General features: G+C 35.5%; 1 long non-coding RNA gene and 1 other non-coding gene across 2 annotated transcripts; one reads left to right on the forward strand and one right to left on the reverse strand.

Moving 5' to 3' along the window:
* The first annotated feature begins 23,823 nt into the window (after positions 1 to 23,823).
* LOC120245821 lies at positions 23,824 to 52,094 on the forward strand. Its single transcript, XR_005531904.1, has 4 exons — positions 23,824 to 24,040; positions 31,562 to 31,622; positions 35,420 to 35,506; positions 51,865 to 52,094. It is a non-coding gene; the product is annotated as an uncharacterized LOC120245821 (long non-coding RNA).
* A 19,055-nt stretch (positions 52,095 to 71,149) lies between these two features.
* LOC120245825 lies at positions 71,150 to 71,313 on the reverse strand. Its single transcript, XR_005531906.1, has one exon. It is a non-coding gene; the product is annotated as a U1 spliceosomal RNA (small nuclear RNA).
* Positions 71,314 to 72,089: the final 776 nt, after the last annotated feature.

Raw genomic sequence — 72,089 nt, forward strand, 5'->3', positions numbered from 1 at the left:
TATTCTGAGCCCGACTGTACTCAGGTATGTGATGCCCTGCTACACTAATGAGCCAAACTAAAATGTTAGACACAGAAAGGACTTCTTTTGGTATGATCTACCTATACTGTTATTGGATGTAAAAACATGAGTATTGAGTAAAGATTACCTAATGGTTACATTTACTCCAGAATATAGATATTGAGCTAGTGACTAGAAGGATATGTGTCTAAAATAATTCTTTATAAATGATTTAATAGAGGAATGTAAGCATAAACGAAGGCCTCTAAATAAACTAGGAAAAGTTAACTATAGGTATGGAAAACTTGCAGGTCTATGCAAGGTATTGTTAGACAATTTGTTACTTAGCACAAGGCCAATGTCCTTATTTTTAACATCTTAAGGTACCATATTATAAAGGTCCATGTGGTACTTCTCTGTAATCAAACTGGTTGAACTGGAATCATGGTCTTCACCACTTACTGGCTTAGACATTTACTTTACTTTTCCATATTTTTTCCATTTGTAAAATTGTTGTGGGAATGAAATTAAACTAACTCCCCTAAAGCACCTGCTGGGTGCCTGGCATGCAGTGAAGTCCCTGTACACGTTAGCAATTATTATCTGAGTTAGAATTCAAAGTTTCAGGTTTTGATTCAGGTTACTCAATATGCTTATTGATGGACTACGTGAACACAGGACCTAGCAATATCTCAGGAAGCTAATGGAAAAACCTAAATCATAGAAGATGGTCAAAATGGTAAAAATCTTGGCAAACAACATTTTCCTTTTACTTTATGCTGCTAGAGCTCCATGTTCTTTTTATGTTTTGTTTTAAATTTACAATACATGAGGTTTAAAAGTTTCTGCACTGGGTGGGATCTAGATATGGTGCCTCTTTAGCTTAGAAAATAACAAGATGAATACTGAAGTATCAGGAGAAATGCAATAGAGAACTATCTGTGAGGAATATATCAAACTGCCATCCTCAAGGGACCATTGTTCATTTATTCATTCAGACAAGCATTTTGCAACAAGCAGACTATTAGTGAGGCAGGATAAAGGAGCGATTGTACATGAGAACAATTCCAAAGTTTCTAAAAGGAAGTAAACACTAACTCCCTCCATGAAGGACTTACAACATTCTGGGCTTTACTATATGCCGGGCATCCATCTGTCTGCTTACACTGAGAAATCTTGATTCCAAATTGCAAAGTAAAGTTAATGAGGAAGTATTCTGAGACAGAAGCTCTACATCCAGGCTTTCTACTGGACTAGTTCTTTGTCAGTCAATAGATGGTCCAGTAATAAAACCCCTATACATCACAGTCAGAAGAGCTAGAAACATCGATAATGGGACTTATAAGTAGACATGTCAAGAAAAAAATATATAAAAATAAGCAAAGGAAAACAACGATGAGAGACACGGGAAACAGGAGAAAACGAGAGGAAATTCTTCATGAAATAGATTAAATACATTCCCTGTGAAATGAGAAGAACTATTTCCTCTTTGAAATAAAAGCTCAAAGAGAAGATGTAAAGATTCAAAGACAAGCTGATATACAGTAAAAGAAAATAAATATTGGATGGCAGATCTTGTTCAAAAAAATAATGATGCCCAGCAGAGATGGTGAAAGTAGTAACGTTCAGGTGGTGACAACGACTTCTCCCTGGGAAAAGTGATCTGGACAAAAGAAAAAGGAAAAAAATGGTAGAAGCCATATGACAGCTGACCAGATGAATGGGCGAGGATATAGGAGACATCCCTGCCACCTCTCAGAATTAACTGTTAAGATTGTGAATTGGGTTGGTGTCCTGTGTTAGTGCCCGGTGGTAAGAAGTAGTTAAATTATGCTTCCACAAAATAATTCCTGGCTAATCTGTTTTGTTTGAAAGAGACATGCTAGAACAAAAAACACAAAACTGAAATGAGAGTACATCCACATTATTAATATTTTATCAGTTTGGCTTTTGTCTTCCAAACACAGTACAATGGTGCCTGGACCTAAATGTCCAAACCCAAAATACCATCTCTGATTAGGTAGGAAGGAGAAATCTGTATTAGACTCTTGATGAGATTTTGGTTACAGCCTTGCATGGATAAAAATGACTCTGGATACACAGTCAGGAAAAGGCTACTTCCTATATGTCAAAGTAAATCTTTAATTAGAAGTATTTACTGCTGGCTCCTTGTTTCCTATTCTCCATACAGAGGAAACACAACCATTGTGCAATATTCATATTTCTTAGAGAAAAGCAAAGATTACAAGTTTCTCCCAGTTCAATAGACAAGATAAAAAAGGAGCCAAAGACAGTGACTGGCAGAAATTCAAATGAGTGGGAACATTATGCTAGGAGATACAGTAAGATGATGTTAAATTATGGAGAAGTGTTTGTTGTGTTTATTTTCTTAACAACTGAGATAGTGTTTTAAGAGAATGAAACGTTTCCAGTTATTTAAATGTCTTTGCTCCTCAGCCTCCTTCACCATAGGGGCTATAAACTCTGGCTCCTTTCAAGTTCAAATACTTTTGATCTCTTGACTTCACTTTTTTTTTTAGTTGTGTCTTTGAGAAAAGAACAGAAAGTTTTGAAATTTCACAGTGATATCAGGGTGACAAGACTAGATGGATATCTACTCAGGTAGCAAGTTGGTTGCTGGAATTCAGGAAACCAAGTACTGAATATTTGGTATTTGCTACTGAATAGTTTCATACTAAAAGACTTAATGCTTGTAACCTTAAACAGTGAAATTAAAACAAATGCATCCGAAAATCTGAATTTCAAAGTTCTGACCTTGGGTTAATAAGATTGAATGTAGGCGAGGATGGTATTTTAAAAATGCATGCAGTTTTACAGTCCCAAGCAGTCTTCAACTTTTTGAAGGGTTTTGAAGGGTCGAGGGTTGCAGAATATATCCCATATGAGAAGGGAGCCGTAACTCGGAACTCCATGTCTCTACGACAAATTTTACAAAGGTCCTTCATTAGCTCGTTGCTCTCTATCATACCAATAATTTCTCCCTGGAAATTTGTTATATTTCAGAAGAAAAACAAGGTCCACAGAGTCTGCTCAGTACATTTAAAAGAAAAAAAAAAACATAATTGAAACAGGATTGCTATGTCACTTCCGTAAGATTTTGTTTTAAGCTTGCAAAGTCTCTTTCCTCCCAAGCAGTTTATTTAGTTTCTATTTGTCTAATTATATCTTCTTCTTTATTTAAGAAAAATACCTTGAAATGAAATTATCAGGTCAGAGAATATGCATTTTGCATTATGATGCACATGGTCAACCTTTATTCCAAAAAGAGGAAAAAGTTATACCCCAACCAATTTTGCAGTGCTTATTTCCTCACATTCTACCTTTAAATATTTCCAATAGTATTTCTTTTTTATGTCTTTGTCCTTGCCTGTTTTTCTGCTAGGGGAGCCCATATTTTTCTTACTTAGGTTTTAGAAATAGTTAATATTTATATATTATAAAATTATTTTTCTGTCATATAAGTTGCAAGTATTTTCCTAGTTTACTGCTTGTGTTTTTACCTTTTTATAATTATTCTATATAAAAAGTATTAATGTTTATACAATCACATCTCTTATTTTTTTCTTAATCACTTTTCTTTCCAACTTTGTTATTAGTTTCGAAAGGTTTTTATACTCAAGAAGTTAAAAAAACTTTCACAGTATTTCCTCTTATTTTATTATTTTCTAATGAGTAGTAGCATGGAATTGTTGTTAAGAACATTGCTTTGCACACATTTGCATTTTAATTCTGCTCTTTAATTTTGAACTGTGTGAATTTAAGCACATGCCTTTATGTCTAAAATTGGGAAGAGAATTTCTACCTCTTGTCATGAGAGTATTAAAGGAAAGAAATCTATGAAGTACTTGGCATGAATAATGTGATGTGCCCAGCATATTATGAGTGCTCTATAGGTAGGTATTTTACTATTATTATCTCTTATATTTAAATATTGGATTCACCTAGAATATTTCTTTGAGAGGTCAGGAATATCTTTTTATTTCTATTTTTTTATTTTTTATTTGAGAGAGAGGGCAGGAGTGGGGGAGAGGGGCAGAGAGAGAGAAAGAGAGAGAGAGAGGGAGAATCTTAAGCAGGCTCCACACCCAGGGCAGAGCCTGATGCAGGGCTCAATCTCATGACACTGGAATCATGACTTGAGCCGAAATCAAGTCAGATGCTCAACTGACTGAATTATCTTTTTTTTTTAAATTTTTAAAACCGTCTTATTTATTTTTGAGAGAGAGATAGAGACAGCGTGAGCAGGGGAGGGTCAGAGAGAGAGGGAGAAACAGAATCCAAAGATAGACTCCAGGCTCTGAGCTGTCAGCACAGAGCCCGGCGTGAGGCTAAAACCATGAACCATGAGATCATGACCTGAACTGAAGTCGGATGCTTAACCAACTGAGCCACCCAGGTACCCCTGAATTATTTTTTTAAAGTAAAGATTTCTCTTGTTACAAATCTTTCTGATACCATCATATGTTCTTCAAAATAAATCTTAATTCCTTAACGTGTCACTATCAATCCTCACAATTTTGCTTTGACACGGATGCCCAGCCAAAGCCTCCTACTGCTTACTCCCATTCTATTGTCTCCTTATACTGATTTATTGATTATTTCTGAATGGGCCTTGCACTCTGATGCTCCTGTACTTTCTCCAAATTATTATTTTTTTCTCCCTGGAATCTACCCCTTTTTCTGTCCTGAACATGTTAAAGTAACTCTTTGATGCCCAGGTCAGAATTGCCTTCTTGATGAAACTTCTCATTGTTGCTTCTCCCCAACAGAATTCATTGTTTTCTCCTTTGACTTCTGTGGGGTGTTTGCCCCTCTCTCGTAGCACTACAGCATTCTTGCCTCCACCAGTTCACGAATAGCTTGTGGGAAGTATTCAGTTATGGTTTTCAAACTTACTTGCCCAGTGTTTGACATACTGAGTGGAAATGGGCGATATTTGCTGACTATAAAGTAAAATATATAACTCCTATTTAGGAGCGCCCAGGTGGCTCAATCAGTTAAGTGTCCAACTTCCACTCAGGTCATGATCTTGCAGTGAGTTCGAGCCCAACGGCAGGCTCCATGCTGAGAGCTCAGAGCCTGGAGCCTGCTTTGGATTCTGTGTCTCCCTCTCTCTCTGCCCCTCCCCCACTTACACTCTCTCTCTCTCAAAAATGAATAAACATTAAAAAAATTAAAAAATAACTTCTGTCCTATTTATGTACACCAGTCACAACACTTACTTGGATACAGTTCCCCACATAAAACATATCACGTGTATAATTTTTCTATGTAAATACTTATGACATAGAAAACTTTTAAGTAACATTTATAAATTGTATCAGCCATGAAAAGTACTTTTTGGCAATGTCATTACATCTTTCAGGCTTCAAAATATTAAAAGGCTGAACACTTTCAGAGACAGATACCCTCTGGTAAAACTTAAGTTGACAAAAGTTTTAAGATATAAAAAAGTCAATGCTGACATATAGTCATGGGACTTTAGAATGGCTGGTCATGTGTTCATATTCCTGTGTCATTTCCATTAATGTATGATGAGATCAAAGATGAACTATAACTGGTCTACATAAAATCTAGTTAACCTAACATTCAGTGATCACTACTTTGTGCCCAGATAGTATCATAAAAGCCACCATTTTTCAGACTATACTCTCTGAAATATTTGATCTAGAAGATGCTAAAAGGTTCTCCTTAAATAAAGGAATTCTACAGAACAATGAGTTTGGGGTGTAGCACATACCGATTTCTCTTCTGAGAGAGTCATTATCTCTTTCTTTTGATGTTTTATTTATTTCTGAGAGATAGAGAGACAGCACAAGTGAGGGAGGGTCAGAGAGAGAGAGAGAAGGAGACACAGAATCTGAAGCAGTCTCCAGGCTCTGAGCTGGCTGTTAGCACAGAGCCCGAGACGGGGCTCGAACCCATGATCGATGAGATCATGACCTGAGCCGAAGTCGGACGCTCAACCCACTGAGCCACCCAGGTGCCCCAAGAGTCATTATCTCTTGAGCTCATAATTTAACTCATTGTTCTCCAAACTTACTTGAAAATTGAAGGTTTTTTCCTAGTACATACATAAAAGCCACCCTGGGAAACCCTGATGAGTATTATCTCCTTTACGCTTTACAGAAGTTTTGTCAACAAGTGCTGTGCAGAAGCTCCTGTTCTACACTTAAGGAAATGGAAGGTTTGCCAAATGTCATCGGCTGTGAGAGGATAGAATCCAGGTCTCTTCATTCGGATTCCCAGACTCTTTATAACTCAGCCTCCTCTTGTGAATGATTTAAACATTGTGGCAATTAGCCTTATCTAGGAAAACAGGATATTGCTCTGGGAAATATGAAAGATATTTTTCCAGGAAAAGAGATTATTTTTTTCAGCATTGAAATATCCCACCATAACCCTAGCATCACCACCATCTTTTAATATTCTCCTTCTCCCAAGATCACCCTGCAGTCCTATATTCTCCATGAGGTCTATTGTGAAAATTCCATCACATCCTTCTCATCCCAAATCTTGAGGAATTCTCTGAATTCTGCATTCTCTCAATTACTGGGATATTGCCTCATGTTGTTACATAACTGTTTCATGTGTGCCTGCCCTATTCCTCTAACATCACATAATTTGTCTTAACTTCTTTATCTGTTATCAGTATTGACTCCTTTATATAGTACTTGAATGAATGAATGAATGCATAAGTAAATGCATCCAAGTGGATGATGGAGGTATGGACACATAGCATGGACAAAGTGTCTCAATACATGCCAGTTTAATATCCCAATTCTTGAAATTCTCATATAGTGGGGATAGAGTGGCAAAGTGCGAGAGAATTCTGACTTTTTATCGGTTCAGTGGATCTCAAACTTCAGTATTTATGAGAATCACTTGGAGAGCTTGTTAAACCACAGGTTGCTGAGCCCCACTCTCAGGGCTTCTGATTCATTAGGTCTGGCATAAGGCCTGAATATTTTTGGTTTTTGTTTTTCTGGGTTTTTTTGGAGGGGCTGAGAATTTTCATTTCCAGTAAGTTTCCAGGTGATGCCAATGTTGCTGGTCCAAAGTCCATACTTTGAGACACACTCAGCAAGGATAAATCTGACAAGTTCAATCACTGGGTTTGATCTGTTTAGCTGTGTGACTGAGCAAGGTTCTTAAATACTTAGCCTTAGTGTCATTATTTTAAAAATGAGTTTAATATACTTAAGTTGCTGAGTTATGGTGATATAATATATAAAAAGAGCCAGCCACATAAAAAGTCATTAATACATATTAGATTGCTTCCCTTCCTCCCTTCTGAGGAAGTTGCTGAGAATGGCTTATACAGTGGCCCTTCCTTTTTCTTGCCTCCATCAGTTCTAGAAATTTATACTATACTATTCTTTTATAAATGTGCCCATGTTCAATCACATATACCTTGGAAGCAAGATATTAGATAACAGAAGTAATAACACAGACCTCAGGCACAGAATTCATTACTCACAGCCAACAGCAGTTCTTAGTTCAGACTATAGCCGGTTCTAGTTACAACTATCCCTTGCTCAAGTACAGGCTTCTGCTTCAAAACAACTCAGAGGCACTGACTGCTTTCTGTTTTATCTCCTCATGTAGCAGTGATAGTGCTTAAAGTTATCCCCAATCTGATGCCATTCTGTCTCACTCCATCAAAAGGCACAAAGAAGCCCTATCTTTGCTCTATTACGGCATCCTTTCAACAGACCCTTTGCTTGGGAAAGAACAGAGCTGAGCTTGAATGATATTGCCTCACTTAGGAACTTGACCATTAGCAAAATTAATTGTGAAAAGAGAGACTACAGCAGTTTAAAAATTCTCTGGTGAGAGATTTCTCTTAATTCTAAGTGGATGGATTGCAATGAATATGTGCCTCCCTTCAGGCTTGTATTATCAAAATGGTCTCCTTTAAGGTTAAAAAAAACCTATTTTCATGGGCTATTTTACTGTCTCAATTATTATATGCATTACATATTTTTGACTCATTCACTTGTGACGATTAGAAACTATATTTACCCTGTTCCCAGTTGGGTTCTAAGGTTGAGCCTAAGATCTGAGTCACAATTATGCACAGTAAAGCTCAACACCTTTATATTATATAAATTCTCAGAATGCTGGTGGTGGAAATGTCCTTATGAGCAACTGGCATTGACTGACATCAAGGCTTCCAGGCTCCCACAGGAGGAGTTAGAAATGTGACAGAAAGTACTTGGGGTTCCTGCCATGCAATACAGACGGTTTCTGAAGGTTGAGTGTGCCCTCCTACTGCTACTGGAGAGACATTTCACTCCATGTTTGAGAAAATGAATTACTCCCACTTGGTTTAACTTTCTGAGAACTTTTCTCCTCAGGTTTCTGGCAATTCTATCCCTACTCATCAGTACGACAACTGGGCTGAATGAGTCTGAAACACTGTCAGTGATAGATGAGTGGGCTTATGTTTTGGTGACTTTGCTTTCTTCACTTTGGCATACAGTGTCTTTTCATCAAAGACGTAAAACAAACCATGGAGAACATGAAGAGAAAAACCCTTTGTATCTCATCTGACACCAGATGGATCACCCTCGTCCCTGCCAGTAGCAAGATTGGTAGAATATGAGAAAGGGGAATTAGGATCACCCAGACCTTTTCCTCTACCACCAGGCAGCCAATGCTTAGTGGCGGAAATCATAAAATCATACGTATCAGTCCATTCCACATAAACACTCTTTAATTTCAACTGATCCTTTTGGCTAGGGAGTAATCCTTTCATTCATTATTCATCAAACCACAATTTCATTTGCTATTGTACTTATTTCAAACTCTCTCTAGTTTTCATGTTTAGGCGCTTAATCCAACACACCCCAAATCATTCTCCAAGTTATCATCAATATCAGGACTATTTGACAGCAGTTTCCTCAGAGTTCCCTCTCAGTGCACCCATACTTTAGACTTACCATCTCTGCATACCTGATACACTTCGAAGGAAGGGGTTCCCGTCTTCCTTGACAAGGTTCCGTGTGTGCACTCAGTCTCATCCTCTCACACTTCCTTCGTCACTGATTACCTATTTCGTCATGTTGCTTTCTCCTTCTTTCTGACTCTAAAAATTCCCATTCCTCTATTTGTGACCATGTATGACCAGTAGTCTTAAAACAACTTTCACATAATTTACCTCTCTCTTAAGTCCTTATCCAGTCACTGCTTCCTTTCACACGTAAAAGCAGCTTACAATCTGGTCTCTGCCCTGACTATTATATCAGAATTGCCATGTTGGACAGTCTATATCTTCACACTTTCTGCTGAACTGAATAATGTGAGCTCCTTGTTTTTGTTTGTTTGTTTGTTTCTTCTTGATATTTATGGCATGCATTGCTGCTTCCAAAATTTTCATCCCTCTTTTTTTGTCTCCTTAATTGACTCTTATTCAAGTGTTCAGTTTCCTAAGTATTGGTATTTCCTAACGATCTATGCTAAACACTATTTTTGCTTCCTGTGATTTACTTTGATCAGTCCTTTGATCCTCCTGGTTTGAACTATTTCCAGTGAACAAGTTAATAACCATCTATCTCTCTGGCCCTCCTCTTTTTCTAAATTCATATCTCATCTCATCAGCTCTTCCAACTCAAAATATTATAAACTAAATGGAATTCCCTTCTAAATCAACCTCTCCTTTTAGTTTCCAGTTTTGATCATCCAACACTGTTTCTCTGTTCATGTTATCAAACCCCTATTAAACAGTAAGTTCCATGAGGACTAGTTTATTCATCTCTCTCTCTGAACAACTAAAAAAATGCTGGCCCAAGGTTATCATTATATAAATATGTGCCAAATTAATGAATGGGAAAATGAATGGATGAATCCTGCTCATCTAAGCTTGAAAAATTCAGTTATTTATAACTCTTCTTTCCACTCCCCCACTAATCCAAATGGTAGCCAAGTCTCTTGGGTACTTTGACAGCATTACTTCTCTATGCACTCTCTATTCTGACTGCAATTTCTTTGGTGGTTTAAAATTTTAAATTCCTCTTGGTTGGCATCTTGTTTTAGCCTCCTTATTGATCTTTCCAATAGCCAGAAGCAGTTTCTTCCTCCTCTCAATTCCTTCCATACATTTAAGATATTTATTACTTGTATTAGGTAGCATAGCTACAATGTACGTTTTATAATGCTTTTCTAAATTGTACTCATTGAAGTAGGTTTATCATGTTATCGCTTTTAGCTCTCATAGCATTTAACATATATTTCTTTATCATTAAAATAATTGGTTAGTAAATATATATGAGTAAACACCATTACCACAGTAAATTTCTTCTTTTTAAAAACATTTTTTAAGTTTATGTATTTATTTTGAGAGAGAGAGAGAATGAGTGGGTGAAGAGCAGAGAGAGAGGAAGAGAGAATCCCAAGCAGGCTCTGCACTGTCAGTACAGAGACTGATGTGGGGTTTGATCTCACAAATGGTGAGCCTAAATCAAGAGGCCAACTGAGCCCCCAGGTCTCCCCAGAGTAAACTTCTTCTTTTTTATGTTTTTTATTTATTCCTGAGAAAGAGAGAGAGAGAGACAGCGTGAGCAGGGTAGAGTCAGAGAGAGAGGGAGACACGGAATCCGAAGCAGGCTCCAGGCTCTGAGCTGTCACCATAGAGCCCAACATAGGGCTCGAACCCATGAACCATGAAATCATGACCTGAGCCAAAGTCAAATGCTTCACTGACTGAGCCACCCAGGCACCCCCAGAGTAAACTTCTTAAAGCACAACTCTTTTCTAGTCACTTCCCTACAATTAAGACATTTAATGGCTCCTCACCGCACACTGAATTAAGTTTAAATTCTTCATTTAAGAATTTATCTTATAACCTATCACTTACTTCCTACCCATAACATAGTCCACAACCTTTTACCAAAGTTATACCTCTTTCCCTTCTTACTTACATATTCTGTACTCTGACCATTCTAAGGGAGGGAAAACTTTACCCATCTTAGGTTTTTAGCTGGGTTCTTTAACAAAAAGTAAAATTAACAAGAGATAAACAGTTTATTTATGTATGCTATGCAAATCACACAGGAGAAATCTTGACAAAAGTAACTCAGAATGGTGGTTAGAACTCCAGCTTACATAGCATCTTCAACAAAAAAACAATAAACTTGTAGAAAATGACAGCAGGAAAGAAAATTTCATGTTTCCATGAGCAACAAATTGTGGGAGGTGAGGAATGGAGTAAGGTTTGTTTGCAGATTCCTCTGGTTACCTCTGTGCTGCCAAGAGTCTATCTCCAGTTAAAAAAAAAAAAAAAAAAAGAATTTCTCTGCTTTTAGGCAGGAAGGGGGTTGACAGAGAGAGCTTTCCCTGCATTTGCTGCTTCTTACTGTCTTAAGCTCAAAATAATTTTTGTCAGAGGCATATTTCCTTCACTAGTTGAGTTGGCTTCACCAATCAAATCCCCGTTGCTCAGGATGGCCCCTGCAAAACATCCCATCTTTGTTTCTGCCTGTTAAACTCCCATTTACTTTTCAAGACCTATCTTCAAGAGTTCAGTATGTTGGAAGTAAAGCTGAAGTAAGAATTAGAAGATAGGTGAAGATAAAGAAACTGGGGACTGTTTCCTATGAATTTCTCTGTTGCCAAATCCTTGCATGAACTATGTGTCCAACTATCTAAATTCCTTTCACTATTCTGGTCCCTGCTGAGGACCCATGACTAGCATTAGGCATAGGTTCTGTTTAAAATAGGCCAGTCTAGGGGCACCTGGGTGGCTCCATTGGATAAGTGTCCGACTTTAGCTCAGGTCATGATATCACAGTTCACAGGTTTGAGCCTCACATGGTGCTCTGTGCTGACAGTTCAGAGCCTGGATCCTGCTTCAGATTCTGTGTCTCATTCTCTCTCTGACTCTCCCCTCCTCCACTTGTGCCCTGCCCCTCTCTGTCTCTCAAAAATAAATAAATGTAAAAGAAAAATAATAAAATAAAAGAGGCCAGTCTCGTCAAAATGCACCAGTCATTATGGTAGCATTTGGATCTAGTTTTCTCCAACCTAGAGTTGTTTACAGTTTTGCAGGGGAGATTGGCAAGTACATAACAGATATACTATGTGGCACTGAATGAATAAATCAGAGTTGGAAGCACAGGATAAGCAAGTGGAAAATCTTTTTCTCATAACATTTGGGTCCACTTCCGTCCCCATATGATTTCTTGGTTTTCTTTATTACCATTAATACTTTTATTCACAGGGATGTGGGCAACAGCTGAAATCATTATTATCAATGTTAAGCTCATAAATACATTTTTTAAATTTATTTTTTTTACTGTTGAAGTATGAGGTTATAAGTAAATCTTTACATAAATATGGAGGGCATCATCTGTCCCGGGTTGAAAGAGAGAAACCTAGCACATTGTCTAATCGTCACAGATACTGGTCTCAGTGGATGTAGTCTTAGAGTCTACGGAAAGCCCTTCACTGCATCACTAAGGCTGTACAAAGCCAGTTGCACAGATGTAGCTCTTGTTGTTCAGATGCTTACAAACTGAAACTTTAATTCACAGTCCCACTCTTAGGCTCTGCCAAGATCAAAAGTTTTGCATGCCTCTTCTCTACTCAGGAAACCAATAATTAACACCTATTCACAAACAAAGCTCACTCTGACTTTCCTTCTGCTCATTCTTTTGTCTTAACACCCTCCTGACATAAACAGGTAGGATCAAAAGCCACACCAGTTAGTTAACTTCCATAACCACCCTTAAGTCTGCCCTGGTATTTATGTCTCTACCTATCAGCCAAGAGTTTCCTTTCCACTTCACACAAGAGCATATTCAGTTGTGTATTAGAGCTATGAGGATGCAAGCTAACACTCTGGATAGGATGCTAAACAATGCCAGAGAAATACTAAAAAGTATCCTACTGAGAAAATCCTCCATTTACTGAAGATTAGAGCCACATAAGCAAGCCAAAGTGCCCAAGTAGGAAGGAGATACATAAGAAAGTGAGGTCAGAGGGTGGAGGGGCAAGTGATTAAAGGAAATAAATAAATAGAAATCAAGTGACTCAGAACCAATGAATTACCTAAAGGCAATGAAAATAAAACACCACACGTGGAGTCTGGTGATTATGTAAAAGTTATAAAGTTATGTGTAAGTCTGGAACTTCTTCAATTCAAATCCTATTCAATTCTTCTGAAAATAATCTTATTTATTTTCAAATCTTTGACTTTGAGCATAGTTGGCTCCTTTTCATTCATTTATAGAACAGACATTCATATGAACACTGCACTTTCCTATGATGGTTAATTTAAGAAAAGTAAAAGGGGCCACTGGCTTAGCAATGGCTGCCAGATGGCAGCTGGGACACAAACACCCCCGGGCATCACAAGGAAGTTAAAATAATAGTTTATTGTAGGTGATAACACCACTTAAAGCAATGCAAATCATGACTAACAGATTTGAGGAAAGTGTGGATGCTTGTTTAGCATTAACTGAGACCTAAATAAAATCAACTCTGAGTCATCAGGGGAAATTAATGACATTTAAATCCATTCTTTTAAAATGGGAGTAAGACATTTCCAGATTGTAGCTAGGGCTTTTATGCCCCAGACAAATTAGCTTGTAATCCTCTGACAAGGCTGTGAATAACTCAAATGAGCATAGTCTTAGTTCAATTTGGAATTAAATGACCATATACAGTTCTGATAGCATCTGTTATGCTGGCCTTTAGTCAAGTGCCTTATTTCATTTACTCTATCTATCTATCTATCTATCTATCTATCTATCATAATTTATTTAATGGATATAGAATGTTTCCATGTTTCTGGATATGATTTAGAGCCTACCAATAATATGGTCTTGTATGTAATTTGAAAGATAAAACATAGAGCCCAATTTTCCTTTGTCAGAGGTGAAAGCCACAAGGGCTCTGGCAGATAGAAGTTCTTACAAGGGCAGTCTGAACACATTCCCCTGCCAATCACCCACTTTGGGGATGTGGGGGCAGCTGACACACTGACAGGTCATTTTTTGCATTTTCCTGACCTCTAGTGGCAGTAACTTCACTACTTCTGGATCACGGTTGCATCTGTGACTGAAAGCCAGTGATAGATGCCTCACATTTGCTTCCTTAGTCCTTGTAACAGTTGTATGTGCACCTAACTCCATGTTAAGTCAATTTCACTTAAAATACTTAGAAGGTTAGTTCTAAATAAACCAGCCCCCTACCCCACCTCAATGGTTAAAATCTTAGAACATTTTTTCACAATGTGTATAAAACCAAATTTTATTTATCCATTCATCAGTTGATGAATATGCAAATTGTTTTATTTTTTGACCTATTATAAATAATGGTTCTATAAACATCCATGTACAATTATAGCTCTATAAACATACACAGCAAGTTTGCAGTTCTCTTGGATATATACCTCAGAATGGAATTACTAAGTCATAGGGTAACTGTATGTTGAATCATTTGAGCAACTTCTAAGCTGTTTTCCAAGGCACTGCACCATTTTATAGTCTCACTACCAATGAGCAATGGGTCCAATTTTTCCACATTCTTGTCAACGCTTCTTATTCTCTGTATTTTTTACTATAGCCACCCTAATGGATCTGAAAGTATATCATAGTGGCATTCTGATTTGCATTCTTTATAACTAATAATGTTGAGCATCATTTTATGAATTTTTTAGTCATAAATCTTCCTGACCATTTTTTATTTATTTTTCTCATTAGATTTATTACTGAGGCTTCTGAGAGTGCTTTATACATTATAGATACAACTCTCTTATCAGATAGACAATTTCCAAAAATTTTCTCCCATTCCGGGAATTGTCTTTTCACTTTCTTAATGTTATCTTCTGAGGAACAAAGCCTTTTAAAAATTATTTTGATGATATCTTTTTTACTGTTTCTTGTGTTGTTTGTTCTTCTATGTTGTATCTAAGAGTCTGCCTAATCTAAGCTACTGGGATTCTTGCCTACATTTTCTTCTAAAGGTTTTATACATTTATGTTTTTGATCTACTTCAAAGTGATTTTTGTTTTATTTTGCTTTGTAGATGGTGTGAGGTAGAGGTTCAAGCATCATTCCTTTGATGATGGATATCTATTTTCCAATACCATTTGTTGAAAAAGCATTCTTTTTCCGTTTCCTTGTCTGGATACTCATATACAAATTCAACTGACTGTTAAGTGTGTGTGTTTCCTTCTGGATTCTCAATTCTTTCCTCTTGATCTATATGTTTATCTTTATTACATTACCATATTCTCTAGATTGCCATAATTTCATTAGTAAGTTTTGAAATTGAGAACTCTGAATTCTCGAAATTACTTCTTCTTTTTAAAGTTTTTTTTCCTCGATTCTCAGTCTCTTGAATTTCCATATGAATGTTAGAGTCAAGTTGTGAATTTCTATAAAGACAACAAATCAGATTTGGCAGAGATAGGGTAGAGTCTATACATCAATTCGAGGAGGGTTGCCATCTTAACAATGTTACATGTTCAAATCCATGAACCTGAGCAGGCTGTCAATTTTCTTAGGTTATCTTAACTATCATACAATAGTTTTGTTTTATTGTTGTTTCAGTTTTCATAATATAAATTTTAAACTTATTTTTAAAAATTTATTCCTAAATGTTTTTAATGGTATTGCAAATGGAATTGCTTTCTTAATTTCAACTTCGCTTTGTTTATTGTTACCTTATAGAAATACGGTTGATTTTGTCCATTGACTATATACTCTGGTGACCTTTCTAATCTAACTTCATTACATCTAATAGTTTTTAAGTATCTTTCTTTGGACTTTTTAAACATGCAAGATCATATTACTTGCAAATAAGGCAAGTATTTTCTAATCAAGATGCCTTTTATTTCGTTTTTATGCTGAATTGCCTTGATTAGAACTACCAATACATTGTAGTGTAGATGTTGTGAGAGACACTTAGAGAAAAAGCAGTCAGTCTTTCATCATTTTGTTTGATATTAACTCTTGTGGGTCTTTGTCAATTCAGTTTACTAGGTGAGAAAGTTCCCTTATGGCATAATAGCTCGTTTATTTTTTTCATGAAGGATGTTAAATTTTTCAAATGCTTTTTTGTGTCTCTTGAGATAATCATGTGATTTTTGTCTTTTATTCTATTGATGTGTTGTATTACACTGATTGGTTTTCAAGATGTTAAACCAATCAACTGGAGTAAAACTCACTTGGTCATTGTGTACTATACTGTCTATATATATTTCTATTTCTGGATTTTGTTGAGGATTTTTATGTCAATATTTGTAAGAGATGATGTCATCATAATATGATGACATTATGTGGCTTTGGTATCAAGGTAATACTGACCAACTAATGTAATTAGCTGGGAACTAACTGTTCCCTCTTCTTCCATTTTTGGAACCATTTATAAAGAATTTGTTAGCTTATTTTACAATTGAACTGGCTTCTAATAATGAACTTATTTAGTCAGTTCAGAGGTTATTTGGTTGTATAGAATGAGGCAGTAAAATAAACGGATTTTTTTTACACTAACAACTAACCAAGATTTTGTTTACACTAACGTAACCAACTGACCAGTATTTATGGAATAATGTTCTTAAATCACTGAATTGGAAAGTTATTCTTTAATAATATTAAATTAATAGATTCATCAGTAAAAAATTGCTTAGTTATTCCTACTTTCATAATTGTCTAGAGTGTCTACATTTTGGAGTCATTCCGTGAAGAATGAAGTCCATAGACTTCCTGGCTGCCACAGTATTATTGTTTTAGAGGCAAAGTCTGTAATATTGTGATTTCCAATCTTCTTTAGCTCTGTAATTAATAGAATTCTATCTTGTATCATACTGCATAACTGTTCGAGGAGTTTTTCAGTCTTATATTCCAACATCTTCATCTTCATGGAAAACACATTTGACATCTATTCCATGGGGCAAATAATGAACAATACATTTGTCAGAATCCATACAACACAGAGAGTGAATTCTAATGTAAACTATGGATGTCAGTTAATAACAATGTATCGATATTGGTTCACAAATTGTAACAAATGTACTACACTAACTGACTAGGATGTCAGTAATACTTTGTAATAGAGGAAGAGGGTATTTGGGACTTTTCTATTCTTTCTATCAATTTTTCTGTCTACCTAAAAATTCTCCTTAAAATATATATATTGATTTAAAATAAATGAATAATATGTGACAACATTCTAAAGAGCTATATGAATGATGGCTGTTTTTAAAATCAGATATTAAGGATAGGGATGTTTTGCAGGTTATGAAGTTTCATACTATGGTTCATTATTAGTGAACTCTTTCCCTTTACTGTTCCCCCAAAGACCCTCTGCAGATACACCACTCCCTTGTGTGTTTTAGATTATCAGGTCTCTGCTCTATTATGTTTAAATGATAACAACATTGACAATGTGACGATGTCACGTCTATTTCCATGTGACTTAGTTGGTTATTTCCCTTCACAGAGTGTGAGTCTTGATAAGTCCTTGAAGATTCTACATCCAAGACAGCAACATCACTTCTGTCTGAAAATTGTTGCTTCCCAATAAATCATAGCAAAGAAAAACAAACTTCAACTAATTCCCAGTACAAACACAAACTGAATTACTACGAATATGCATTAAAGCTAATAGAAATGAATAATTATAATCTAATGAACAGTGGAATGTTTTCCTGCTATCAAGATGGTATTTTTCTATGAACATTTAATGACATGGAAAACATTCTCAATGTGCTCATTAGAAAGATAAAAATTAATAGACATAAATATAGATATGAAAGTAGATATATCAAAAATAACTATTCTGGGGGTGCCTGCCTGGCTCAGTCAGTTAGGCACCTGAGGCATCCAACTTTGGATCAGGACATGATCTTGCAGTTCATGGGTTCAAGTCCTGTGTCGGGCTCTATGATGACAGGTCAGAGTCTGGAGCCTGCTTGGGATTCTGTGTCTCTTTCTCTCTCTGCACCACCCCCATTTGTGCTATGTCTCTCTCTCTCTCTCAAAAATAAATAAAACATTAAAAAATAATTATTCCATCTAGAATTGCCTAAGAGAATCAAAAGCCATTTTAAATTTAAAAATTCCTACAGTTTGTCAACCTGGCACAAACTTCATCAAGTAGTCAATTAGAAAAAGTAGCTCAACTGAAAATGTACACTTACAAGTCCAGGTCCCATTTTGTAACACTGAAGTGGAAACATATAATTTTTTAAACTTTTTATTTTGATATAATTTTAGAATAATTGAAGAGTTATAAATGAAATACAAATACTTTTTATATACTCTACACCTAGATCCCCCTAATATTGACATCTTATATAGCAATGGTATGTTTATCAAAAGAAAGAAATTATTGGTACAACACTATTAAATAAGCTACATATTTTATTTGGATTTCACTAGTTTTTTTTGTTTGTTCATTTTTGTTTTTGTTTTTGCGAATGTCCTTTTTCTGGTCCAGGATACCATACTGCGTTTAGTTCCCATATTTCTTCTGTCTACTCCAGTCTTGACAGTTTTACTATGCTTTCTTGGTTTTTATGACTTTGACACTTTTAAAGAATACTGTTCTGATATTTTGTAATGTTCTAATTTAGGTTTGTGTGTTATTGCCTTATAATTAGACTGAGGTTATGTACTTTTTTGTTTTGTTTGTTTTGAGGTTTGTTTGTTTTTTGCAAGACTTCTATAGAGAAGTACCTTGCTCACTGCATGATATCAAGGAGTACCTGGAGTCAACATGACTTATTACTGGTGATATTAATTTTGTTCTCTTGGTTAAGGTGATGTATTCAGGTTTCTCTGTTATAAAGTTATTATTTTTTCTTTTCTGCACTCTATTCATTAGAAATTAGTGACTAAGTCCAGCCCATATTCAAACGCAGGTGAACTAAATGCAGAATATATCTTAAAGCAATGTTTTAAACATCTATTTTCTAGGGGCGATTGGGTGGCTCAGTTCCTACTGAGCCTGCTTTATTAAATCCCTGCTTTATTTATTTATTTATTTATTTATTTATTTATTTATTTTTAAGTTTATTTGAGAGAGAGTAAGAGAGCGAGCAGTGGAGAGGAAGAGAGAGGAAGAGAAAGAATCCCAAACAGGCTCTGTGCTATCTATGTAAAGCCTACTGCAGAGCTCGAATTCACAGACTGTGAGACTGTGACCTAAGCCAACACCAAAAGCCAGACACTTAACTGACTGAGCCACCCAGGCACCCACAGTTCTTGTTGTTAAGCCATTAACTCATGAAAATCTGTTATAACAGCCCTAGGAAATTAATATACTTTCAAATTATAAGTTCTTGTTTAATCCCTATGATCTAAAACTGCTTTTCAAACTTGGGAACTCACAAATTCTTAAGAATATTTCTATAAGCCCCTGAAGTCTAAGGACCCAATTTTGAGAAATGTTTCAAATTCGTGTCATCATTTGTTTTGAATTCATTTGGTATTACTTATATACCAGACATTGTGGTAGTCATAGAGAATATATCACAAACATGACTGGTACAATCTCTACTTTTTTCAAACTCATATATTCATGGGCAGAATGAGTAATATAATTGTAGATAGTCATAGACACTATAAATAAAGCATAAGCTGATGGGAGAGAATATAAACAGACAGCCAGACACTTCTACTTCAAATGAATGATCAAAAAACTCTTTGAGGAGATGACTCTCAAACAGGAAATGGGTAACATGAAGCAGCCACCCAAGCAAAGTGACAGAATAGCATTCTAGATGGAGCATGGTGGGAGATCACAAGAGGAAGGTATTTGGGATCAGATTCTGGAGAGCCTTGTGAGCACTGACAAAGAGTATAGACAGCAGTCCGGTATAAGGCACAATCATCAGTGGGCTTTAGACTGGAGAGTTGTATGAGGTGATGTCCTTTATAAAAAAATAAAATATCTCTGGCTGCTCCATGGAAAATTGATGTTAACTTCTCAATGAAAGTATAAAGAAGAAAGCAGGGAAATGAATTGGTTTCTCAATAGAGAGAAAAGAGTGAAAGTATAAAGAACTGGAAAAATCTTGGAGGTACAACCAACAGAACCTTTTGATGGGCTGGATGTAAAAACTGGGAAAAAGGGAAATAGGCCTTACCAATCTGGATGAGCGAGGTAGAAAAAGGGTAGGGAAGAACAGATTTGAGAGGAAGGAAATTAAGAGTTCTGCTTTAGACCTGTTAAGTTTGAAATATTATTAGACATTTAAGTAAAAATGACATGTTGACATTTGGATATATGAGTTGAAAGTTCATTGAAATGTAAGGACTACTGAGAGTCATTAGCATAGGAATGATGGTTAAAGACATGAGGCTGGATTAAATGAATTTAAGAGAAGACAGACAAGAATAGGGAAGGAGAAGGGAAGAGAGTAAAGAGGACAGGAGAGGGTGAGCCCTAGGGGATATTCACATTTAAATTCTTGCAGATGAGGAGACCCTTACTGTAAGAGGAAGCATGGAGAAAAGAAGAAAATGTTTCACTGTGGAGTGATTTTTCCACTCTACTGTATGCTGTTGGAAGTCTGTATGAGGTGAAGACCAGAGTGTTACTATGGTGAATATGAAGGTAATTGGTGATTTTCACAAAAGAATCATAGTAGAATTATGAGTATGAAAGTATGGAAAGACAACCAGAATATATTTAGAATAGAATGGGAAGGGATTAAATGAAGACCGGAAGTAGGCATTATCATTGGAGATTTTTCTTTTTTCTAGAATGGAAACAGGGACTAGGATATGTAGATGGGTATAAAGGGCCATGGGTGAGATTTTATAAGATAAGAGACAAAAATTCATATTTGTAGGGGCGCCTGGGTGCCTTAGTTGGTTAAACGTCCGACTTTCACTTAGGTCATGATCTCGCAGTTCGTGGGTTCGAGCCCCACGTCGGGCTCTGTGCTGACTGCCAGCTCGGAGCCTGGAGCCTGTTTCAGAGTCTGTGACTCCCTCTCTCTCTGACCCTCCCCTGCTCACGCTGTCTCTCTCTCTCCTAGAAATAAATAAAGCATTAAAAAATTAAAAAAAAATCCATATTTATATACAGATGGAAATGAATTAAATAAAAGGCAGAAAGTGACAAATGTTGAATCTGGAAAAAAGAGTCATTTGCAGTAAGGGAGTCCTTGGGGAGCAAGACAGGGTGATATACCAGGCACAGACAAAGGATTTAGCCCATGAGAGAAGCAGGGAAATTTCCTCGATTGTACCAAAAGGGAAGGAAAAAGTTGTAGGACAGAAACAAGTAGGCTACTAGCAATTGTGCTGGCATTTTACATAGTGATTAAATGAGCCAAAATATCTTTTTATTAAGTTTAGATAATTATATAAATGTAAAAGGTTATTATTTTTCCCTTTGACTGCTAGTGATTTCCTTTTTTTTTTTTTTTTTCCTTCCTAAGTTAACATACAGTGTAGTCTTAGCTTCAGGAGTAGAATCCAGTGATTCATCACTTACATGTAACACCCAGTGCTCTCCCAACAAAATTCCCTCCTCAGTACTCCACCACCCATTTAACCCACCTCCATCAACCCTCAGATTGTTCTCTGTGTTTATGAGTCTCATGTTTTGCCTCCCTCTGTGTTTTTATCTTATTTTTCCTTCCATTCCCCCCTGTTAATCTGTTAAGTTTCTAAAATTCCACATATGAGTGAAATCATATGATATCTGTCTTCCTCTGACTGATTTATTTTGCTTAACATAATACCCTCCAGTTCCATCCACATGTGGTGTGCAAATGGGAAGTTTTCATTCTTTTTCATCACTAAGTAGTAGTCTATTGTATATATTCACCACATCTTCTTAATCCATTCATCAGTAGAAGAACATTTGGGCTTTTTCCATAATTTGGTTATAGCACCAGCATTCTTCAGTTAGAGCATACAATCCTACACTTTGTAGGGAACCACAAAAGACTGCCAAAACCAAAGTAATGTTGAAAAAGAAAACCAAAGCTGGAGGCATCACAATCCTGGACTTTAACCTATATTACAAAGCTGTAATCATTAAGACAATATGGTACTAGCACAAAAACAGACACATAGATCAATAGAATAGAATAGAGAATCCAGAAATGGACTCACAAATTTATGGCCAACTAATCTTTGACACAGCAGGAAAGAGTATCCAATTTTAAAAAGACAGATGCTTCAGAAAATGGTGCTGGGAGAACTAGACAGCAACATGCAGAAGAATGAACCTGGACCACTTTCTTACACCATATTCAAAATGGATGAAAGACCTAAATGTGAGTCAGGAAACCCATCAAAATCTTACAGCAGCAAACAGGCAGCAGCAACTTTTATCTTGACCTTGGTCACAGCAACTTCTTACTTGACATGTCTCCAGAAATAAGGGAAATAAAAGCAAAAATGAACTATTAGGACGTCATCAAGATAAAAAGCTTCTACAGAGCAGAAGAAACAATCAACAAAACTAAAGGCAGCCAACGGAATACAAAAAGGTCTTTGCAAATGACATATCGAAAAAAGGGTTAGTATCCAAAATCTACAAAGAACTTTCCAAACTCAGCTCCCAAAAACCAAATAATCCAGTGAAGAAATGAGCAGAAGACATCAATAGTCACTTTAAGGTTAATTTTTAAAAACCTCTTTACAATCTGAACACCTGAGAATGTATCAGCACACTTAGTTTGATATATACTAGCCTACAAAGTGAAGCCCAAATTTTAATCTTAACTCCTTGAACACATGAGACCAATTTGCTAAATGCGTGTATATTTTATCATCTTTTTGGCTTTAGAAGGAAAGTCTGCCTCATTAAAAAGCTTTTGTCAGTGTTGTAATATTCTTTTTTTTTTTTAAAATATTTAAAATATTATATAAAAATAAGAGAGAGAGAAGACAGCGTGAGCAGGGGAGGGTCAGAGAGAGAGTGAGACAGAGAATCCGAAGCAGGCTCCAGGCTCTGAGCTAGATGTCAGCACAGAGCCCGATGCGGGGCTCGACCCCACAAACCGTGAGATCATGACCTGAGCTGAAGTCGGACGCTTAACCAACTGAGCCACCCAGGCGCCCTGGCATTGTAATATTCTTGAGCTAAAGTCTAAACTTTAACAGAGGTTACCTGGAGTATACACCTCTTAAACCTTGTTGTTGTTTTTTTTCTCACAAAACTTTTCTTTTAATGGGTCTCAAATTCTGGGACAGATTTTTGGTCAAGTTGTTTCCGTTAAAAGGTACTGGTTTTAAAAACTAATGACTTAAAACTGCCACACAGACGCACACAAACAAATGTTCCACTAAACATTCTCCTTCCCTTCTGACGGCTTTAGGATGCGGTGTTATCATTAAGCCGTCTTACACTCTTCAACTTACATGGCTCATTAACACAAACAGTTCTGAGACCGTCCTTCCACCAGTGATTAAGACTGGGGTGGCAGGTACTGAGGACAATATTCGCTTACTTTCTGAGCTTCCTGGGCAGACGCGGTGACCTTGCCAGTTCCAGCTGCCCTCCTATCTCCTGCTTTGACGCAGCCACGGCAACAGTCTGTCTCATGTCGTGAGCAGCAAAACAGCCCAGAGGAGGAGAGCCCAAAGGGACAATGGGAGTTAACAGTTTCATATTACAGATTTTTTTCCTCCATTTATACGAACTCTAGCAGATTGTTAGTAATTCGGCCTATTGTTTCATCATTCATAATTGTGAACTATCCTTTATTGGCCTAAAGAAGACGTTGTCTTCCCACACCTGCCTGAATGAACCTTTTGTTTACATGGAATGTCGTGTTAGGGTCACCGTTCTCTTCTCATTCTCAGCACAGTAACTCATTTCATCAAATGTAGAAAGGGTGCTGGGAAATTGAAGACATTTAAATAACATAATATAACGGAAAACATATTTTCCATTTTCTACACATAATGTGCTAATAATGTAATTCAGAAGAGAGAGCGCATATTTTTAGCTTACAAGGAGTCTGAACCAAAGTTCACTGAAGAGGTGAAATCCTCTATGACCAGAATGATAAAGATGTTAACCGTCCTTGATTAAGAACAAGGTAAAGAATCAGCCAAAGAGAAACTAGCATGATTAAAAGACAGAATATATACCATCCCAGGGGTTGACCGCAGCATAGCATTAATGAAAGGAAAGAGTATAAAATTAATTTGTAAATATAAATTCTGACCTGGTTAGGAGACAACCTAGCTTTGAAAGGTCAAAACTTGACAATGTAAATCTGAAATTAATAGATATCCACTTATATTTTTAAGACAGGACGTGGGAGGTGTAACATGATAAGACCCAAGGTTTTGAAAGATAGATGAGGGAGCTGTGTGTCTGGAGACAAAGTTGAAAGGCTGTGGGCAGTGATTGCTGTCAACCTTGCCCTGGAAGAGCACGTTAAACTAGACACGTGTCCGTGGCCAATGTCTACGCTGTTTCTATTGCGTTTCTTTCAAAATCAAACAATGTAAACAAATGAGAAAAGTCCCAAATAAAACAAGTTCAGAAATTTTATTGACTCCTTAAAATTCCACGGAATAGGGAAAGCAATGACCTTACGTTTTGCAGAAACTTTCCCAAAACCTTGCCAAAATAGAAAGTTCTGATTACTGGACAAGAGCCCAAAATTTGCTACTCATAAAAGGATCAGTATTTTATAGCTAGGCTAGGTTCTAAGAACATCAGCTAAATGGCTAATAGTGACCAAAACATTGTTTTGAATGCTTTTAACCCTATCTGACTTATTTCAATGGAAAAGATGACCATTTTATTTATTTACTTATTAATACATTAAGATACTTATCCAACTAAGTTTTTATTGTGTTGTTTGTCTTTTCTTCTAAATGGCTTTAATTATATCTCCATGTCTACATTTATCTGCCTAAAATGAACATGGTAATAAAGGACAGAGTAAGGCCTACTTAAGGGACATTATAAAGATGGTGACAGACTTACTAGAATGTAGGATGTAACACTGTACACAACTCTACCTAACTTTTCCCATTCAAGAGATTCTTCCTTCTCATTGTAAGAGTCTAAAGATTTAAGGTAAATACGGTCTTTTTCTCTTACTTTTTAAAGAAAGGGTATTGTTTGATTTCACACATGTAATTTAAAACTGATTAGAGGGAGTGCTTGGGTTGCTCAGTTAGGTTAAGCATCTGACTTTGGCTCACGTCATCATCTTGCCATTCCTGAGTTCAAGCCACATGTCATGCTCTGTGCTGACAGCTCAGAGCCTGGAGCCTGTTTCAGTGTTTCCCTCTCGTGCTGCCCCTCCCCCACTCACTCTCTGTCTCTGTCTCTGTCTCTTTTTCTCTCTCTCTCTCAAAAATAAATAAATATTTTTAAAAAATGTTTAAAAAGTGATGAGAGGGAAATAAAAATGGGTCTTATGCTGTATTATAGATGATTTAAAATAACTACATCTACATTTTCAATGCATCTGGTTAGAAATAAATACTTAAAAATAATAAAGTGTAATGTAAAGTAAGTTTACTTTAAAATTTTTACTAAATTGCATTCGTCTTTAATCATACATGATAATCCCAGTATAATCCAAGGCACTCATTGTTCATTGTTTTCTACACTCATAAGGAATGAAAGAAAATTTTCTACATTCGTAAGTAACTAGCTCAGTTTTTTAGGAAACCAGGAGAGAAAAGAAAGATAATTTAGCTATTAGGATTTCAGGAAAAATAGACTTTAGGGCAAAACACATTTTTAGGGTCACTACAGAAATGATTAGTGTGTAAATGCACCCAAAGATACGACCATTTTGATTGCACTTGTCTCTAATAAGCTAGTCTTGAATTTATAAATTAATAAATATATAGAACTTCTGAGAAGTTTAGGTAAATCTAATACAGAGGGAGAGTTCAACATCTATTAATCACTGAAGAGACAAATAGAAATTCCCCTCAAAATTAAAACATGATTTGAATAGTAAAACTAATATGTTTATTCTAAAGGAAATGCACAGATTTTTGTGCTCTCAAATTAAACACGTTCTTTGAGTGCATCTAAACACATTCACGAAATTTATCATTTCACTAAGCTATGAATAAGGTAACAGTAATTATCAAAGTGTAAATATCATATAGATTGTATTCTTTCCAGAAGATGCAATTCAGTTAAATATGTGAAAGAAGCAACAATAACACAAGATGAATAAATAAACCCCCAAGTATTTGAAAATTTAAAAAACTCATCTAAACATTTTATAGTGAAAGAATTTGACATAATGTAAATTTAAAAGAACTTAGAACTAAAAATAATCACACTGTACATCAAAATGCAGAAAAAATGTTTTGAAAGAAATGTATAGCCTTAAATCTTAAACTAGAAAAGAAAAAAGTTGAAAAAGAAAGAACTTACTTATTAAAGGAATACAGAATATATCCCAAATTATAAGGAACAGCGTGAGCAGACTGAAGAATTAGAAACACTTGCACACATTTACCATGTGTACTAAGGCAAGACTGTTCATAGCACTGTCTACAATAACAGTAGTGGCAAAAAGCACATTTGCTAATCAGTGGAAGATTATACACATACAGAAGATGCCTGGGTGGCTCAGTCAGTTAAACATCTGACTGCTGATGTCAGCTCAGGTCATGATGTCGTGGTTCATAAGATCAAGGCCCATGCAGGGCCTACTCTCTCTCTCTCACTCTCTCTCTCTCTCTCCAAAATAAATAAACTTAAAAAATAAAAAAGAGAGAATACACACATGTTATAGTCACATTGGAATATTAAACAATAGTAAAAATGAATGAAAACAATCTACAGGCAAGAAACTGTTTATCCTGACATTTAACCTGACACATAGGATGAGCTGGAGACAAGGGAAAAAAAAGTCCCGGAAGACAATTTGTAGTGTATACTACTATACAACTCTAAAATAAGCATTGAACTTTTAAATTATACTTTTTATTTTGAGATAATTGTAGATTCACTAACAATTGTAAGAAATAATACAGAGAAATCTTGTGTACTTTTTATGCTGTTACTCCCATTAGTAATATCTTGCAAAACTATAGTATATTACCACAACCAGGATTTTAACGTTGACTCAAACTTGGAAAATCTGAATAAGATACACCCATCATATTCAGATTTTCCAAGTTTACCTTGTGCTTATTTTCGGTGGGCATATTTAGTTCCATGCAATTCTATCATACATGCAGGTCTGTGAATCGATCGCTCAGTCATATAGAGTAATACTGTTTAAAGGGTCCCTCAGGCTGCCCTTATGTAACCAGCCTTCCCCAACCTCATCCCTAACCTCTGGTAACTACTGATCTGCTCTATATTTCTATAGTTTTGTTATTTCAAAGACCTTTTATAAATGAGATTTTACAGTATGTAACACTTGGGGATTGACTTTTTTCTCTCACTACAACTCTGTTGATTCACTCATGCCACCGCCTGGATCAGCCATTTTTCCATTTTACTGTTGCGTAGTACTGCGTGGTAGGATGCACCACAGCTTGTCCATCCACCGAAAGCCATCTTGTGGTTTTCAGTTTTCAGCTACTATGAAGCTGCCATCCTTCATATACAGGGGTTTGTTTGTTTGTTTGAATGAATGTAAGTTTCCATTTCTCTGTGATCAATGCTGAAGCGTTCTACAGCTGTGTTACATGTAATTACATATTTAATTTTATGAGAAGATATCTCACCATTTTCTAAAGCCAGTTTACAATTTCATACTCTCCCCAGCACTGGATGAGTGATTCAGTTTCTCTACATCCCCGTCAATATTTATTATTGTCATTATTTTTTGTTTTAGCAATACTGATAGTTGTGTAAAGAGATTCCATTGTGGTTTCAATTTGCATTTTCCTAACAGCTAATGATGCTGAAAACCTCTTCGCATGCCAGATAGTCTGTCCTATTTTTTTCTAAAAGTTTTATGATTGTGTATTTTACACTTCACGTCTATTACCCATTTTGACATCATTTTGCGTAAGGTGTGAGGTTTAAGTCGTGGTTCATTTTTGTTTGTTTGCTTATGGATGTACAAGTGCTTCTGCATCATTTGTTGAAAAAAGCCCAGGGGTAATGTCAAAGATTGGGTTCTCTGGTAAACAGAATCTGAGAAGATTTCTGTGTAAAAAGTGAAGGAAGAAGAGAGGTTGGACTGAGTAAAATACAGTCTCTTAAATAAAGGCCTCAGTAGGTCTCAGACTTGGATCAATGATGATAGTTTGTCATATATGAAAAATCAATACCAAAAGTGAAATATAACTTTAGTTAACGAACTTGTGATTGTTCCTTACAGACCAATGTTAGCTTCAGAAGCTGAAACATCGTTTGCCCAGATGAATTGCTCCTTCAATACACCTGGCCTGGGAGTACGTTTCCTATGCCTCGTGTTTTCTCTCACCTTAATACCACATGAAAAGGTTTTAAGCCATTCCAAAGATCTATACACATCTTTGCTATTTATTAACTTGCTGTTCTTATCCTTTGAGAAGCAACGAAGAAACATATAATGTAGTCAGGTATGTGGCTCTCAGAAATTAATCAAACAAAGCAATTAAACTTCAGTTTATTTTCTTGCTTTTTAAAAAGAGAAATCATGAGGCTCCTGGGTGGCTCAGTCAGTTAAGCGTCCGACTTCAGATCAGGTCGTCATCTCATGGTTTATGACTTCCAGCCCCATGTTGGGCTCTGTGCTGACAGCTCGGAGCCTGGAGCCTGCTTCAGATTCTGTGTGTGTGTCTCTCTCTGCCCCTCTCCAGCTTGCACTCTGTCTCTCTCTCTCTCTCAAAAATAAGTAAAAATATCTTTAAAAATTTAAAAAGAGAAATCATGGTTTAACATTCTTGTTTCTTAAACATGAAATCAGGAAAAATGTACGTGGGGAAATCATTGAAAATTTAAATAACTAAGACTCCTGCAGGCAATTTCCATTTCCAGTCTGATTCAGTGATTTCCATTTCCAGTCAGCTTCACTAGAGCGGAAGCCTGTGAACTGTCATGTATTTGCTAACAGCAATTCTCTCTGGGAAAGAAAATCATTTGTCCTCTCTGAAGGGTGACTCTTTAGGCAGAGGATGCTTTGAGTGTTTACTCTGTGGTGTTTGAATTTTCCTCTTAGCTTGAATTTCCCTTTACTCAAACACAAGTCTGTAGGACATTGGGTAAAAGGCAAGGGATGGTGAAGGGATAAAGGTTAGGTTTCTGCACAGGCACAATTTTGACACGGAACTCAAATTCACTCGTTTCTAATTCTACACCTAGACTTGTCTAGAAACCCATCCACTCTGTGCTCGGATCTCTGACTTTTCATTCTTTAAAGTCCTTTTATGATTTGCAGACATGCTGAGAGTGATTTGAATGTAAAAGAGGGTTCAGGGTTATTGTTTCTGCAGTTGCTTTGTTAGTCTCTGAAGCCAGCCGTCTCCCTGAACTTTGTAGCTCCAGTCAGGTTCTCCTCAAGCACACGCAGGATGCTGCTTGTCATTCTGCTACGTGACTCAGGATGACAACAGCCAGAATTGATTCACAACCTCCATCTTTGAAGTTACCCCAGTGCAAAAAAAAAAAAATATTACAGTTGACAGATTTACATAAATATTACATTTATAATAATATAGGCTATTATTATTTCCTCTTGGAGGAAATATTGATTTCTAAAGGCTGCTACCTATTTTTTATATAAAGTGGCTGGTCACAATTTTCTCCTGTGGTTTGGAGCTTAGAAGAGAAAATGAGATTTTTGAATAGAAAATCTGGCATTTCTCATTACATTCTCATTACACTACTCGGTAATAGGTAATAGGTGATTATTGTCATTGTACACATGAAGATAGGTTGTGAGATGCTAGACTATTTGAGGGATAAAAGAGACTGATAAGGTTGCTAGTCTGGAACTAATTTTCTGTCCCATTACACCTAAATTTTGCTAGTTTTTTTCTAAGTGACTCAGATTTTAAGGGGCATTCAAACAAACACAACCATCACAATTTGGTTGCATGGTAAATATTTAGAAAAGCTAGGTCAATCTATGTTACTCAAATTTATTTATGGCAATACTTCTCAAAATTTTTAATTGTATCCTACAATATGATATAACCCACCCACCCCCGAAAGATGTAGGATTTCCTTTTGTAACTTACAAATATTTCAAGGGAAATGTCAGTCCAAGATACAAAATTTTAGGTGTTGCCTCCAAAGCACATATACCTCTCAATGAAGTAGTCTTTGAAAAAAAACCTAGCTCATTTTCAAAAGCAGAGAGTCACAAAATCATTTTTTCCAGTAAGGTATAAAGAAACATTTACTTTGGAGTGACTACAAGTATGTGCTGAGGGTTGCATGTATTTCACTCTCAATATTTTCTTAAAACCACAGGAAGGGATTAGGTTTTATATATTCCTCATATCCTCACATCTTTAAAGGAAAACAAAGGCATCAGGGTATGCTACGATTTATTCTCAAGGGAATTTCTATTTGCATGTTACAAGCATTTTTGTTTTGGATATAGGATTCTTTAGAGTATATGTACCAAGAAGCCTAGAAAAGACTTCAGAATATGCCAAGGCCTTTGATAAAAGAAAGACAAATTGTCCCCCATGGTGCTTTCCACACCACCAGCCAAAATACATTTTAATTGGACTTTGCCAATTATACCTTGTTTCTTTTCACCCTCCACTCTTTCCACCCTCTACCACGTACCTACACACAAACACCCGCATATGCATATGCTCACAGGCAATTCTAATACACAAGTGTGTATTAGAAGTAAAATGTGGATTATGACAGTATGGGTAGAATGCTTTGAAATCTCTAGTCTTGAGCGTTTTAAAGGAAGCTGCTACATATTTTTTAAAAATTATTTTTATATACTTCATTCTACTTAATTAAATAATATTTATCAAACTTCTACTGTGTTTCAGGATTTATAGTAGACATAAGGAGGCCAAGCATGGAGAAGATATTTAATGTCCCGGTAGATATGGGGCTTAGAGTCAAGTATGGACCCTGGGCTGCAAAGTGAAGTATGACGTACATTAAGAAAGAAGAGGTTCTGCTTGGGATTCTGTGTCTCCCTCTCTTGTTGCACTTCCCCTGGTCACGCTCTGTCTCTCTCTCAAAAAGCAATACTAAAGATTAAACAAAGATTAAAAATTTTTTTTTAAAAAAGGAAAGAGGCTCAGCATACAAAGTCATTAGAATAAAGCGTGAGGAATTAAACTTGTCTAGTGATGAGGAAGGCTTCCTTAAAGAACTGAAACTTAACATGAAAGGTTAAATAAGAATAGGGTGAGGACGAAGGAGTGATAGGATCCCATACAAATACATCCCCTTGGGGGAAAAAAAAGAACCAATGAATCCTGTAAATAATGCTTGAAATCTGAAATAAAGTTGGAAGATATATAGCAGGACGATCAAAGAAAAAGTGACATGAGATAAGGCTGGAGCTATAAGAACTATAGTGTGCATAGTTTTGTAGGGCTTTTGGATATTTTAAGACAAAATTAACTACTTCATGACTTTAAGAATGGCAATGACAAGGTTAGATTTGTATTTTCACAAAAACTCTTCTGGTTTCTGGGTCCAGAATGAATGAATCAGAGAGGACGCGTATAGACATGGAGTGAAGATCAAAAACCTTTACAGTGGTAAGTAAGCCTTTGAACTTCATTGATGATAGCACAAGAAGGAATATTAATATTCCGAACATATTTCTGAGGTATGAAGAACAACTCGATGAATGATTAGACATGGACTATGAGGGAGAATGAAAAATCAAGGATTACTTCCAGATATCAGGTCTGACTAGCTGGGAGATAGTGGTCCCTTTTGTAGTGAAAAGGAACACTGGAAGAGAAATATGCCTTGTTGAGGTGATGAGTTTAGTTGGTTCATATGCTGACCTAAACATTAACCTAAGTTTAACCAGAGCTTACTTAACTAATGAGAAAGTGTAGTGGTGACTGGGGCTCCCTCACCTCTTCCCAGTGACACTACTCCCCAGCCCCTCATTCTACACAGATTGTTCCATTTAGGACTATAGGGGCCATTTCAATTTGATCTTTGAAGCACTATTAATTCTGAATTGGATTCTAGTATTGAGTGTGATGATGCACAGGCACACCACTGCTGGTCATCCATGAGTGCTGACATTCTCCCAAAAAGTATCACATAAAATCTGGTGCGCCTAAGCAAATACTTAAGAAAACTCATCACTCCTTAGGGAGCCTGGGTGGCTCAGTCGGTTAAGCATCCGACTTCAGCTCAGGTCATGATCACAGTTTGTGATTTCGAGCCCCACCTCAGGCTCTGTGCTGACAACTCCAAGCCTGGAGCCTGCTTCAGAATCTGTGTCTCCCTCTCTCTCTGCCCTCTCCTGCTCATGCTCTGACCCTCTCTCTCCTCTCAAAGATAAATAAGTGTTAAAAAAAAAAAAAAGTTGAAAACAAGAAAACTCATTACTCCATTCCTCTCAATCCAATATTACTTGACATACTGGCAAATTTGATATCCTAAGTCTAAAATAGTCAAACTGAGAATGTTTTTGTTTTTTCTTGCGCATTTTAGTTTTCTTCTTTTTTTAAAAATTGTTTTAATATTATTTTTTTTTCTGAAAACACCAGATAACTTGGCAGATGTACGTATAGATTTAATTTTTATTGAAGTTCTAATGTCACTGATCATAATAGTGATAAATATCTATAGACTGTTTCAAATAATTTGGGGTCCCTTATTTTCATTTAATATTCACATTGAAATGTAGTGAATATAATCAGATTTGCTAAATTTGTCCTTTTGGACCCTAATCTCATAATATGCCTTAAGATTAGATTTTAGTTCTTAATAGTTTAACCAACCTTTCCCTTTGGAAGTTAGGAAAGCAGTTACCTCTATGACAAGACTGGAATTAGTGTAAAATTCTTGGAATAGGAAATGGCAATCTCATCTCTGTAGGAGATATAGTTCCTTATGTCAACTTTAGAGCTTTCTTCCTTATGTCTAAAGTTTCTGTGGTTAACGAACAGTAGTTCTTTATACAAGGTCAGTGAAACTCTGATTTTAAAGTTGCAGAGACTCATAGTAAGAAACTTAAAAGGAGAGTAAATAAAATGAATGGAACAGAATTTCTAGAGATTGATTAGCTCTTATTTTTGGTCTTTTCATTTTAAGATATGTTTACTTTAACAAATAAAAGATGGCAGTAGAAACACTAAGGGAAATCTAACATTAGAGGAAAGGCTTTGGGAAAAAAGAAAAGAAAAAGAAAAAAATATGTTTTAAATAAATTCTATGGTTTTACTACCATACTATTATATTCTAGTCCATAAAGTATATGCCATGTTTGAAAAAAGTGTCAACCATTAGAGCATTTAATACACAATGTAAATTTGGCTTCACTCTGACCTGGAACAGACGGCACTCATGTGAAGCCAAATTTCAGATCCAAGTACAACTGGAAAATTAGGACTTCTTACAGCAAAGGCACATCATGAAGTCAGTTTAATTGCCTGTCATAGTTGCTGTTTTTGTAACCATGTCAACAAAACATAAACATTAGTAAATATAACTCTTTAGTGTGTTTAACCCATCAAGCTACCAAAATTGTATGGAAAATTACATGGAAAGGAAGTACTCTAGCAAAGGAAACCAGGGTGGAAGAAGAAGAATTTCAGAGAAAGCAGCTGTTTTCTGGCAGAGACTATTTGCTTAGCTTTCTCATTCAGAAAGACCTTTGAAGTTCTACCATGAATTGACTTCATCTGTATGGAGTATATAGAGCTTAACCTTGGATGGTAGAGTGCTTTCTAAATTTGTTGCTCATTGCAAAGTAAGTTTCATCAGAAAATCATTTCCTTGTATGTGTGTCTTGTAAATTCTCAAGGATAGACACTATTTGTTTACCAAACAGATCAATCAACATTAGTGGGATTTTGCAGAATAAAAGTAGAAACTTGAAAATTTATAATTGAGGCAATATTTATTAATTGTTTTAGTTAAAATTTTTTTAAATATCAAAAGTTGGTACACAAAGTTGTTTTCTAATGTAACCAAAGGCTTATATTAAAGAGTGTGGTCACTAACCATATGTCTTCCCATCACTCAGAACTTCTCCAGAGGCAAGAATTTTGTTTCTTGGTAATTATTTCCACATTTCTAACTACAATATGCTTACACTGTTATTAGTGATTAGCAATTTAGCATTTATCAATTGACTTCCGTTAAGCAAGATAGAGATAGATCTTCAACCAGTCTCTTCCCACCCTCTCAACATAATTATGTAACTAATGATTTATTGAATTAAACAGTTAATGTTTACATCATCACAACTATATGCTATTGTTAGCTATAGCACCAAGCACTGTGTTTTTAATTGTACAAACTTGTTCTCCTTAAATCAACAATTCCCTCTTTTTCTCTTGTCTTTATCTCCCTTTCTTCTCCCTTCCCCCATCCTTCTCTTTTTTCTTTCCTCTCTGTATGGAATCACCACCAATAATCACCAACAAATCCCTTCTCAAATTATCTGTTTACTAAGTCTCTTATTTTCCTGGAACTTGTTCTTTGTCCCTAAGCTAGAAACTACCCTGGGTATTTTAGAAATCTATCTAATTGCTAATCACCCCAAAGCTTTTTTCTCTTCACCATTCTTCTGGGTTAGATCCATCCATTCTTGGATCTTATATCTTTCTCTATCTTGCTTTACATTGCTACTTCTTTTAATCACCCATTAAAAAGGAGTACATAGGGACAATATTTGGGGGCCCTTACATATCTGAAATATGTCTCTGTGTATTGTATACACTTGAGTCAAAATATCTTGCTATACAACCATATTTTTTTCAGAATTGTTAAGGCAATTTTTTGATATGTGTCACCTACCCACTTTTAAAAGTAATTTTATCAAATATGAATGCATCTCTAAATAATATATTCTTAAGTTTTATCATTTTGAATTTTAAAAAGCAGAATCATAGGAATTATTTTGCAGCTAACTCTTTTCTCTCAGTTCTATTTTTAAGATTCATTCATATTGGTACATATAACTTAGAGTTTAAATTTTCTTTCCATTGAGGTATAATAAATCTAGTGTGTAAGTATTCCAAAATGTATTTATCCCTACTAGTATTAAAAAGTTAAATGGATTGGTTTTTGTCATCATAAACCATTATACTATTTCTACAATGTTATAATCGTGCCATTAAGATCTGTTGTTAGTGTTTCAAGAATATATAAAAGAATGGAATCCTGGAACCATATGATAAGCACATATTCACCATTACTAGGTAATGTGATACTATTTCCAAAGTGGTGGTAAAATGTAGACCCCCATGTGTAGTTCATGTTAATCCATGTCCTTGCTGATTTTGGTTTTGTCTGACTTTAAAATTGGTCCCAATCAGTTCTGCATGAAGTGATGATACCTTATTTTGGTTTTACTTTGTAGTTACCCAATTGTTCATGTAGTTTGGCATCTCTTCATGCTCCTACACATTTTGCACATCCTGTTCTGAGAAAAACATCCATGCCTTCTGTGAGTTTCATTATTAATTTTTCTATTTCTTATTTATAGTGAGTTCTTCATTTTGAGTAGGAAATGTTTTGTCAATTGAATGTATTGCAAATTTATTCCCCAAGGTGTAATTTGTCTTTTCACTCTCTTTATGCTGTTGTTTGATAAACAAAATTATTTAATGTAACTTAATTTTATTGCATGTAGTTAATACATTTAAATTAAATGTTTCCTTATTGTTCTCATTTATAATTTTTTTTCAAGAATTCCTTTCTTATCCAGAGGTTAAGAAGAGGATAAGTTATTTTCCAAAGGGCTTATTTTTTTTTGTTACAATTATATTTGTGATCCATTTAGATCTGACTTTCTTAATAATATGACATCATTTGGGTTACTTTAATAGAATGAATAATATTCATATTTTCTATTTCTTTTTCCATTTTTTATTTTAATTTTTAAAAACTTTTTAAATGTTTATTCTTGAGAGAGAGAGAGAGAGGCACAAGCAGGGGAGGGGCAGAGTGAGAGGGAGACACAGAATCTAAAGCAGGCTCCAGGCTCTGAGCTGTCAGCACAGCCCAACACGGGGCTCAAACCCATGAACTACGAGATTATGATCTGAGTCACAAGATCATGACCTGAGCTGAAGTTGGATGCTTAATCTACTGAGCCACCCAGGCACCCCCTACTTCTTTTTCAACCAACATTGTTTTTTATATGCATTTTTATTGTTGTAGCATTGTTGAACGTTTATTTTCTTTACTGTATAGCATTTTATTATGTGAATATACCAACATTTATTTATCCATGTACTCTTGGTGGATACTTTGGTAGTTTTCAGCTATTAGGTACAGTGCTTTTATTAGGATCCTAACATATGTCTATTTCTGAGTACTCTCATCCTGCAGGGTATATACAGTGGAGCAGAATTGTTGCATTATCAGAAATACACACGTTATACATGTAACAGCCAATTTTGCCATAGAGATAACAAAAATCACCTTCCTACTAACAATGTATAGTTTTGGTTCCTTACATGCTCACAAATACTTGGTATGTTCAGATCTCATCATTCTAACAATTTGGATAGAGGGGTAGTATTATCTCAGTGTGATTTAAATTTGCATATCCTGATAAATAACGGTGAACATCTTTTCATGTTTGTCAACATTTGGGTATCCTCTTATGAAATGTCTATGGCCCTTATTTATATTTTATAGTCTTTCTTTTTCATATTCATTTAAGTTTATTCAGTATTCTAAATCCAAATTCTTTGTTAGATCTATCTATTGTATTTTGCCCTCTGCTGTAGCCTTTCTTTTCACTTTCTTACTGGTGCATTTTGATTAACAGAAATTCTAAAATTAATAAAATTCAATCTACAATTTTTATAAGTACATTGTGTGTTCTTTTTAAGAAATCTTTATCATTCCCATATGATGATTTACCTTTTATTTTTAAGTTTTCAAATCACCTGGGGTTGATTTTTTTCATAAATGATGTGGGGTAGAGATGTAAATACTTTTATTATGTGAATAGTTAATTGACTGAGCACCATTTATTAAAAAGATCAAGCTATCATTTCTCTCACAGTATTTCAGTGTTGCTTTTGTATTTTCTGTTTCTTAACTGTTCTACTCCATTGCCAAGTTTTTCTACCTTGGTCCGATATCATACTGTTGTCATCTCTGGTACTGGTAAATCTTCCATGCTTATTCTTCAAAATTGGCTTTGTTATTCCTGGTTCTTTGGATTTCCATAAAAATTTTAGAACTATTCTCTCATTCTGTCTGCCACAGAAAACACTGAAATTTTTGCTAAAATTTAGATCAATATAGAGATTGATTTGATGGAGAATTGCCATATTTTCTTTCAATCGATGAATATGATAGATCTCTCCATTTATATACATTTAAAAATGTCATTTAATAATGTTTCATAGATTTGAGTGTAGCAGTCTTATGCATCTGGAGATATATTTATTCCCAGGTTATATGATATTTTTATGCTATGTAAATGACATTTTCATCTTTGTTTCCTTTTTTATTTTTGATGGTACCTATGAACACAGTTAGATATTGTATTTTGACTTTGTATATAAGACAAAAGTTAAATTTGTTTATTAATTCTATTAGTTAATTCTCATAGCCCCCCTTAGATTTTCTGGGTTCATAAATAAGATTGTCTTCAGATAATGACAATTTCTTTCTTTCTAATCTTTATGGCTCATTTCTTATACTTGTCTTATGGTACTAGGTAGCATCTCCAATACAATGATGAATAGAAATTGTGATAGTGGTAAATTGTGAATTGTCTTTTTATTTTTCTAAACTCAGGGTGAACATTTTCAATATTTCTCATTGAATAGAATGCTTTTGGTAGATATTAAGGAAGTTCCTTTCTAATCGAAGATTGATCTGACATTCCTTTCTTTTAAGATTCTTCACAAGTTTTAGAATTGAGCCAAATTAGTCCCTTAAAGTAGTTAGGGATGGTTCTCTCTTTTTCTTATATAGAGGAGATGTTTCCAAATTTGTCTATATTCACCCTTAAAAATGTGGAAGATATCACAGGCAAAACCATACAAGCCTGGGGTTTTCATTGTGGGAAGGTATAAAAATGGTTTGAATTAATTAAGTAGAAAGAATAATATTCATATTTTCTATTTATCATTCAACCAACATTGGTAAATTTTTTTGAAATTTACCAATTTCAAAAAATTTTTGAAAAAAAATTGTATTTTTTTGAAAAAAGTATCAATTTTATATAAATTAAATTTAATCACATAAAGTTGTTTGTAATATTTTCCTGTTATATTTTAGATACCTGTAGAATCTGCATTCTTGATATTGGTAACCTTTTGTTCTTGGCTTATCCTTTGATCAGTCTTACTTAGAGCTTGATCAGTCTTATTATCCTTTCCAGTATCATCTTTTGGTTCTGCTGACTTTCTTTTCTGAATATTTATTTTCTATTTTATTGATTTCTGTCATCACCTTTATCATTTCTTTGCTTTCCCATGTTTCAATTTTACTTTTGACATACAACATTATGTAAGTTTGAGGTAAACAATTTGATTTAATATTTCTGTATATTGCAAAATGATCACCACGTGTCTAGTTGACTTTGGTCACCATACATAATAACATTTTTGTGTATGATGAGGACATTTAAGATCTAGTCTTCTAGAAACTTTTAAATGTGCAATATAGTGTTATTGGCCACATATTACAACCCCACCAGTTATTTAGTAACGGGGAGTTTGTACATTTTGTTCTCGTTCACTCTTTTTGCCCACCCCCACCACTGCCATCTCTGGCAACCACCAATCTGTTCTCTGTATCCACAAACTTTTTTTTAATTGCAAGTATAAATGAGATTATATGGTAATTGTTTTTCTCTGATGACTTATTTCAAACAGCATAATGCCCTTAAGTTTCATCCATGTTCTTGCAAATTCTTTTTTTCTTTTACTAGTTTCTTGAGACAGAATTTTGAATTACTGATTTTTAATATTCCTCCTTTTAACATATTTATTTAAAGCTATGTATTTGTGACTGCAGAAGTCACACATTTTTCTAATTTCAGTAAGTTAGTGTTTTTCTATTATCTTATTTTTTATTATTTCTAATTAATTCCATTGTTATCATTCATTGATTAAGATTTTCTCTATGGCCCCAAGCATGGAGCATCCTATTGCATATATACTCGCAAATATGGTAACTTGTGTACGCACTTGAAAAAATATACGTGAATTGTGTTGCTGTTGTATGTAATATTCTTCATAAATCCGTTAAGCCAAGCTTTACAAATTTTTTGTTTATACCTTGTATATTCTTATGAACTTTTTTTCTATTTGTTCTATTAACAGTTGAGGGGGGGTATTGAAGTCTTTCTCTATGTTTGCTAATTTGTCTATTTCTCTTTTAGTTCTGTGAATTTTCTATGGTTTAGTTATATTTTGTATGAGTCAGACCTAAAATTGTGTTATCATCCAGTTCTACTAATCCTTTTTCATTATAACTCTCTTTATTTCACCCAAAGTCTATTTTGCCTAATATTTCTACAACTTCATCCGCTTTATTTTTGTTTGTATTTGCATTGTATGTTTTTATTACTTTTATATTCAACCTTTTTAAGTCTTTATAATTAAAAGTGGCTTTTTATGAATCATAGAGTTGGGTTTTGTTTTGTTTATTCTAATCTGACAATAATAAACTACTGCTAAGAGTAGTCAAGTCACATTAAATGTAATTACTGATACGTGTATTTATACTTATTGTTTCTCATTTAGTTAGTCTGTTTTATGTTACTTTTTCTCCTGTTTTTGCTTTATGTTTGATTAATCAAGTACTTTATAACTCACTTTCTATTCTATTACTATTTAATTTTTGTTCTTTTAGTGATTACCCTAAACACTATAACATGCATTCTTGCTCTGAGTGCTTGTAGTACGTCCTGCTATACTTTTAAAGGTCCCTAGTATCTGTTTTTCAATAAGAATATAGTATCAAAAGTAATTTCACATAAACTTGTTTTTTCCCTTGTGTTAGGGATATTTCATTAACACTTGATTTATTAAATGCAAACTTCACTTCTAAATTTCCTTTGAGTCAGATCCTGCCATAGTACCCAAATATCACATTTACAATTTCATATAATTTTTTTTCTTATACTTAGAGCCCATTATTAAAATGATAGATAGACTTCTGTTCTGTAATAGTGTTTTCTTATCCTCATTTAAATAACATCCTGTAGAACTACAAATATTCTATAAAGTTGATACTTTTTCTTATTTGTGTAAGAAAATTTAAGTTTTCCACTCTTATCCTGCCTGATTAGAAACAATGAAATACAATGCTGAGTCAGTCTTTGGGCTTCATATGAAGCCAAACAGAACCAATATTTCTTTCATAATTTTTATTTAATTCTCTAAACTCATATATTTCCAACTATAAACATTTCTCACCATAAAGTAGTCCTAATGACATAACACATTCCAAATTCACAGACAAAATAGCCTAAAAATACAGCAAGAGTAAAGAGCCATAAATAAATAAAATAAAAATGATATAAATTGTTTCTTTAACCTATCCAGCATAATAAAAATTAAAATCCCTGGTTAGGATTAGTCAGAACACTTAAACATATTTAAATATTTGAAAAGAACATTCTATATCTTGATGATCATTCAAATGTTCTGCAGCTGCCTTCAAATACAACAATGTAGAATGCCTTATTTAAAAAATATGATAAATTCAGTTTATATAATATTTAACTTTTATTTTAGTTATTTACATCTCATGAAATCATGTTTTTGAAATGTCCTATAGCTACATCAAAACTAAGTATATTGGCCAGTTATATAAATGAAAAGATATGGAAATGTTTGCTTATCATTTCAATTTTTAAGAATAATAATCTTGACCAGATATTTTTAGACAAAATAAAATTTTCAAACAAAAAATTCTCAATATTTTGCCTGAAAATTGAGAAAGTTATCATTGCTTTCTTTGTTTCTTGCTCCTCTCTCAAAGAGATATATTTAAATAATGATATAAAATGAGCCTCCTATATTTGGTAGCTTTGCATAAGGCTCAAGTAGAAATAAATATGACAATATGGCAGGACTTAAACTATTGAGCTGTGTCTCCAGCAAATGCAATGGTAAATAAATAAATTCTTTTACTCCTATGTTATTGCTTTTGATTTTTTTTTTTCATCCCCTCCTTCCAAAACCTCACATGAAACACATAACTCCAGGTAGAAGCCTTAGGATATTTGTTCATACTTTTTTCGTGACTACATTCTGGATGCTATATAGCTATAGAGTCTTTTTTTTTAAAGGATAATATTGAAATTTATATCAGCTTAGAAATCATTAGTGTTGAGGCATCTGGATGGCTCAGTCAATTAAACATCCAACTTCAGCTAAGGTCATGACCTGACAGTGTGTGAATTCAAGCCCTATGTCAGGCTCTGTGCTGACAGCTCAGAGCCCAGAGCCTGCCTCTCTCTGTCTCCCCCTCCTTGCTTGTGTTCTATTGCTCTCTCTCTCAAAAATAAATAAGTAAATAAACTTAAAAAAAAGAAAATTGTTAGTCTTGATAAATTATCTTAGAATTCAGAAATCAAATCTAGGGTCACATGAAATTTCAAAAAAGTAACCAAATTTTTCTTGTTTCCCTTTTATGAAAGACTGACTACAGTTAAAGTTTGAAGAAGCCCAAAAAGTTTACCACTGTGACTGTTAGCATGCAATTCGTGAACAAATAAAAAAATATACCTTAATGAGACATATGTAATTATGATATCCAGATATGTAATTCATAATATTGGCAGTATCCATAGAGTTATAATGTATACTTTAATTTATTAAAAATGCTAAAATAAGAAATGTCTGGATGTAGTGCCTCTAATCACCACTGACTTTTGCTTTTATCCTTTAGATTTAGGTTTCTACTCTCATAATTCAAAAGAAATTCACCATTTTATTGTCAATCTCATTAGTGTTTCTGGAGTCTCATTTCTTCATTTCTCTGTAGGATCTCATTTTATTGAACACTTATTTTATCTCCTTTGCTTTTAAAATTTGATGATTCATCTTATTTTCTTGTCTTTATATAGCTCCTCTCTCTTTGCCTTCTTTTGAAGTCCTTTACTTTACCCGGATTCCAAAATGTGAATAAGACACTAAAATTGTGTCTTTGCTCATACTCCCTTATTTCTTTTTTCTGAGAAACAGCCTACTCTTGAGAACCAACTAAGATCCTCAGGATCAACTCTTCTCTGTTGTCTGTGTTCTCTCTCAGCTCTTGTCAAAAATCTCTATATGGATATTCTCTAAGAATCTTAAATTCAACCACTATAAACCTAATTCATCTGTCACTCCTAAAATTGTAAAAATATTCCTGCTCTTCCTTCTACTAATTAATGTCATCTGAACAAGTATGAACCCTGGAAATTCAAACTCACCATGGTACTTTTCCCAATGGCTCATGTTAGTAAGCCCCAATTTCTGTCTATATTTTATTGCAAAGTTCACTCACCAAATCATTCCTATTCATTCACATTTCTACACAGTTGTTTAAATCTTTGAGACAATTTGTTTGAGTCACTGCAATTGTCTGCTATCTGTTCTTAAATGTTCTAATCTCTCCATTTCAATAGTTGCTCCATATAATAACATTTCTAATAATGTCATTTCTTCTTCAAAAACACTTTAGGAGCTTCCAGGTACATATTGAGTAAGTAAATAAGATCTTTTATTCCTTGCAGTTCTGGCAGTCAGAATCAATATTATGAAAACTGGTATCAACGTACTAGTAAAGTGCATTTTTAAAAATTTAATAACATCTAATTGAGGATAACCCAGCTAACAACAGACTTTTAAGGAACTTTTACGTAAAATAAATTGTGAATCATCAATTTTTAAAGTAAAGAATGAAATCTGCCTTTTGAACATAAAGGAATTACAATGTCTTTTTATCACTGATTGTAATATGATTTATATCAACTATATTGCACAACTATATTGCATACAAATACTTCCCCAGTGAATATTGAATTTCATGCATTTTCTTAATTTCTTTTTCTTCTTTTAAAGTTTATTTATTTTAAGAGTGAGAGAGACAGTATGAATGGGGAGGGGCAGAAAGAAAGGGAAAAAGAGAACTCTAAGCAGGCTCCATGCTCAGCACTGAGCCAGACATGAGGTTCAATCCCAGAAAGCATGAGACCATGACCTGAGCTAAAACCAAGAGTCAGATGTTTAACTGACTGAGCTACCCAGGTGCCCCACCTTAATTTCTAAGTATGAGTATTGCAGTTATTTCCTTCTCATATTCACAACATAAAAAAGCATGAGCATTTATTAACATCTTATAATATATTTTCAAGAAATTTAATAAATATTACCTTAGTGTTTATAATTACATGTGTAATAAGGAAACTAAAATGATAATCACAATCAAAATACTTGCATTTGATAAAAGAAGTTCTTTATATAGATCATTAAATGCATATAACATTGAAAAGAGATGAAAAGATCAGAGGGCTGTCACTGTATGTCATAGTACCACAGATGTCATCAGGTATTGAATATCAGGGAACTGCGACAAACTTAATGGCTGCCACTACCCAGAAAGCTGGTGACTAGGGAACTAAATGTAGAATACAACTTCCATAAAAACCACTGACAAGGAAAGGGAATGGCTTCTACTTTCCTTCTGCTTCTAAAAAATCATGCAGTTGCTGTCTCATTGGCAGAAGCTCAATCACACTCTAGTTTGGCAAATCTGCTTTCCAATCTTTAAATCTATGGAATATAAAAGAAATAGCAAAGATAATGGATATAGATTCTGGCTGCCAATAGGCAATATGATCGCATGAGGTAGACTTGATGAGTTTGAGTTCTGTGTCTAACATTGCTTCTTCAAGAGGAGCCAACAGCAGTTGGGCCAGCGCCACCCTGTACATCCATACACTATAGCCTGAGCTTCACTCAGGCTTCACTCTTTTACATAATATATGGAATTAGTATGGAGAGGGTCAAATAACAATATAAGGAAAATGTGTACCGTGATGGTTCTACATCAGCTTTGTCCAGTAGAACTAAAATGCAAGGGGCATACATTAGAAAAAAATAAAAGAGGGGAATGCCTGGTGGCTCAGTAGGTTAAGCATTCAACTCTTCGTTTCAGCTCAGATCATGATCTCATGATTCCTGAGATTAAGCCCTGTACCAGACTCTGTGCCAACAGTGCAGAGCCTGCTTGGGATTCTTTCTCTCTCCCACTCTCTGCCCCTCCCCTGCTTTCACTCTTTCTCTCCTTCTCTCTGAAAATAAATGAATAAACTTTAAAAATTTTTAAAAGAAAAAAGTAAATGAAAAAGATAAAATTAAATTCAATAATATATTTCAGTAAGCCCAAGCTGTGCCCAACAATATCAAAATATAATTAATACAACATTATAATGAAATACTTTACTTTTTTCATACTAAGTCTTTCTAATAAAGCATATATTTTATACTTAAACCACATCTGTTTTCAGTGCTAAATTTTCAGTAGAAATATTGAGTTGTATTTAGATTTCATAATACATATTTGAAGTAAAAAATTCACGTACTCAAGTTGTTCCAAAAATACTTGCATGTTTTCAAATACTGATCCTAACCTCTTCTCACAACCAATTATTTGCATACATATTGATAAAGGTGGATCATATTCTTGCATGGACTGACTTGCCTTTAACTTTTTTAATGTTTTATTTTGTTTTGAGAGAGAGAGACAGAGCAAGAGCAGGGAAGGGACAGAGAGAAATTGAGACAGAATCTGAAGCAGACTACAGGCTCTGAGCTGTCAGTACAGAGCCTGATGCAGAGGTAGAACTCACAATCCATGAGATCATGACCTGAGTTAAAATCAGATACTTAATCAACTGAGCCCATGTTATTTTTTTAAAATATTTTCTGGTTTGCCTTTAAAACAAGAGCATTTCAAGGTGTAGACAGAAGGATGTCCCCCATCCCAAGCTGTCTACATCTTAAACTTTGAAACCTATGAATATGTTTGCAAAGTTCACAGAACAGGGGCCCAGACTCACTAAAAGACTGAAACATAATCATAGGACTGTACAACACTTCTGCTCACTTCAAATTTTAACAGCACACCACTAAAAGTCTATTTACTAGAGTTCCATTTATATACTGCATTATGTACAACTTTCAACCAAAAATTATAAAGCATACTAAAAGACAAAAAATACAATTTAAGGAGACTGAGAAAGCCATCAGAATCAGACTTGGATAGACCAGGGTGAAGGAGAAATAAATAATTTCTCTTATACAAAGACTCTCATATAGAAAGACTTTCTTCCCTTGCAACAAACATCAAAAAGAAGTTATTCAGGGGCACCTGGATAGCTCAGTTGGTTGAGCGTCCAACTTCGGCTCAGGTCATGATCTCATGGTTCAAGCCCTGAGTCGGGCTCTGTGCTGGCAATTAGCTCAGAGCCTGGAGCCTGCTTCAGAGTCTGTCTCTCTCTTTCTCTGACCCTCCCCTGCTCACGTTGTCTCTATCTCTCTCTCAAAAATAAATAAAACATTAAAAAAAGAAGTTCTTCAGAAAGAACAAAAATGATACAGGTTAGCAATTTGGATCTATAGTAAAAAGAAAGAGCACTGGAGGAGTAAGCTTTGACCTTAAGAAACTAGAAAAATAAAGAAAATTAAGAAGTCCAAGGTAGTTAGAAGAAAAGAAATGATAAATATTAGAGCAGAAATCAATGGAATTAAAAAGGAAAGCAATAGAGAAAATCAACAAAGCCAAAACCTAACCATTTAAAAAGATTAAAAGAACAATAAATATTTGGCCAAGGTAATTAAAAAAGAGAGAGGAGGGGCGCCTGGAGCTTAGTTGGTTAAGCGTCCGGCTTTCACTTAAGTCATGATCTTGCGGTTCGTGGGTTTGAGCCCCATGGCAGGCTCTGTGCTGACTGCCAGCTCAGAGCCTGGAGCCTGTTTCAGAGTCTGTGACTCCCTCTCTCTTTGACCCTCCCCTGCTCACACTGTCTCTCTCTCCCTCTCTCTCTCCTAGAAATAAAAAAAACATTAAAAAAAAAAAAAAGAAAGAAAAAAGAGAGAGGACACAAGTTATTATTACCAAAAATGAAATAGAGGACATCCTTAAACTTTGCGTAGACATTAAAATGGTAGTAAAGGTATATTATGAGAAACTTTATGCCCACAAATTGTATAACCTAAACAAAAGGGATAAATTCCTTGAAAGAATCTGTCAAAATTCCCAGTAGAAGAAATAGATAATATGAATAAGACTATACCTATTAAATTTAGCTGATAATGAATAATCTTCCAAAGTAGAAAGCACCAGGCCCAGATAGGTTCACTGGTGACTTTTGGCAAATATTTGAGGAAGAAATTATGTGAATTCTCTACAGTCTCATCTAGAATACTGAAAGAGAGAAAATGCTTCCTAACTTATTTTCTGAGGCCAGCATTCCTCTAATACCAAAACCACACTAAGACATCAGTAGTACAAACCAGTATCTCTCATAAACATAGATGCAAAAATCCTCACATAAAATATTGGGAAGTCAAATCCAAAATCATATAAAATCAAAATAATTTTATACCATAATCAAATGGGATTTATCCTGGATATGCAAGGCTAGTTCAATATTTGGGAATCAATTAATGTAATCTATTATATCACAAGCTGAAGAAGAAAAATCATACGGACATAACAATAAATGCAGAAAAAGCATTTGATAAAAGCCAATGATCATTTATGATAAAAACAGGTAGGAACCTTGAAATAGAGGGAAATTTTCTCAATTTGATAAAGAATAGCATCCACATAACTATAGTTATCATCATACTTAATGGTAAGAAACAAAACTTTCTCACTAAGATCAGATACAAGGCAAGGATGTCCTCTCTCACACTCCTTTTCAGCATCATACTGGAAGTCCTGGTCAATTCAATAAGACAAGAAAAAGAAATAAAAAAATATACTGATTAGGAAGGAAGACATAAAATTGCCTTGGTTCAGAGATGACATGATCACTTGTGTAGAAAATCCAAAAGAACTAGCAAAATTTTCAGGAAATAATCACAGCAAGGTTTCAAGACACAACGTTAATATAGAAAAGTCAACCACTTTCCTATATACACAATGAGCAAATGGAATTTGATATGAAAAACACAATACCATTTACATTAGCACACACCCACACAATGAAATGCTTAAGTATAAATCTAACAAAGTATGTATAAGATCTATATGAAGATAACTACAAAACACTGATGAAAGAAATCAAAGAATAATTAAATAAATGAAGATATAGTCCATGTTCATGGATAAGAAGATTCAATATTGTCAAATGTCAGTCAGTTCTTTCCAACTTGATCTATAAATTCAGTGCAATCCAGATCAGAAGTTTTTGACCCAGTAAGATATTTTGTGGATATCAACAATCTAATTCTAAAATTTATATGGAAAGGCAAAAGATTCAGAATAGTCACCACAGTATTGAAGGAGAACAAAGTCAGAGAACTGGCACTATCCGATTTCAAGACTTACCATAAAGCTAAAATAGGGGCAGCTGCCTCAGTCAGTTAAGCATCCAATTCTTCATTTTGGCTCAGGTCATGATCTCACAGTTCATGGGATTGACCTCCACATGGGGCTCTGTGCTGACAGTACAGAGTCTGCTAAGGAATCTCTCTCTCCTTCTCTCTCTTCCCCTCCCTCATTCATGTTGTCTCTCTCTCTCTCTCTCTCAAAATAAATAAATAAACATTAAAAAAATAATAAAGCTAAAGCAATCAAGATAGTATGATATAGGCAAAAATAAAAAGACAAATACATCAATGAAACCAGATAGAGCACCCAGAAATAAAATCACATAAATATATTCAACTTAACTTTGAAAAGTAATGAAAGGTAGAACAATGGATAAAAAAGATACTTTTAAACACGTAGTATTGGAACACCATACATACACATGCAAGAAATCAATCTAGACACAGATTTTACACCCTTCACAAAAATTAACTCAAAATGAATCATAGAGCTAAATGTAAAATGCAAAATTACCAGTCATATTAAAAACCATTTTTTCCATATCATGCTAAAATTCTTCTTTGACAGTAATAGGAAATCTAAAAATCTATATTCTACATTTGATATTTTAGACTGTGGACTGACCTTTCTTTGTAAGTCTGGAAGTCTTCTGAGCAAAATCCACAAAATACTCACTGGGCAGTGCCTTTTCTATCATATGACTAATTTAAGGCTAAAAAAATTTCTTGAATATTTTTGAATTTTGAATCAAATGATCTTTAATATTTTTATAAAGATTTCTTTTGGTAAGATCAGTTTTTAATAATATATCTCATACTTCCGTTGCAAAACATCCTTAACTGAAATAATGACCTTTTTTAAACCATCTTTCTATCTAAAAGATGTTTTCTTCTTTGAGTATACAAGAATCTAGACCACTTTAAATCTGTCCAAAGTTACACTCACGGGTTCTTTTAAATGTTGCTTAAATTTTTTTTATTGGGCAAGAATTCTAATTTAATGTGACTAATTTTGTTGTTTCTTTTTCAACTATTAGGAGAAAACTTCAAATAAAAGTCATTATGTATTTACTGATGTAATAATTGCACATTTTATTCTCTTCAATAATTTTCAACATCACAAAAATCTACTTTTTTTTCTTTTTGCTTACTTTTGCTTTACTGCTGCAAAATGCAATGAGTGGCCGAATCACCATGAAATTTGTGACACACCTTTTATTGGCTTCTTTTTCCTCTACCATTCTGGATATAGTACTATCATGTTTATTTCCACTCAATTTTGCATTAATGATATCTTTAGGTGAAGTTTAAAACTTGTTCATACATTTTTTAAAGTAGAAAACCAATTTAATTACATTTTAATTAAATTATTGATAAGCATTTCAATATATTTATAATTTATAATTCCTTTACAAGAAATGGCCTACATTCTATCAAATTTGTTATTTCTGACATGCTTTCAAATAATTTTTATTATATAGAAATGTATTTGTGCTTAAATAAGTATGATAATTTAAATCTGTCCCTATGCTTCTCTTGAATAAAATTGTTGTAATAATGTCTTTTATTGTGACTTCAAAATGACAGTTTAGTTTCATGCAATAAATACATGAACTCAAATCAGAGAGATGCCCCTCTTTATTGCCCAGGTACATGACCTGAGCTGCAGTTTTCACAACTATAGTGGGGACAATAATACACAATTTCAAGGATTATTATGCAGGCTAATTCATAGTGCACAGACCAGATGCCAGCTCCTGGAGATCTAAGAATGAGTGTTATATGATTCTTCATCCAGTGCTCAGAGTCTGGCAGAGAAATAAGAAATGTGGGCCAAAATTATTCTGTGACATGAGTTATTTCACGAACATATAAACCATAATAAAGTAAAAATGTTCAGGGAGGGATAAGAGAAAATTTAAATTTTAACTAATCTTTGCAGAATATGTAGGAGTTGTAGTTTTGCTAGAGTAGAAACCGGAATATAGAAAGATAGAGTTATATAATGAAAAAAGATGAGAATTACAGAAAGGGAAGAAAGTAATCAGAGAAACCTGTGAACTTTCAAGGATTGTGTGAATATACATTAAAAAGAGAACTGAGACCAATTTGTGAAGATTCTTATTTGCCATCTTTTACTAAAGTCCAAACACCAGGCAAGTACATCGACCGAGTAAAGGAGAACTTGTCAGGGGCAGTAAAGAGGATGATGGAGAGCAGCTAATGCATGATCCCATCCAAAGGTGGAGAGTGACTAACTCAGCACGAGACAATTGTTGATCTGTGAGAGCTGAAGCACAGTATTGTCACACCTTCTGATTTTTTCATAGAAGCTGGCAGTTCAGATTTTCATGAGAGGTCTTACAGTTTGTCAAGAGTTACCAATAAATTCTAAGGCTTTGAAAACATCAAAAGTGTTAAACAAGTTTGTTGACTGAATACAGTTTGGGGTCAACAGTTTGCAAACTCTACTGTAGACAATAAACTCACTGGGGGTTATAGCTAGGTATTGACATGATGTCATGTTTTCACAGGCTATATGAATGATAGAAAAGTATCCAAAAATGGATAAAAGATAGAAAGAATTGATACTCAAAGCAAGAGGATTAGATCATAATTGACATAAGAGCAGCTTAGCATAATGAGTGACAGCAGAACTGTGTAGATGATAAGATACAAGATATGGTTTAGAAGTGGAAACCATAGGAGATCTGGAATAGAAAGAGAATAGAAGGAATAGGTGAGAAAAAGACAGCTCAAAATGAGATTTGACTAATTGAAGTTATGGTGATGCTACCAACCGAAGAGTGAAGCCAGGAAGAGGATATTTGAGAATTTGAAAAAATAATACTGAGTTCTACTATGTAATATATTACATTTGAAATAGAACTATGCAGGTGGAGATATTCAATAAATAGTAATGAAGGTTTGGATTTCAAGAGCAAGATGAGGGATGAAAATATTGATATTTTAATTAATTTTATTTGGATATAATTAAATAGAGTAAAATAATAGCTCTAAGAATAGAGTTCAAGAGTGTTGACAATTTATACAACTGTCTTACCAATATCCCAATTAAGATGTAGAGCACTGTTATCACCTTGGAAGGTCCGATTATCTCTTCAAGATCGCCTTCCTCCCAGGGCAATAGCTATTTTAATTTCTATCTCCATGAATTAGTTTGCCTTTTTTTGAACTTGAAATAAATAGGATCATATAAACTTTTGGGGTCTGTTTTTTTTCACTCAATGTAAAATTTCTGGCATTTAACCATATGCATTAGAAGTTCATTCTTTAAATTAATATATTGCTGAGCAATATTCCATTGTGTGAATATGCTACAATATATATGTCAGTTCTCCTGATGGATATTCAGGTTGTTTCCAATATTTTCCTATTATAAGTAAAACTTCAGTGAATATTCTTACACAAATTTTTTGAGGGAGAGACAAATTTTCACATTCTTTTTGTGTAGAAGCTCAAGATGGAATTTCTGCAATTCCATATATATATAATATATATGTATATAAAGAATGTATTATATATATGAAGAGTATAATTTATATACTCTTCAACATAATAGTGCTTACTGTTCATCTTTTAAATTCTAGACATTCTAGTAAGTGTGTAGCAATAGCTCATTGTGATTTTATTTTGCATTTCTGATGACTAATGGTGTTGATCACTTATTCAAGTGCTTATTGACCATTCATATACCTTACTTTTTGAAATAATCTGCATTTAGCCATTTTTATTATTTTTTAGCTACTATTTTATAGGAATTCTTTGTTGAATATATGTATTGAGAAACTTCCTCACCATCTGTATAGACTTTCCCATTTTCTTAATGATATATTCTGATGAGCAGATGTTTTTAATTGTTATGAAATCCAGTTAATTTTTTTCTTTTGTGTTTAGGAATTTTGAAGTTTTACATAGATAAATCATATGCAATATATTTTAGGTTTTCCATTTAGGTTTAAAATGTATCTCAAGTTAATAGTTTGCTCTAATGAAGAAGTCAGAGCTAATGCTTTATTTTCATGTAATTATTCCCATTGATTCAGTATTATTTCTTAAAAGGACTGCACACTGTATTGCACTGGTTCCTTTGTCAAAAGTTATTCAGCCTTGTATAGGTGAAATCTATTTGTGTATTCTCTGTTCTGTTCCATTGAGCTGTCTGTCCTTATCAATTTCACACTATCTTTATTGGAATTTTTTAAAATGTAGATTTGTCCATTGATGTATAGATAAGCTAATACACATACAGTTTTCAGATGTGTCAAGAGCAAACCACTCTGGGAAGAAATAATACTGAGAAAAGAAATGACACTGGAGCTCATCAAACTGTATGGGGCAAGTTACCAAAAAAAAAAATAGACGGTATTTGAAAGGACAAGAAAAAAATGCAAAGAAAGTTATGAACATGGAAATCAAGAAATGAAAGAGCTATGAGAAGAGAAAGTTTCCAGAAGGGTTTCATGCTACAGAAAGTCTTATACGTGGTAATAAATAAATAAATAAATAAATAGTCATTTTGACAATTATAAGAAGTCATTGATTACCTAAGTGGAGACAGTTTTAGGATTGGTGATGGCTTACATTTATTCAATGAACATTTATTGATTGCCTAGACATATTGCAAAGTGCCATGAACAAGATATATAGTCAGCCTTTCTGAAGTTTATGGTCTTGCAAACACACAGAAGTTATATTCCCATTAAGGAAGGAAAGAACGGGTAATGTGGAAAATAAAAATCCAAAGCACAAAAAATCTTTATAGGGTGGCAATAAGAGAAGTAACATTTGGTGGTTTTATGAGAAGATGTTGAGAAAAGGATTTTGTTGTTTTAGTTTTAAGGCAGGAAATGTTTCCATCAGATTTCAAGCAAAGTAGAAGGTAAGAGTAGAAAGAGAGAGTATGAAAAAGAGTCTGGGGAAATTGGACTAATGATAGATTAAGCCCTGTATAGGAAATGAGGTTCCCTAAAAAAAAAAAAAAAAAAAAGCAAACCTAAGGTTAAGTGTTAGAAAGAAAGGGTATGGAAGGGTATGGAAGTAGTGAGGGATGAGCATAAACAAAGGTCAAGGTGGGAGGAGTATATAACATCATTCGTGAGCTCTCCATTCTCGAAGATGGATTTTGCTAAAATTACAGAACTAAATAAAGCAAGACCTAAAATAAGTGATGAAGGATTGTAAGTGCTATTATGAGGAGAAACAGAAGGAACTGATTGAAATAACCAAAAGGCATAATAAAGGCACAAAAGACTCACCAGAATTTAGAGATTTGCATTAAAATATGATCTTAACATACACGTACAGGATTTTCTCTAGACCCTTTCCTTTCAGGAAAAAGAAATGGGAGAAATACATAAAAAAGAGAGACTTAGGTTGATCCTGGGTTAGTTTTGATGGGTGCATATAGTATAATGGGAAGGGTTGGAAAATGATTCTTTGGGGAGTTGTGTCTGAAGGGATTGCCAATAAGCTTTAATACAGAAGAAAAGAAAGGATGATCAACTGAGTGAGGACAGCAATAGCTAAGAAACTTGAAATTAGAAAAATAGGAAGGAAAGGCACAGGAATGTAGAAATAAGAATCTATGATCCAGGGGTGTGCTGCAGCCAGCTACTTCTAGCTAAAAAGAGCAGATTGTAAGCATTTCTTCCCAATCATGCATTCCAGGAAATCCTGGTGGTGACTTGAAATCAGCCACAATGGAAGTGTTTACACCATGATAATCAGCAACAACTAAAAATCGGCCCTCTCTTTCCCCCCCACCCCCCCCACCCCCACCCCAAGAGAACTGATTGTTTAACATTTGCCAGCATTCCACTGCTGAGATCAGGTAGGAAAGACTTCCTATTCTTTTTTTTTCCAGAAGTGATAACAAGGATTAGGATGTGGTCTGGGGAATGTAGTTCAGTTTACTATCAAGTTGCTGTGTATTTATGATGGTAAATATTTTATTAATAGTGACACAGAAGTCATTTAAGATGAGGTCAGGAGAAGATGGTGGTGAGTTAAGAATACAAAGAATTATGAATATGGAGGAAAGACCATGATGTGTCATTGAATAACACTGAAGACAATGGAGAGAAGATAGTGGGTTTGGAAAATGCGAGGTTAATAAAAAGGAAAGGATGGCAATAGCAGTCAGTGAAACAATAATTTGAAAGCCATAGTAAAGATTTAGAAGTATGAATTGAGCTAGTATAATTGAAGTGCCTAGCAAATAGTAGACTTTTCATACACACTTTGTTGTTTTTATTTCAATCCTACATTAAGTTATTTTGCCAGTTTTGCAAATAGCTGAGAAAAGGGACTGCAACTTAGAAGCCCAAAATATTCACTCCACGCAGACAAGGTTTCTTTCTATCTTTAGTTGTAAACACTTTTGTTGTTAGTTAAAAATAAATTCCAACCACTTAAAATAAGTTCCTAGGATAGCATACCTTACCCCAAAAAAGCTCAATTCTTATGCTTATTTCTGTTTTCAAAAATTACTTGATGCTTAGGAACTGACATATTCAGTTTAATACTGAAAATATTTAGGAATTATCATGTCTGCCCACAGGTCTAGTAGTTAAAATATAAAAGTAATTATTCTATGGTAAACTAATAAGAAATTAAAAATCTTGGAGGCGCCTGGGTGGCTCAGTCAGTTGAGCGTCCGACTTTGGCTCAAGTCATGATCTCGCGGTTCGTGGGTTGGAGACCCGCATCAGGTTCTGAGCTGTCAGCTCAGAGCCTGTCTCCTGCTTTGGATTCTGTGTTTCCCTCTCTCTCTGCCCCTTCCCCGCTTGTGCTCTGTCTCTCTCTGTCTCAAAAGTAAATAAATTATAAAAATTTTTTCATAAAAAGTCTTGGAGTGCCTGGGTGGCTCAGTCAGTTGAGTGTCCAACTTTTGGTCAGGTCATGATCTCACAGTTCATGAGTTTGACCCCACTGTTGGGGCCTGTGCTGACAGCATGGAGCCTGGAGCCTGCTCCCTCTCTGTGGCTTCCTCTCTCTCTGCCCCTCTTCTGCTTGAGCTCTGCCTCTCTCACTCTCTCTCAAAACTAAATAAAAACATTAGAAAAATTTTTAATAAAAAATATAAACATCTAAGCTTTAGAGTCACAAGATTCTCTTTCTTTTCATTATATTATTTTTTGGAAAGAAGTGTTGTCCAATGTTCTGTCTCGTGTTAAAATACAATTTATTGAATAATATGAGAAAATGATTTGGAAATTACTCACAAACTGGATTTTCTCGTAGAAAGACAAATAGACACACTATTTTCCAAAATACATTATTAGAAGATTAATAAAAACAATGGAGAAATAACAAATAAATAACCCCTAGCGTATCTTAAACATAAAATAGCAAAAGAAGAGTTCGCACACATCCCCACATGAATTATACTTCCTGGAGAACTGCTGAAACACCTGGAAAGTTAGCTTGAAAAGGGATATTAATATAGGAAATGCTGTTTGGAATTTGATCTCAAGAAGTCTTGAGAAAATGCACTTGGGAAGGCTTTGTGTACTTTCAACTATCTTATGAAACTTGTGTAAATAAAGACTCATTCAACAAAGAACCTATTGTAATTATCCAATGTCCATTTGGACTTCTCTCTGTCTTCCTGAGGACCTCAGTCCTTTGAACCAAATGTTCTTAATAATATTTTCAATATACCAAGTACAAACATATGTATATCATTAGAATAAAACTGTACTTATTCAGGACCCACTTCAAAATACTGACACAAACCCCACAAAATACATCCCCTAACTCTAACTTACATTTAATAAAAGAATGTGCTTTTACACTCTCTGCTTCCTATATTACTCTTTTCTCTCTTCACATCAGGGAATATGAATTCTCAAGCATGAAGGGAAGAGAAACCTCCCATCTTCTCTTCCTGAGCCAAGTTTATGCTCAGGACAAAAAGCAACGAATTGTTGTGCCAGAAAATATTCAATGGCTCCCAGTTCTGAGCTTTCATTTGTAAATTTAGAGTGCCCAGAAATCTCTCAGCAAGATTTAATGACTGCTTAAAGAGCTCTAAAACTTCCTAACAGTGGGGCAGTTCGGAGTAAGGAGTAGGGAAGAAAAAAAAATGCAAAAGGCCTTGACTTTTTGCCAATCCCCATACCCTACTGTTTTGCCATTCCCTCCTACTGTTCACTGACCAAGAACCCTAATTCCTATACTTTTTAAATTTAGCCTGGAGCTGATAAGTCTTTCTCTCCTTCAGCAGTAGAGCTGCCAGACCTCAATACGGAGGTGTTAAAAGAATTCACCAGATTGCAACTTGAAATACTGTTGAGTGCTCCCCACCTTGACTATACCGTGGGTTCCTCAGGAACACGGGGAATGCAGATTGTATTAAAAATAATGTAGAACTGAAAATTAAAAGTAAAATATCTCGGCCACTCACTAAATATGTAACCATGGAGAAGTCATTTAGACCCTGTGCTTCACCCAAGCGGTATAAGTTTGCACAATTGAAAATAAGTATTGCCTATTAAACTATGTCCTGAAACATAAATCTGGATGTATTTATGTGCAGAAAAGTGAGGATACATGTGTGTTCAATTGCCCTGGATGTTCTTTGCTCTAGTTTCTTTTTTACAAACCAATCTTCTAGATTATATAATCTAAGACTCGCTGCTTCGAATGCCTCAACTTGACCCTTAATGCTATTCATGTGAACCTAATAATTCTTTCATGGCAGTGATTAACACAAGGACGGTTTTGATCAATAGGACCTTACAAGTGTTTTTCTTCCTAGAGATTCCAAATTGAAGGCAGTATTATTGGATATAACTATCATCATTATTTTTTTTTTTATCACATAGATCCATAATCTGGAATCAGGCAAGAAAAGTTGGTTGTGTCATAGATGGGCTAGAGAATTATCCAGTTATCTCAAGCTGCGGACATATCTTTGCCTCAAATATCTATATAATTAACTTACATACATTTTAACCAAAATTTTTCAGAGATTTATATTTATAAAGCAATTTATGTGTTTATGCTGAAATTATCCCACTTTCTCTCTTATTCTTGAATGAATTACTTTTTTAACAACGATTATAAATTAAAAAATTATTCTGTTTACTGGGGATTCTGTGATGAAGAATACGGAAAATTTCCGTCCTCATGACCTAAAAATTCTATTTACTCTGGAAAGTTATCCTTGAGTTCCTCAAGTAGAGCTACTGACTATTTGTTCAGAGTACTTCCAGCACTTTGTATCTGTCTCTATTAATTATTGTCGCAATGCACAATCTATGAACGCCACTGTTAAAGAGACTTGTTGGGGTGCTTAAGTGGCTCAATGGTTGAGTGTCCACTCTTTATTTTGGCTCAGGTCCCGATCTCACAGTTTTGAGATTGAGCCCCAAGTTGGGCTCCATGCTGAGTGTGGAACCTGCTTAAGATTCTTCCTCTCTCTCTCTCTCTCTGCCCCTTTTCCACTCATGTGTGCAAATGTGCACTCTCTCTCTAGGCAAATAAAAATTAAAAAGAGCACAAACTTCTTGTTACATGACAGGGACACAATATATGAAGAATGAATGATTGAGTGAATCAAAACCACTAAGACTTCAAAATTATTGAGTTCCTATTTAGAATTTATTCCAAATGTTACAAAGCACGAACATATTTAAACAAAACCTAATTATGTGCTATTTCTTAGTTAATGGGTAGAAACAGCAGTGAACAAGATTAGCACAATCTCTGTCTTCATAGAGCAAGCAGCTCAGCACGGAAAAGAGACAAGTAATAAGAAATACAGTACTATGAAAGATGAAGAAGGGCACTTCAGAAGGGCACTGAACCCAGAATTTGGTAGTCAGGAAGACTTCCCAAAGGACGCACTGTCTCAGCTGAGATCTACTAGCAATTGGCCAGACAGAGTGAGGGGAAGAGAGGACTGGAGGTAAGCCTATCTTGACCAAAGATTTCAAAATCATTCATTATAGCTGGAGGTAATTAGTAGTACACAGTAATGAAGTGTGGAGGTATGAGGTTTTCGTAAGAAAGGGACGAACGAACACATAAGGATAGCAGATTAGAGAGAGAGAAGGAATGTAAATATGAAATAAGCACACCAGTTCTAGTATGTCTACCTCTGGATTATTTCTGCTACTATTTGTAGGATTTCCTGTTACTTGCAAGGAGACAAGAAATTCCAAATTTATTTAAAAAATAGTATTTAAACATGGAAACAGTGTTTAATTGGAAATATGAAATAACTGAGGGTCACCTGGGTGGCTCAGTTGGTGGGCATCAGCTGTTGATTTCAGCTCAGGTCATGATCCCAGGGTCATGGGATCAAGCCCCAAGTTGGGCTCCATGCTGTGGGTGAAGTCTGCTTGGGATTCATTCTCTCTCTCTCTCTCCTCTCTGCCCTCTCTTCTGCTCTCTCTCTCTCTCTCTAAAATAAATAAATTCTAAAAATAGCTTTACCTCTCACTTAAAAAAATTAAATAACTGAATAAAAACTCCAAATATGTCTGTCCTGCCTGAATTTATTTTACTTAGAATTTTCCAGACATAGTGCTCATAAATTGTTAGAATGCAAGGATTTGACAGGACATCAATGATCATTTAACACAACTGTAGCCCTAATCTAGGATCTGAAGATATATTTTGAAACAAATTATGTAATTCTTGGGTAAATTAAATATTTTGTAAGAGAAAAAGATTTTTTACTTTTGTTTTTGTTTTCTATTTTTTGGTCTTCCATCATTTATTTGATTTGAATATTTATTTGAATTACTTAAAACATTGTAAAATTTTCTTTCAAATTATAAACCAAATGCAAATTTCTAGTCTTTCATAGTGCTATGTTAGGTATAAAAGAAACATACATGTTACTAATTGTTATATTGACTAAAATAAACCCTCCAATGTCTCAAAGAAAGAGAATATAAATAAGTTTTCAGTATATCCAATAACACAGTTTCCTTCTTAACAAAAAATCCCCAACCTTTGGAAGTTTCACGAGTATGTTTAATTTCTTTTCTTTTTTTTTTTTTTTAAATATTTTTATTTATTTCTAGGAGAGAGAGGGAGAGAGAGACAGCGTGAGCAGGGGAGAGTCAGAGAGAGAGGGAGTCACAGACTGAAACAGGCTCCAGGCTCTTAGCTGGCAGTCAGCACCGAGCCCGACGCGGGGCTCGAACCCACGAACCGCGAGATCAAGACCTAAGCGAAAGTCGGACGCTTAACCGACTAAGCCACCCAGGCGCCCCGTGTGTGTTTAATTTCTGTAAACATCTTGAGGAGTAAAATAATTCAAAATATACCATGCCATCCATAGCACTTCAACTGCTTTTGCTAAACCTTTCTATATTCCAACCAGATCAGTAAGTTGATAATGTAGGTGGAGGGAAACAGAAGTAATAATCCAGTAGTCAATAAGAAAAAATATATATTGTTAAATGTATGCAATTCTTAAAAATTCTCATAAATTCCTCGGTTAATAATTGTTTCAGTTACCCATGAATAAAGAAATGGTGTCACATGTGGAAAAAACTTTCCATTAATTTTTTTACAACCAGAGCAAAGATCTACTGAGATTATAATCTATCTTATGTTGAAATGAGATATTTATAGTTTGGATTCAACATATAAGTTTTGATTGAGTGCACTTTAAATTTGCTATGAATTTAGAAGCTCTAAAGTTCCCCCAGGTTCTTGTGTCTCCTTATAATAGCTTTTATTTAAGTGAAAAGTAACTTTTGAAAAAAATCAGCAATTGACAATAAGAATGAATATCTATTTTCTTTCTCATTTGGTTGGGAGAGACCATGAAGATGTGACCACCAGTTGACCTCATGAGCTGGACCCAGGCAATCAAAGTTCTTCACCCAGCCCCTCCCCTCATCCTTGGAATGTACCTTCCCTACTCCCAGAAGTTGTCCCAAGGACACAGCCTTGAGCCAGAAATGTGGTGTGAGACCATCTAGATGGTATATGTGACTAAACCCTCTTACGGCTTCTCTATAAATTTATAAGCTTCTGGCAGGCAAATCTGCCACTGGCCAATCTGGAATGAGCTCTGCTTCTTTCTTTGGTTTCTCCCTGCTTTCCACGTACAGGGTCTGATTTTAGGTTATACTCGGGAAGCTCCTAAGGTTTCAAACCAGTGCATTTTACTCAAAATATAAAAACAATGATTAGTTGTTTGAGTTAAAGAACACTAAAAACAAATTTAGAGTATGAAGAGAAACTCCCATGGAATAATTTTGAATATACTTTTAACATTTCTTCATTTAATTTGCTGTCTGATGTAAATACCAATATAGTATTTGGCTCTTTATGTTCTTATGAAAGAAGTATGAGAGATCAATTGAATTATTCAATCACTTCTGCATTTATTTAATTTGTTAATTTGATTCACTCAACAATTGCGCTGAGTATACATACTACGTGCAAACATGACACAAAGCACCCAGGAAACGAAATAGTCAAGTAGCCTCTGCTGTCAATAAGAGAAAGATAAATACTGAAAACAGAATGTCACATGGTAAATATCAGTGCTATTTGTGTAGGAGAATGAGGCAAACAGCGAGCCATTTTAGAACTTCTCTTCAAATTAATATTAAATAACAAAGCGTGCTTAATTACATGTACTTTATATATTTTTGCTAGCTGATGCACAGAATAAAATTTCCCAGTGCCCCTCTTAAGACATCATAAACCCTGTCATCTCCACCATTTGAAGTTAAGTCACTCTACTCCACAAATAACAACATAGGAAAAAGGCTGATAGGGAGAGCACCAGTGTGTGAGACATTGGTTTTTATTAGTTCGTAATGTGATATATACAATGGTGGCTGAACCAAGGAGTTCTGCCGAACCCTCTCCACAGCTGCTGATAGGGGAGAAATTAGTGGAGGGGGAAGAGAGTATCATACTGCTTCTAATACTGTATTTTTTCTTTCATTTAAAAAATGGTGATGGTGTTAACACGTAAATTCCTTATATATTCTGAACTCTCATTTGTATGTGTTAAAGGCTTTTATTTAAATGCCAATAATGTGCTGTGTTTTATCATTAAGCACCAAAGTCCTGCATATTGTATTTTAGTAACTAAGTTCAATTTATGGAGAAAGATCAAAAATAGTTCAGTCTAGAATCCATTTTACCAGAAAAAAATCATTCACACAGGTAAAACACAAATGCTTGAGGATTCTAGGGGTTTCGAGGAAGGGCCCCTAAAATAGTCTTGGAGCTTCAGGGAGAGGTTTTTTATGAAGGTTACTGCATGAGATAACTCTTATAAAGATCTATAGTAATCAGCCAGGCATTGTGGTGATAAGGTGACCATGGTGGAAGTGTGACGGATGAGAGGAGGGCGTTGCAAGCATATGGACAGAATGAGAAAAGGCACGTACGTGAGGAAAACCCTCGAGTATGGGCAGCTTTGGCTTCCGGTAGATGTAAGAACAGCCCACGTGAAGCTGGAAAGGGAGGCTGGAAGTTACAGCAGAGATGAAACTGTATCCTACAAGCGGCAATGCAAAGCCACTGTCAGGCTTTCGTTTTGGAGAGCTCTTTCTAGCAGCTGGGAGGCAGATGGATCCATGGGTCGGGGTAGCTGGCAGAGAGCCCAGTGAGGTGGCTGGGAGCCCCGGCCGTTTGAGGAATGATGAGAAACTCTCTGAGGATAGTGCTAATCTGAAAAAGAGGGCTCCAAGTTAAAAAATATTTAGAAGTAAGATGGGCAGGGTTTAGAATGGGTGATTGGATGTGAAGTGGGAACAGAGTGAGGAAAAAGGAAGCTACAGGAACATGTCTGGATCTTCAGCCTGAGAAACCAGGTGAGTGATGATCCATCCTGTAAAAGAATATAGACTATAGGCAGAGCAAGCTTTAGAGAGAACGATGTTCACTGATGAACTTGAACTCAACTTCTCACAATTTTCTGGAGGTAACGAATTCCATTGAAGAGAAATCTATTTTCTGGAGGTGAAAACTATGCATAAACTCTCTGAATATTGAAAGGCGATGTCTATCTTTGCTGAGACTTCAATCTAGCATCATCACTTCACTTAGGTGTTCAAACATAAGAATAAAAGTCTAAACAGATATGGAGCGAAGATATTTAAAATTGAATGCAAAAGTAGCCAAGGAAGTATTTCATATAATAATCAATTCTCCAAGCATTTTTCCTGTATAAGATGCTTCGCATATATAAGGTAAGCGCATTTTTCTCACTAATAATAACAAATCTTATATAGTTTTCGCTATGGGCTGAGTTCTAAGTACTTCCTCATTTCATCCTCACACAAGGGTGCTGTAGGCACCGTTATTACTCATATTTCCCAGAGGAGGGAACTGAGGCTGGGAGTCACACACTAGAAGTGACAGGACTGGGACTCAGTCTCTGATAATCTGACTTCCCAGCCTTGTTTCTTTAACCCCACACTAGGCTGCCTTTCTCACGATACAGAATGCTCTTAATTTGATTGTTCGCCTTATTCTGACATTATCGTAAAACGGCCTTCGTCTGCACTTGCAAAAACAATGTAGTAATATTGGGTTACTTTATACTTTGAAAACGTTAGGGCTTGGGAAGCTGACAGTCCAGGAGCTTCGGTCGGGGAGTTGGTCTGAGGTCCCAGCCTCCCCTCTCATCCAGAATTAACCTTTTGTGGCCACAGACATGTAGTCCTACCTCACCATGAGGGTTCCTGGCTGCAAAAACTATTCACAAGTCCGGTCTGACCTGGGCCAGGAGACTTTTCATTTATTTTGGATATTTTATTCATCTGTTTATTAGTATTTAAACAAATATCTAGCAATCCAGTAGTTCAAAACTGAAAAGAATTACTATGCGTGGGCTTATTCTGTCTTTGAGAAAATTATTTACCATCTTTCTAACCAAAGTAATACACTGTCACACATTAAAATAAATCCTAAATTACACAGATTTAAGGGATGTTAATTTTAATATACATAACCTTCATGTTTTAGAGGATTAGCAAAGACTATACTTAATAAACTCATCAGTGTGGGTCAGGAAACACACTTGACACAAAAATCATCAAAGAAATCACAGAACTCCTTAGAGAAACTAAGAAAATGTTCTAGTCATTGGGAATCTAGAGACGTATAAAAGATCTAACGGTATTTTTTTTCTAACTGTATTTTTTAATGTTTGTTTATTTATTTATTTATTTAGAGAGAGAGAGCGCCTGCATGCTCGCACACACAAATGGGGAAGGGGCAGGCAGAGGGGGAAATACAGAATCTGAAGGAGGCCCCAAGCTCTGAGCTGTCAGCCTAGAGCCCAGACGTGTGGCTTGAACTCACTGGCTCCTGGTCACTGTGAAATCATGACCTGAGCAGAAGTTGGATGCTTAACCAACTGAGCCAACAGGCACCCCAAGATCTAACTGTACTTCAAAGGCAGTACAGGAATGGTCTTTATAGGTGTCCACAAAGAAGAAAGCCGGGAGGGTTTCTAAATATGTTTCTTTGCATACATTTTTGTTTTTTACAATACAAACGAAGGTACCACTATCATATATATTTGGAGACCTGGAAAATAATATAAACTAATATTTGTTGAATACTCACTATATGACTAGTAGTTTTTTCTAAGTACTTATTATGTTTTAACTTTCTCAATACTCAAAAATGCATATAAAATATCATTACCATTTTACAGATGACAAAATAGACAACTAAGTAGTTTATATAAGATCACAGAACCGGTAAGGGAATATTTTTAAAATATTTAACTGATAACCTTCTTTCTTACAATATACTTTCATTAATTTAAGAACACAGAGCTATTTTCCCAATAAAGTGCAACTCAAAACTGTGGACAACATAACTTATTTGAATAAAGACCAGGACATGCCCCAAGTAAGCCACAGTCTCTTGTTACTGGAAAAGTTAATCTGCTGGAGAAGTTCCATGAGAAAGTTTTCTGCTGGAAATACAGTGATTGAATTTTCTGCAATAAAGGCTAGGAACACATGGCCTGGATTTAAGATAGGACATTGAAACAGAAACTACTCTCTTATTTTAAGATGTATATTCATTATAAACCTGAAGTGACAAAATTATGAGACTCTGCACACAGCTTGCAATTCTGGGGTGTTTCATCACGTTTGTAGTCTGGCGAAATAAAAATCCTATTTGTTCTTTTCTTCTCCCCATAAATTGTCCAATGGTGTTTAATCTATTTATTGTAGTCAAGTAAAGGTAGCGATGATGGATTTATTTCTGTCCCTGCACAGTACAGAGATAAATTAATATTGTGGTACAGGAGAGTGTAGTATTAAATAGAAAGAAAACCTAAGTGTCTTTTGTCTCCTAATTTAAATTAAGTAACTTGTGATATTCATTGCTTTTATTAATATCCATAAAATGGAGATTTGTGCTTAATTATACATGAAAGAAGAAGAAATGTCACAGCCATTTTGGAAAAGAGCTGAGCTGTTTCATAAAAAGCTAAGCAGATACGATGTTTGCCCACGCCAAGAACAAAGGGGATGTATGTCTGTAAATAACTGGTGCACAAATGATTACAGAAGCCTTATTTCTAATAACTCTAAACTGTGGGGGAATAAAACCCAAAAGCCCAAATGTCCATCAACAGATGAATGGATAAGCATATTGTGGAATATCCAAACCTGGGAATATTACTTAGCAATAAAAACAAATGAATACCAACACATGTAACAATGTGGATGTACCTCAAAATAATTATTCTGAGTGAAAGAAGCCAGACTACCAACCCAAAAAAGTGCTCATAGTGTATAATTCCATATAGAAAATACAAACTGACCTATAATGATGGAAAATAGATTAGTGGTAACCTGGGGGGAGGGGAAGGGCAAGGAGGTGAGAGAGAAAGGGATGACTAAAAAGCACAAGAAAACTTTCAAGGGAGATGAATATGTTCACAGTCTTTGCAGTGGTGATTTTGTGTGTATGTGTGTGCATGTGAAAATGTATCAAGTTATATAATTTTACAAAATATGGGGTGCCTAGGTGGCTCAGTCAGTTAAGCATCTGACTTCAGCTCAGGTCATGATCTCATGATTCATGAGTTCAAGACCCGCGTCGGGCTCTGTGCTGAGAGCTCACAGCCTGGAGCCTGCTTCGGATTCTGTGTCCCTCTCTCTCTCTGCCCCACCCCTGCTTGCACTCTGTCTCTCTTTGTCTCTCAAAAATGAATAAACCGTAAACAAAATTTTAAATATATATAGTCTAAGTCAATTATACCTCAATAAAATTTTTAAATATTTAAAAATAAACTCAAAAAGAATGACCAGTAAGTCTGTAATATAAAAACCCTTTTAATAGGCTTAACCCTGTGTCAACAGTATGGAGAGCTATGCACTTGTTATCTTAGGACAGTTACTAGCATTACAGCTATACTGCATCTACATTTTTCCCAGAGTGTACTCCACACATTGTAATTGCTTGATGAAGGCAATCTAAATAATGTGTCCAAACAGGTTTCTTCTATCTGTCATACAACGAACTAATACACTGTAGAGTGTATTCCTGTTATAATTTTCATGTAGTAAACTTTTTTAAGTGGACCCTGGATACCCCACTTATAAGAAGAGAACCTGCATTCTAATAAATCCATTCTGTAGCTGACATTCTTTGCTATAAAATTATCAAATTATTGACAATTCTTTTCCAGACAGTCGGTGAAAATTACTGTTAATTCCCAGAAATGGGTAGGTTGAACTTAAATTCTTCAATGTACTTGTACAGAAAGAGCAATGGATTATCTCGTACTCAAATTCCTCCATTTCCTAATTGTGGTGGCAAAAGATTGTACCATAGAGCAGCCTGCTGACTATCCCTAACAACACTGTGGTTCAACAGCTGGAAAACACTTATCCCAAGAATGCTGGAGACTTACCTTAAATCTTAGAAACCATGGGCTCCATCTAGTGGCATCTCCCTCAGTTACTATTATGGTTTTAAATCTAGCATTTAGCTTTCTGTTCATGGCATTATTGTTTTTATTTAAATTGTTTTAATAGAATTATAAAATAATAACTATGTTGTTTAAAGTAATATTATTCAACAGACTTATTGTTTCCATCACTTTTCTAAGTATTTAATCTTAATGCTAGCTATAGTGTTTAATATCACATTTTTATTTGATATTATTTCTGCTAAATGGAAAGAAAGTGGGATTATTTTTTTTTTAATGGCAAGAAGTGGAGAGGTGTATTTGATAGCATTTCTAAAAAGGGAACCCATTAATCACTGTGTATAATTTCTAATATTATGTCAAAGGAAATGAATCTAATGATTCCATAATATATACAACTTATACAAAGCAATGATCACGGTTATAAGCTTTCTATAGTTTTTTTAAATTTGCAAACTGTTGCTCTTTGAGACACCTAATTTCAGCAGAATATCTTATGTTTTATTTGAAAAGGTGTAATTGCATTGGGTCATATTTAGATTAAATAAGCACTTCTCAAATGCCAATTAGGATTTCTGAAATGATCTATATTTTGCCCACCAGAGAAAAGATATTTAGGAATTCAGACTAAGGGACTATGAAATGCATGCTCCATTCCCACTAGGTAAGACCAGTGGGAAAATGTGGGTTCCCCCATATGTCAGGGAGGGCTTCTAAATACTACAGAACTTCTGAGAAGCGTATTTTGAGCCAGGAGCCAGAAACTCAGCCTCAATTCCTTTTTTCTGTACTTTAAATTGTTTCGCTTCCCTACTGATATCCCCTCCACTCACTCACCAACCTACATGCATGTGTAGGGACAGGCGCACGCGCACAAACACACACACACACACACACACACACAGTTTTCCTAGCTTTTGTGATTACAACTAGAATATACTCAGCCTTTTAACTTGTACCAGAGACGGACAAGATGGAAAGAACATTCTAGGGCAACCAAGGGAGGAGGCTAGGGTTAGGCGGAGGATGTTACACCTTGTGAGGCATTCCTTATCCATTTCCAGAATCGGGTTGAGGTCCTCACCCGACAAAGGCTTCCAGGCGGCAGGAGTCATAGGCTATTGCCATTGAGGCTCTGGGAAGGCAGAGGATGCAGGCAGTCTACCCTAACAGAGCCTGAGGGTTCCAGCTGGTGCGCAAATCACTCAGGCGCCTGCGCAGTGACCCTCCAAGTACCGCGAGCACAGCAAGGAGAGTGCAACATCACAGAAAGCCCGGACAGTGACAGATGGGGTTGGGGACAACCTGATTCTCTGAATCCCTTGTATTGGTAGGTGTAATCCTTGGCATATCTCAGATAATCAGTGAAGACTGCAGTAAAAAAACAAAACAAAACAAAACAAAATAATAATAATAATAAAGACAAAGCCCTCTGCCTCTGTTTTACCACTGAGTTCCTATGTAACATGGTGTCATTTTCATTTTGAGTTAACACATAAAATTAACATATATATGTATATATATACTGTATATACTTTACTGTGTATACACATATAGGTACACACACACACACACACACACAAATATATACACATACACACATATATATTCAATTTTCCCCCTGAATTATCCTGTGTTAAATAATACACATAAAAGTGTTGAGGACCAATAGCTTAGCAGGGCATGCCTTTTTCAGAATCAATTCAGGACTATGTTGACTGTCTTTATGAAGACATTTTTTCTTTATGCCTCCCCCATACTTTTCGAAAAAGTTCTAAGGTTTCATGGTACCTGGCTAGCTCAGTCAGGTAAGCATCCCACTCTTGATTTCAGCTCAGGTCATGACATCACGGTTCATGGGTTTGAGCCCCATGTCGGGCTCTGCACTGACAGCCCAGAGCCTGTTGGGGATTCTCTCTCTCTCACTCTGTCCCTGCCCCTCCCCTCCCCTACCCGTGCTCTCTTTCTCTTTCTCAAAAATAAACAATAAACTTAAAAAGTAGATAGATACACAAAAAGAAAAACCTCTAAGGTTTCAAACTGGTCCACCACAAATCTTTTGAATACATTCATGATCGAGAAAGGGGAGAACAGTACCTACTCCCTTCTCTTCTTCTTTTGTTCAGGATTACAGCCAGTAAACCAAACATAAACAATTCATATATAAACTAAAAGCAGAGTTCACAATATAGAAAATTTATGTGATGAAGATGTTAGGAGTCGTATATAAAGTGTAATCATACACACATGTTTGGTGGGACACACAGGAGCCATGTGGTTCTTATGGTTAGTGGTGATTTCAAATGAGAGTGTAGAAGCACATGGCTTACAATATGGTTGCCATAGAGACAAACAAGCAATTTATAGAATCACAAACCTAGGGGATTAATTTTAATAACTTCCATCAACAAGCAATATAGCATCACAATTGATAGTCCAGGCTGTGGTGTCAGGTTGCAGGGATGCAAATCCTCTTTCCATAACAGATTATGTGTATGTCTCTGGGCAAGTTAATTAACTTCCCTCTACCTTAATGTTCTTGTACGTGACTCTATCAAACAGATACAGTAATAGCACAAACATGGTTGGCTACCACGTGACTTAAGTCAATCTCCATATATACTATATACATACATGTACACACATACATATGCAAAACATGTACAAAATCCTGAACAACTGAATGTTCTATAAATATTATTTATTAGTCTACATAGTTATTAAGACTTGTAACTCTTGGGTCCCCTGCCCCGCAGAAGGCATTTGTTGTCTGAAAGAAGTGTCTTATCCGAGAGTGTGTTCGCCCGATTCCTTTTAAAGTATTTACTTACTTATTTATTTTGAGAGTCAGAAACAGAGCATGAGCAGGGGAGAAGCAGAGAGAGAGAGGAAGACATAGAATCCAAAACAGGCTCCAGGCTCTGAGCTGTCTGCACAGAGCCTGATGCAGAGCTCGAACTCACAGACCATGAGATCATGACCTGAGCCAAAGTCAAATGCTTAACCAACTAGGCCACCCAGGCACCCCGTCTGATCCCTTTTAAACGAACACTGCTTCTTTGTCCCCTTCCCCATCTTCTTGGCTCAATTACTTAATTAATTTTTCCCTTCCATGTAGAATCTGAGTTCAGGGACCAAGATGCTTGAAGCTATTTTGGTTGTGAGATACCTCACATGATGAAAGATTATTGTAAGAATACATATAGAAGTGAGAAACACAAGCCTCATCCCTTCATCAGCAGGAATTTCAGCAGCCTGCCATTGACAGGACTCTATTAACTTTCGGTCTCTGCTTCTACTTAAGTGTCTTCTCTGCCTCTTTCTGCTAACAGCTCGTTAATTTCTTACAGTTTTCTCATTCAGATTCAGGAAGGTATTGTTTTGCTCATTAGAATTACTTCTGGGACAAGTCTGGCAATACTACCTTCCTCTGGTCGGTCTCTACATTGACTTTGCCTGGTCAGAGGGCAGCTCTCAGTGCAGGGCTTCTCAAACTTTGCTGTGCATCAGGGTCACCTGGGGGTGCTCATGAAAACACATATTACTGGGACCCATCCCACAGTTTCCAGACAGTAGGACTGGGAGGGGGGAGATGAGAATTTGTGTTTATAAAAGGCCCCCAGGTGATGCTGATGCCATTGTTCTAGGGACTATGTTTTTAAAAATCTGTCCCAAAGTGGGGCACCTAAGTGGCTCAGTTGCTTACGCATCCAACTCTGGATTTTGGCTCAGGGCATGATCTCACCATTTCTGAGATCTTTGTGAGATCCAGCCCGGAGCCCCACGTTGGGCTCTGTGATGACAACATGGAGCCTACTTGGGATTCTCTCTCTCTTCCTCTCTCTCTCTCCCTCTCTCTCTCTCCCTCTCTCACTGCCCCTCCTTTACTTATTCTCTCTCTCTCTTTCAAAATAAATAAATGAACAATTTAAAAAAATGTCCCAAAGAAAATAGTGATCTTCTTTTACTAATAAAATAATTTAGGCTGTGCCTCTCTGCAGTGGATATAAAAGAAGCAGTTTTTTTGGAAGTAGAGGTCAGAATAACAATGCATCAAGCAAATTATACCTCAATAAAGCAGGTTTAAAATTAAATGTTAGAATAAAGTCAATAATTCTCTTCCAGCCCAGGCTTCCACCAAGAGTTGCCCTCAATCAGAATCATGATCTCTTTCAATGCATTTCTTGAACCAAGGTTACAACCTACAGTTTTTGAATCTTTTGCTGGAAAATGGCTCCATGTTTTCTATACTCCATAGCAGTCTTTATCATTAGCTCTCTTGGGTATACCTAGAAACCTCTCTTTCAGTATTCCAGAATCCTGTGTACACATCCTAAAGACATAGCCAGGAAAGTAACACCCTATTAGTCATTTGTCGGGAAACATCAGAGACACAAAGCAATTTTAAATACATATAAGTGGTGGTATGTGGAGTTTACTATACCAAAGATTAATGTCATTTTTACCTATAACTCTCTAGTTTTATCACTAAGTAGCTTCCTCAGAGTTAATTTTATGGTGCAACAGTTTATTAATAAGTTTTAAGTAGTAGAAGCCACTTTCCTAAGTGAAAACTTTCAGTGAACCCAATAAGTGGGACAACTGAAAGAAGAATTGCTCTGCTTCAGATAAGCACAAAGAACCAAGCTCTAGTCAGATAGCCTTCCTTCCCCTACATTCTCCCCACAAGGTGGCTCCCACGCCACCTCCTCTCAGCCCTAGACTCCATGGAACTCATTTAGAAACCTCTGGCAGAGTGGAAATAGCATGAATGTTGAGGCAAAAAAGTCAGCCTTTTGTTTCCATCCTTTACTTAGCAAGGTGAATCACACAAATATTCCTTCTGAGAGTCCATTTCCTTACCAAAAAATGGGATTAGAAATTCCTCGCTCAACGTATTACTATAATAAACTCAAGTATACAAAAATCCTTGGAATACAGTGAGTTTCAAAAATATTAGTTCCGTCCTATCTGAAGTGTGAGTTTGAACTGGAAAGATTTGAATACAGAAGCATTCCAGTTCACATTTTATTCTTTCACACACACACTAAGTCCAAGATAAAGCACTGTAAACATAGTATCTATCTACAACTAGAATTTCCAGCATTAGGTTTTAGGCCAAGAGATTTTTTTTTTTTATACCTCCAAAGTATCAAAGTGTGAAAACCATCAAACAAATGGGAACGAGGTTCCCTCTTGCATGCCCAGTCACATAATCAGAACATATGCTTTCCAGGCGAGTTAAATCGCTGTATCAACCACTTAACATTTGTGAAGACCAATTATAGTTTTAAAGTAACTTAAGTTTGCAAAACTTCATTGAAAAATATCTCAGAAGGAAAACTAAAACTTGAACACTCTTTTTTGATCAGGTCGATAACACACAGTTTCTAAGAAAATCTTTCTTTTTAAGTTACCCTCTTCTTCAGGCCAATGTTTTTCTCAGCATGGAAAATAAATACACTGATTTCCTTACCTTGTTTTTTTTTTTCTTTATTTTTTTAAAATCTTTCTTTTTAAGTTACCCTCTTCTTCAGGCCAATGTTTTTCTCAGCATGGAAAATAAATACACTGATTTCCTTACCTTGTTTTTTTTTTTCTTTATTTTTTTCTTTATTTTTTCTTTTATTTTTATCAGGGGAAAGTGCGAACGCAGTCCCCCACTACCACAAATTATGCAGTAGAGTTTCCCACATTTGGGGAAATCACAGGGGTCAGCGCATCCAGAGTGCAATGGATAAGCCTCGCCCTGGGAAAACCACCTTCTTGATCATGGTCTCTCCCCTGCCAGGTAAGTATTGATTTCCTTCCTTTGGATCATCAAATCAAAAATACAGAAGACATCTGGAAATGGGAGAATAGTTCAATAAATTCAAAATACATTAATTTTGCACTGGCACTTCTATGTGGTTACTTGCACAGCTAAGTAGCTACCCTGAAGTTCATATTATGGATAAGAGACATGTTCTTTTCTATGAACAGGCTGCCTGTTATGACAATAAGGAATCCCTACGCCTAGTTCTATTACGGAAGCTAATGTGTAACCATTGGAGACAGACCACGGCTTACAAAGGGCAAGGTTATGCATTTTTCCTGTCAATGCAAGAGGAACTCTCTTGTGAAAAACCTCTAGCCTCAGCATGGGTGAAGTTTCTGAATTATGTTTGGAGGCACAGCCTGGGGCAAAGTCAATCAGTGAAGTAAGGGAGCATTTTCGCTGGTCTATTCACCAGCTACTTCAGGATGTGTATTCTTTCCCATTTGAAAGCCGTTTCTGAAGAGAGGAAAGCATGTGTCCTGGCTCGACATGACATTCTGCTCTCCAGATGGAAAAAGCAGCAAAGGACAGGGCTTTGCCAGTAGGAGAACAAGCCAATTTCATCCTAAGTGTTCTAATCACATGCCCCCAACTTCCTCCTGTACATGACCCCTTTGGAAGCCCCTCAGGCATCCGCACTCAACGTGCAGGCAACTTCTCTTCCCATTAAGCCATCCTCACCTCCGCTTCCAGGAAATGGTGCTGCCAGGACCCAACAGCTGGTCCATCACCTAGAGCTCATCAGGAGATTAGCCCT

This window comes from Hyaena hyaena, unplaced genomic scaffold (genome assembly GCF_003009895.1).
Source record: "Hyaena hyaena isolate Hyena2069 unplaced genomic scaffold, ASM300989v1 scaffold_433, whole genome shotgun sequence".
Lineage (NCBI taxonomy): Eukaryota > Metazoa > Chordata > Mammalia > Carnivora > Hyaenidae > Hyaena > Hyaena hyaena.